The sequence below is a fragment of the Syngnathus scovelli genome, chromosome 21 (assembly GCF_024217435.2).
Source record: "Syngnathus scovelli strain Florida chromosome 21, RoL_Ssco_1.2, whole genome shotgun sequence".
NCBI lineage: Eukaryota > Metazoa > Chordata > Actinopteri > Syngnathiformes > Syngnathidae > Syngnathus > Syngnathus scovelli.
Genome location: NC_090867.1, coordinates 310,580 through 382,668, shown reverse-complemented (window position 1 = coordinate 382,668; position 72,089 = coordinate 310,580). Strand labels below are relative to the sequence as shown.

The window sequence follows — 72,089 nt, the reverse complement described above, 5'->3', positions numbered from 1 at the left end:
TGCGATATAAGCAATAAAATTAAAAATGCACCCAAAACCTAAACCAAACGTTGCAGGTGGTTATTTCTTCATGCGCAGTGGTCAACGCGGCACTCTCTAGCTGCCAAGAGCACTTTTTACTATGCACACCCAACCAGAGTGACGGGAGGAGCACATTTCAGAAAACGTGCTCAGCTCGTCGAGAAAATGCGATTTAAGCAATAAAATTAAAAATGCACCCAAAACCTAAACCAAACGTTGCAGATGGTCATTTCTTCATGCGCAGTGGTCAACGCGGCACTCTCTAGCTGCCAAGAGCACTTTTTACTATGCGCACGCAACCAGAGTGACGGGAGGAGCACATTTCAGAAAACGTGCTCAGCTCGACGAGAAAATGCGATTTAAGCAATAAAATTAAAAATGCACCCAAAACCTAAATCAAACGTTGCAGGCGGTTATTTCTTCATGCGCAGTGGTCAACGCGGCACTGTCTAGCTGCCAAGAGCACTTTTTACTATGCGCACCCAACCAGAGTGACGGGAGGAGCACATTTCAGAAAACGTGCTCAGCTCGTCGAGAAAATGCGATTTAAGCAATAAAATTAAAAATGCACATAAAACCTAAACCAAACGTTGCAGGTGGTTATTTATTCATGCGCAGTGGTCAACACGGCACTCTCTAGCTGCCAAGAGCACTTTTTACTATGCGCACCCAACCAGAGTTACGGGAGGAGCACATTTCAGAAAACGTGCACAGCTCGTCGAGAAAATGCGATTAAAGCAATAAAATTAAAAATGCACCTAAAACCTAAACCAAACGTTGCAGTTGGTTATTTCTTCATGCGCAGTGGTCAACGCGGCACTCTCTAGCTGCCAAGAGCACTTTTTACTATGCGCACCCAACCAGAGTGACGGGAGGAGCACATTTCAGAAAACGTGCTCGGCTCGTCGAGAAAATGCGATTTAATCAATAAAATTAAAAATGCACATAAAACCTAAACCAAACGTTGCAGATGGTCATTTCTTCATGCGCAGTGGTCAACGCGGCACTCTCGAGCTGCCAAGAGCACTTTTTACTATGCACACCCAACCAGAGTGACGGGAGGAGCACATTTCAGAAAACGTGCTCAGCTTGTCCAGAAAATGCGATATAAGCAATAAAATTAAAAATGCACCCAAAACCTAAACCAAACGTTGCAGGTGGTTATTTCTTCATGCGCAGTGGTCAACGCGGCACTCTCTAGCTGCCAAGAGCACTTTTTACTATGCGCACCCAACCAGAGTGACGGGAGGAGCACATTTCAGAAAACGTGCTCAGCTCGTCGAGAAAATGCGATTTAAGCAATAAAATTAAAAATGCACCCAAAACCTAAATCAAACGTTGCAGGTGGTTATTTGTTCATGCGCAGTGGTCAACGCGGCACTCTCTAGCTGCCAAGAGGACTTTTTACTATGCGCACCCAACCAGAGTGACGGGAGGAGCACATTTCAGAAAACGTGCTCAGCTCGTCGAGAAAATGCGATTTAAGCAATAAAATTAAAAATGCACCTAAAACCTAAACCAAACGTTGCAGGTGGTTATTTCTTCATGCGCAGCAGTCAACGCGGCACTCTCTAGCTGCCAAGAGCACTTTTTACTATGCGCACCCAACCAGAGTGACGGGAGGAGCACATTTCAGAAAACGTGCTCAGCTCGTCGAGAAAATGCGATTTAAGCAATAAAATTAAAAATGCACCTAAAACCTAAACCAAACTTGCAGGTGGTTATTTCTTCATGTGCAGTGGTCAACGCGGCACTCTCTAGCTGCCAAGAGCACTTTTTACTATGCGCACCCAACCAGAGTGACGGGAGGAGCACATTTCAGAAAACGTGCTCAGCTCGTCGAGAAAATGCGATTTAAGCAATAAAATTAAAAATGCACCTAAAACCTAAACCTAACGTTGCAGGTGGTTATTTCTTCATGCGCAGTGGTCAACGCGGTACTCTCTAGCTGCCAAGAGCACTTTTTACTATGTGCACCCAACCAGAGTGAAGGGAGGCGCACATTTCAGAAAACGTGCTCAGCTCGTCGAGAAAATGCGATTTAAACAATAAAATTAAAAATGCACCTAAAACCTAAACCAAACGTTGCAGATGGTCATTTCTTTATGCGCAGTGGTCAACGCGGCACTCTCTAGCTGCCAAGAGCACTTTTTACTATGCGCACCCAACCAGAGTGACGGGAGGAGCACATTTCAGAAAACGTCCTCAGCTCGTCGAGAAAATGCGATTTAAGCAATAAAATTAAAAATGCACCTAAAACCTAAACCAAACGTTGCAGGTGGTTATTTCTTCATGCGCAATGGTCAACGCGGCACTCTCTAGCTGCCAAGAGCACTTTTTACTATGCGCACCCAACCAGAGTGACGGGAGGAGCACATTTCAGAAAACGTGCTCAGCTCGTCGAGAAAATGCAATTTAAGCAATAAAAATAAAAATGCACCTAAAACCTAAACCAAACGTTGCAGATGGTCATTTCTTCATGCGCAGTGGTCAACGCGGCACTCTCTAGCTGCCAAGAGCACTTTTTACTATGCGCACCCAACCAGAGTGACGGGAGGAGCACATTTCAGAAAACGTGCTCAGCTCGTCGAGAAAATGCGATTTAAGCAATAAAATTAAAAATGCACCTAAAACCTAAACCAAACGTTGCAGATGGTTATTTCTTCATGCGGAGCAGTCAACGCGGAACTCTCTAGCTGCCAAGAGCACTTTTTACTATGCGCACCCAACCAGAGTGACGGGAGGAGCACATTTCAGAAAACGTGCTCAGCTCGTCGAGAAAGTGCGATTTAAGCAATAAAATTAAAAATGCACCTAAAACCTAAACCAAACGTTCGGGGTGGTTATTTCTTCATGTGCAGCAGTCAACGCGGCACTCTCTAGCTGCCAAGAGCACTTTTTACTATGCGCACCCAACCAGAGTGACGGGAGGAACACATTTCAGAAAACGTGCTCAGCTCGACGAGAAAATGCGATTTAAGCAGTAAAATTAAAAATGCACCCAAAACCTAAACCAAACGTTGCAGGTGGTTATTTCTTCATGCGCAGTGGTCAACGCGGCACTCTCTAGCTGCCAAGAGAACTCTTTACTATGCGCACCCAACCAGAGTGACGGGAGGAGCACATTTCAGAAAACGTGCTCTGCTCGTCGAGAAAATGCGATTTAAGCAATACAATTAAAAATGCACCTAAAACCTAAACCAAACGTTGCAGGTGGTTATTTCTTCATGCGCAATGGTCAACGCGGCACTCTCTAGCTGCCAAGAGCACTTTTTACTATGCGCACCCAACCAGAGTGACGGGAGGAGCACATTTCAGAAAACGTGCTCAGCTCGTCGAGAAAATGCGATTTAAGCAATAAAATTAAAAATGCACCTAAAACCTAAACCAAACGTTGCAGATGGTCATTTCTTCATGCGCAGTGGTCAACGTGGTACTCTCTAGCTGTCAAGAGCACTTTTTACTATGCGCACCCAACCAGAGTGACGGGAGGAGCACATTTCAGAAAACGTGCTCAGCTCGTCGAGAAAATGCGATTTAAGCAATAAAATTAAAGATGCACCTAAAACCTAAACCAAACGTTGCAGGTGGTTATTTCTTCATGCGCAGTGGTCAACGCGGCACTCTCTAGCTGCCAAGAGCACTTTTTACTATGCGCACCCACCCAGAGTGACGGGAGGAGCACATTTCAGAAAACGTGCTCAGCTCGTAGAGAAAATGCGATTTAAGCAATAAAATTAAAAATGCACCTAAAACCTAAACCAAACGTTGCAGGTGGTTATTTCTTCATGCGCAGTGGTCAACGCGGCACTCTCTAGCTGCCAAGAGCACTTTTTACTATGCGCACCCAACCAGAGTGACGGGAGGAGCACATTTCAGAAAACGTGCTCAGCTCGTCGAGAAAATGCGATTTAAGCAATAAAATTAAAAATGCACCCAAAACCTAAACCAAACGTTGCAGATGGTCATTTCTTCATGCGCAGTGGTCAACGCGGCACTCTCTAGCTGCCAAGAGCACTTTTTACTATGCGCACCCAACCAGAGTGACGGGAGGAGCACATTTCAGAAAACGTGCTCAGCTCGACGAGAAAATGCGATTTAAGCAATAAAATTAAAAATGCACCCAAAACCTAAACCAAACGTTGCAGGCGGTTATTTCTTCATGCGCAGTGGTCAACGCGGCACTCTCTAGCTGCCAAGAGCATTTTTTACTATGCGCACCCAACCAGAGTGACGGGAGGAGCACATTTCAGAAAACGTCCTCAGCTCGTCGAGAAAATGCGATTTAAGCAATAAAATTAAAAATGCACCTAAAACCTAAACCAAACGTTGCAGGTGGTTATTTCTTCATGCGCAGCAGTCAACGCGGCACTCTCTAGCTGCCAAGAGCACTTTTTACTATGCGCACCCAACCAGAGTGACGGGAGGAGCACATTTCAGAAAACGTGCTCAGCTCGTCGAGAAAATGCGATTTAAGCAATCAAATTAAAAATGCACCTAAAACCTAAAACAAACGTTGCACGTGGTTATTTCTTTATGCGCAGTGGTCAACGCGGCACTCTCTAGCTGCCAAGAGCACTTTTTACTATGCGCACCCAACCAGAGTGACGGGAGGAGCACATTTCAGAAAACGTGCTCAGCTCGTCGAGAAAATGCGATTTAAGCAATAAAATTAAAAATGCACCCAAAACCTAAACCAAACGTTGCAGGTGGTTATTTCTTCATGCGCAGTGGTAAACGCGGCACTCTCTAGCTGCCAAGAGCACTTTTTACTATGCGCACCCAACCAGAGTGACGGGAGGAGCACATTTCAGAAAACGTGCTCAGCTCGTCGAGAAAATGCGATTAAAGCAATAAAATTAAAAATGCACCTAAAACCTAAACCAAACGTTGCAGGTGGTTATTTCTTCATGCGCAGTGGTCAACGCGGCACTCTCTAGCTGCCAAGAGCACTTTTTACTATGCGCACCCAACCAGAGTGACGGGAGGAGCACATTTCAGAAAACGTGCTCAGCTCGTCGAGAAAATGCGATTTAAACCATAAAATTAAAAATGCACCTAAAACCTAAACCAAACGTTGCAGATGGTCATTTCTTCATGCGCAGTGGTCAACGCGGCACTCTCTAGCTGCCAAGAGCACTTTTTACTATGCGCACCCAACCAGAGTGACGGGAGGAGCACATTTCAGAAAACGTGCTCAGGTCGTCGAGAAAATGCGATTTAAGCAATAAAATTAAAAATGCACCTAAAACCTAAACCAAACGTTGCAGGTGGTTATTTCTTCATGCGCAATGGTCAAAGCGGCACTCTCTAGCTGCCAAGAGCACTTTTTACTATGCGCACCCAACCAGAGTGACGGGAGGAGCACATTTCAGAAAACGTGCTCAGCTCGTCGAGAAAATGCGATTTAAGCAATAAAATTAAAAATGCACCTAAAACCTAAACCAAACGTTGCAGATGGTCATTTCTTCATGCGCAGTGGTCAACGCGGCACTCTCTAGCTGCCAAGAGCACTTTTTACTATGCGCACCCAACCAGAGTGACGGGAGGAGCACATTTCAGAAAACGTGCTCAGCTCGTCGAGAAAATGCGATTTAAGCAATAAAATTAAAAATGCACCTAAACCCTAAACCAAACGTTGCAGATGGTTATTTCTTCATGCGCAGCAGTCAACGCGGCACTCTCTAGCTGCCAAGAGCACTTTTTACTATGCGCACCCAACCAGAGTGACGGGAGGAGCACATTTCAGAAAACGTGCTCAGCTCGTCGAGAAAATGCGACTTAAGGAATAAAATTAAAAATGCACCTAAAACCTAAACCAAACGTTGCAGATGGTCATTTCTTCATGCGCAGTGGTCAACGCGGCACTCTCTAGCTGCCAAGAGCACTTTATACTATGCGCACCCAACCAGAGTGACGGGAGGAGCACATTTCAGAAAACGTGCTCAGCTCGTCGAGAAAATGCGATTTAAGCAATAAAATTAAAAATGCACCCAAAACCTAAACCAAACGTTGCAGGTGGTTATTTCTTCATGCGCAGTGTTTAACGCGGCACTCTCTAGCTGCCAAGAGCACTTTTTACTATGCGCACCCAACCAGAGTGACGGGAGGAGCACATTTCAGAAAACGTGCTCAGCTCGTCGAGAAAATGCGATTTAAGCAATAAAATTAAAAATGCACCCAAAACCTAAACCAAACGTTGCAGGTGGTTATTTCTTCATGCGCAGCAGTCAACGCGGCACTCTCTAGCTGCCAAGAGCGCTTTTTACTATGCGCACCCAACCAGAGTGACGGGAGGAGCACATTTCAGAAAACGTGCTCAGCTCGTCGAGAAAATGCGATTTAAGCAATAAAATTAAAAATGCACCTAAAACCTAAACCAAACTTGCAGGTGGTTATTTCTTCATGCGCAGTGGTCAACGCGGCACTCTCTAGCTGCCAAGAGCACTTTTTACTATGTGCACCCAACCAGAGTGACGGGAGGAGCACATTTCAGAAAACGTGCTCAGCTCGTCGAGAAAATGCGATTTAAGCAATAAAATTAAAAATGCACCCAAAACCTAAACCAAACGTTGCAGGTGGTTATTTCTTCATGCGCAGCAGTCAACGCGGCACTCTCTAGCTGCCAAGAGCGCTTTTTACTATGCGCACTGTTAGGGTTTTCAGGTTAGTTTGATCCTATGATTATGTTGGAATGTAGACTGTAATGATTAAATCAATCACGTCTGGCCCTCACAATGTAATAATTAAATCAATCACGTCTGGCCCTCACAATGCAGAGTCTGTTTCCCACAATAGTGTAAAACACCCCCTGCTCTGATCTTATCAGAGGCCGGGGGTTCACCAAACCTGTCCACTCCCACCCCCACTCTGTTCCTCCTAATAAATATGCCCTTGCAGGGAGGAGACTTTTAGACTTCATTCCTTCAACGAGTGAACTCTCCACCTGCAGGTGTCTAAAAGAACTTGCCTGTCTCCTTGTGGTTCTTGCAAAATAAGTTGGAGTAAGCAAATCTCTAACACGCACCCAACCAGAGTGACGGGAGGAGCACATTTCAGAAAACGTGCTCAGCTCGACGAGAAAATGCGATTTAAGCAATAAAATTAAAAATGCACCTAAAACCTAAACCAAACTTGCAGGTGGTTATTTCTTCATGCGCAGTGGTCAACGCGGCACTCTCTAGCTGCCAAGAGCACTTTTTACTATGCGCACCCAACCAGAGTGACGGGAGGAGCACATTTCAGAAAACGTGCTCAGCTCGTCGAGAAAATGTGATTTAAGCAATAAAATTAAAAATGCACCTAAAACCTAAATCAAACGTTGCAGGTGGTTATTTCTTCATGCGCAATGGTCAACGCGGCACTCTCTAGCTGCGAAGAGCACTTTTTACTATGCGCACCCAACCAGAGTGACGGGAGGAGCACATTTCAGAAAACGTGCTCAGCTCGTCGAGAAAATGCTATTTAAGCAATAAAATTAAAAATGCACCCAAAACCTAAACCAAACGTTGCAGGTGGTTATTTCTTCATGCGCAGTGGTCAACGCGGCACTCTCTAGCTGCCAAGAACACTTTTTACTATGCGCACGCAACCAGAGTGACGGGAGGAGCACATTTCAGAAAACGTGCTCAGCTCGTCGAGAAAATGCGATTTAAGCAATAAAATTAAAAATGCACCTAAAACCTAAACCAAACGTTGCAGGTGGTTATTTCTTCATGCGCAGTGGTCAACGCGGCACTCTCTAGCTGCCAAGAGCACTTTTTACTATGCACACCCAACCAGAGTGACGGGAGGAGCACATTTCAGAAAACGTGCTCAGCTCGTCGAGAAAATGCGATTTAAGCAATAAAATTAAAAATGCACCCAAAACCTAAACCAAACGTTGCAGATGGTCATTTCTTCATGCGCAGTGGTCAACGCGGCACTCTCTAGCTGCCAAGAGCACTTTTTACTATGCGCACGCAACCAGAGTGACGGGAGGAGCACATTTCAGAAAACGTGCTCAGCTCGACGAGAAAATGCGATTTAAGCAATAAAATTAAAAATGCACCCAAAACCTAAACCAAACGTTGCAGGCGGTTATTTCTTCATGCGCAGTGGTCAACGCGGCACTCTCTAGCTGCCAAGAGCACTTTTTACTATGCGCACCCAACCAGAGTGACGGGAGGAGCACATTTCAGAAAATGTGCTCAGCTCGTCGAGAAAATGCGATTCAAGCAATAAAATTAAAATTGCACCTAAAACCTAAACCAAACGTTGCAGGTGGTTATTTCTTCATGCGCAGTGGTCAACGCGGCACTCTCTAGCTGCCAAGAGCACTTTTTACTATGCGCACCCAACCAGAGTGACGGGAGGAGCACATTTCAGAAAATGTGCTCAGCTCGTCGAGAAAATGCGATTTAAGCAATAAAATAAAAAATGCACCCAAAACCTAAACCAAACGTTGCAGATGGTCATTTCTTCATGCGCAGTGGTCAACGCGGCACTCCCTAGCTGCCAAGAGCACTTTTTACTATGCGCACCCAACCAGAGTGACGGGAGGAGCACATTTCAGAAAACGTGCTCAGCTCGTCGAGAAAATGCGATTTAAGCAATAAAATTAAAAATGCACCTAAAACCTAAACCAAACGTTGCACGTGGTTATTTCTTCATGCGCAGTGGTCAACGCGGCACTCTCTAGCTGCCAAGAGCACTTTTTACTATGCGCACCCAACCAGAGTGACGGGAGGAGCACATTTCAGAAAACGTGCTCAGCTCGTCGAGAAAATGCGATTTAAACAATAAAATTAAAAATGCACCTAAAACCTAAACCAAACGTTGCAGATGGTCATTTCTTCATGCGCAGTGGTCAACGCGGCACTCTCTAGCTGCCAAGAGCACTTTTTACTATGCGCACCCAACCAGAGTGACGGGAGGAGCACATTCCAGAAAACGTGCTCAGCTCGTCGAGAAAATGCGATTTAAGCAATAAAATTAAAAATGCACCTAAAACCTAAACCAAACGTTGCAGGTGGTTATTTATTCATGCGCGATGGTCAACGCGGCACTCTCTAGCTGCCAAGAGCACTTTTTACTATGCGCACCCAACCAGAGTGACGGGAGGAGCACATTGCAGAAAACGTGCTCAGCTCGTCGAGAAAATGCGATTTAAGCAATAAAATTAAAAATGCACCTAAAACCTAAACCAAACGTTGCAGATGGTCATTTCCTTATGCGCAGTGGTCAACGTGGCACTCTCTAGCTGCCAAGAGCACTTTTTACTATGCGCACCCAACCAGAGTGACGGGAGGAGCACATTTCAGAAAACGTGCTCAGCTCGTCGAGAAAATGCGATTTAAGCAATAAAATTAAAGATGCACCTAAAACCTAAACCAAACGTTGCAGGTGGTTATTTCTTCATGCGCAGTGGTCAACGCGGCACTCTCTAGCTGCCAAGAGCACTTTTTACTATGCGCACGCAACCAGAGTGACGGGAGGACCACATTTCAGAAAACGTGCTCAGCTCGTCGAGAAAATGCGATTTAAGCAATAAAATTAAAAATGCACCTAAAACCTAAACCAAACGTTGCAGGTGGTTATTTCTTCATGCGCAGTGGTCAACGCGGCACTCTCTAGCTGCCAAGAGCACTTTTTACTATGCGCACCCAACCAGAGTGACGGGAGGAGCACATTTCAGAAAACGTGCTCAGCTCGTCGAGAAAATGCGATTTAAGCAATAAAATTAAAAATGCACCCAAAACCTAAACCAAACGTTGCAGATGGTCATTTCTTCATGCGCAGTGGTCAACGCGGCACTCTCTAGCTGCCAAGAGCACTTTTTACTATGCGCACCCAACCAGAGTGACGGGAGGAGCACATTTCAGAAAACGTGCTCAGCTCGACGAGAAAATGCGATTTAAGCAATAAAATTAAAAATGCACGCAAAACCTAAACCAAACGTTGCAGATGGTCATTTCTTCATGCGCAGTGGTCAACGCGGCACTCTCTAGCTGCCAAGAGCACTTTTTACTATGCGCACCCAACCAGAGTGACGGGAGGAGCACATTTCAGAAAACGTGCTCAGCTCGTCGAGAAAATGCGATTTAAGCAATAAAATTAAAAATGCACCTAAAACCTAAACCAAACGTTGGGGCTGGTTATTTCTTCATGTGCAGCAGTCAACGCGGCACTCTCTAGCTGCCAAGAGCACTTTTTACTATGCGCACCCGACCAGAGTGACGGGAGGAGCACATTGCAGAAAACGTGCTCAGCTCGTCGAAAAAATGCGATTTAAGCAATAAAATTAAAAATGCACCCAAAACCTAAACCAAATGTTCGGGGTGGTTATTTCTTCATGTGCAGCAGTCAACGCGGCACTCTCTAGCTGCCAAGAGCACTTTTTACTATGCGCACCCAACCAGAGTGACGGGAGGAGCACATTTCAGAAAACGTGCTCGGCTCGTCGAGAAAATGCGATTTAAGCAATAAAATTAAAAATGCACCTAAAACCTAAACCAAACGTTGCAGATGGTCATTTCTTCATGCGCAGTGGTCAACGCGGCACTCTCTAGCTGCCAAGAGCACTTTTTACTATGCGCACCCAACCAGAGTGACGGGAGGAGCACATTTCAGAAAACGTGCTCAGCTCGTCGAGAAAATGCGATTTAAGCAATAAAATTAAAAATGCACCTAAAACCTAAACCAAACGTTGCAGGTGGTTATTTCTTCATGCACAATGGTCAACGCGGCACTCTCTAGCTGCCAAAAGCACTTTTTACTATGCGCACTCAACCAGAGTGACGGGAGGAGCACATTTCAGAAAACGTGCTCAGCTCGTCGAGAAAATGCGATTTAAGCAATAAAATTAAAAATGCACCTACAACCTAAACCAAACGTTGCAGATGGTCATTTCTTCATGCGCAGTGGTCAACGTGGCACTCTCTAGCTCCCAAGAGCACTTTTTACTATGCACACCCAACCAGAGTGACGGGAGGAGCACATTTCAGAAAACGTGCTCAGCTCGTCGAGAAAATGCGATTTAAGCAATAAAATTAAAGATGCACCTAAAACCTAAACCAAACGTTGCAGGTGGTTATTTCTTCATGCGCAGTGGTCAACGCGGCACTCTCTAGCTGCCAAGAGCACTTTTTACTATGCGCACCCAACCAGAGTGACGGCAGGAGCACATTTCAGAAAACGTGCTCAGCTCGTCGAGAAAATGCAATTTAAGCAATAAAATTAAAAATGCACCTAAAACCTAAACCAAACGTTGCAGGTGGTTATTTCTTCATGCGCAGTGGTCAACGCGGCACTCTCTAGCTGCCAAGAGCACTTTTTACTATGCGCACCCAACCAGAGTGACGGGAGGAGCACATTTCAGAAAACGTGCTCAGCTCGTCGAGAAAATGCGATTTAAGCAATAAAATTAAAAATGCACCCAAAACCTAAACCAAACGTTGCAGATGGTCATTTCTTCATGCGCAGTGGTCAACGCGTCACTCTCTAGTTGCCAAGAGCACTTTTTACTATGCGCACCCAACCAGAGTGACGGGAGGAGCACATTTCAGAAAACGTGCTCAGCTCGTCGAGAAAATGCGATTTAAGCAATAAAATTAAAAATGCACCTAAAACCGAAACCAAACGTTGCAGGTGGTTATTTCTTCATGCGCAGCAGTCAACGCGGCACTCTCTAGCTGCCAAGAGCACTTTTTACTATGCGCACCCAACCAGAGTGACGGGAGGAGCACATTTCAGAAAACGTGCTCAGCTCGTCGAGAAAATGCGATTTAAGCAATAAAATTAAAAATGCACCTAAAACCTAAACCAAACTTGCAGGTGGTTATTTCTTCATGTGCAGTGGTCAACGCGGCACTCTCTAGCTGCCAAGAGCACTTTTTACTATGCGCACCCAACCAGAGTGACGGGAGGAGCACATTTCAGAAAACGTGCTCAGCTCGTCGAGAAAATGCGATTTAAGCAATGAAATTAAAAATGCACCTAAAACCTAAACCTAACGTTGCAGGTGGTTATTTCTTCATGCGCAGCGGTCAACGCGGTACTCTCTAGCTGCCAAGAGCACTTTTTACTATGTGCACCCAACCAGAGTGAAGGGAGGCGCACATTTCAGAAAACGTGCTCAGCTCGTCGAGAAAATGCGATTTAAACAATAAAATTAAAAATGCACCTAAAACCTAAACCAAACGTTGCAGATGGTCATTTCTTTATGCGCAGTGGTCAACGCGGCACTCTCTAGCTGCCAAGAGCACTTTTTACTATGCGCACCCAACCAGAGTGACGGGAGGAGCACATTTCAGAAAACGTCCTCAGCTCGTCGAGAAAATGCGATTTAAGCAATAAAATTAAAAATGCACCTAAAACCTAAACCAAACGTTGCAGGTGGTTATTTCTTCATGCGCAATGGTCAACGCGGCACTCTCTAGCTGCCAAGAGCACTTTGTACTATGCGCACCCAACCAGAGTGACGGGAGGAGCACATTTCAGAAAACGTGCTCAGCTCGTCGAGAAAATGCGATTTAAGCAATAAAAATAAAAATGCACCTAAAACCTAAACCAAACGTTGCAGATGGTCATTTCTTCATGCGCAGTTGTCAACGCGGCACTCTCTAGCTGCCAAGAGCACTTTTTACTATGCGCACCCAACCAGAGTGACGGGAGGAGCACATTTCAGAAAACGTGCTCAGCTCGTCGAGAAAATGCGATTTAAGCAATAAAATTAAAAATGCACCCAAAACCTAAACCAAACGTTGCAGATGGTCATTTCTTCATGCGCAGTGGTCAACGCGGCACTCTCTAGCTGCCAAGAGCACTTTTTACTATGCGCACCCAACCAGAGTGACGGGAGGAGCACATTTCAGAAAACGTGCTCAGCTCGTCGAGAAAATGCGATTTAAGCAATAAAATTAAAAATGCACCTAAAACCTAAACCAAACGTTCGGGGTGGTTATTTCTTCATGTGCAGCAGTCAACGCGGCACTCTCTAGCTGCCAAGCGCACTTTTTACTATGCGCACCCGACCAGAGTGACGGGAGGAGCACATTTCAGAAAACGTGCTCAGCTCGTCGAGAAAATGCGATTTAAGCAATAGAATTAAAAATGCACCTAAATCCTAAACCAAACGTTGCAGGTGGTTATTTCTTCATGCGCAGTGGTCAACGCGGCACTCTCTAGCTGCCAATAGCACTTTTTACTATGCGCACCCAACCAGAGTGACGGGAGGAGCACATTTCAGAAAACGTGCTCAGCTCGTCGAGAAAATGCGATTAAAGCAATAAAATTAAAAATGCACCTAAAACCTAAACCAAACGTTGCAGGTGGTTATTTCTTCATGCGCAGTGGTCAACGCGGCACTCTCTAGCTGCCAAGAGCACTTTTTACTATGCGCACCCAACCAGAGTGACGGGAGGAGCACATTTCAGAAAACGTCCTCAGCTCGTCGAGAACATGCGATTTAAGCAATAAAATTAAAAATGCACCTAAAACCTAAACCAAACGTTGCAGGTGGTTATTTCTTCATGCGCAATGGTCAACGCGGCACTCTCTAGCTGCCAAGAGCACTTTTTACTATGCGCACCCAACCAGAGTGACGGGAGGAGCACATTTCAGAAAACCCGCTCAGCTCGTCGAGAAAATGCGATTTAAGCAATAAAATTAAAAATGCACCTAAAACCTAAACCAAACATTGCAGGTGGTTATTTCTTCATGCGCAGCAGTCAACGCGGCACTCTCTAGCTGCCAAGAGCACTTTTTACTATGCGCACCCAACCAGAGTGACGGGAGGACCACATTTCAGAAAACGTGCTCAGCTCGTCGAGAAAATGCGATTTAAGCAATAAAATTAAAAATGCACCTAAAACCTAAACCAAACGTTGCAGATGGTCATTTCTTCATGCGCAGTGGTCAACGCGGCACTCTCTAGCTGCCAAGAGCACTTTTTACTATGCGCACCCAACCAGAGTGACGGGAGGAGCACATTTCAGAAAACGTGCTCAGCTCGTCGAGAAAATGCGATTTAAGCAATAAAATTAAAAATGCACCTAAAACCTAAACCAAACGTTGCAGATGGTTATTTCTTCATGCGCAGCAGTCAACGCGGCACTCTCTAGCTGCCAAGAGCACTTTTTACTATGCGCACCCAACCAGAGTGACGGGAGGAGCACATTTCAGAAAACGTGCTCAGCTCGTCGAGAAAATGCGATTTAAGCAATAAAATTAAAAATGCACCTAAAACCTAAACCAAACGTTGCAGATGGTCATTTCTTCATGCGCAGTGGTCAACGCGGCACTCTCTAGCTGCCAAGAGCACTTTTTACTATGCGCACCCAACCAGAGTGACGGGAGGAGCACATTTCAGAAAACGTGCTCAGCTCGTCGAGAAAATGCGATTGAAGCAATAAAATTAAAAATGCACCCAAAACCTAAACAAAACGTTGCAGGTGGTTATTTCTTCATGCGCAGTGTTTAACGCGGCACTCTCTAGCTGCCAAGAGCACTTTTTACTATGCGCACCCAACCAGAGTGACGGGAGGAGCACATTTCAGAAAACGTGCTCAGCTCGTCGAGAAAATGCGATTTAAGGAATAAAATTAAAAATGCACCCAAAACCTAAATCAAACGTTGCAGGTGGTTATTTGTTCATGCGCAGTGGTCAACGCGGCACTCTCTAGCTGCCAAGAGCACTTTTTACTATGCGCACCCAACCAGAGTGACGGGAGGAGCACATTTCAGAAAACGTGCTCAGCTCGTCGAGAAAATGCGATTTAAGCAATAAAATTAAAAATGCACCTAAAACCTAAACCAAACGTTGCAGGTGGTTATTTCTACATGCGCAGCAGTCAACGCGGTAGTCTCTAGCTGCCAAGAGCACTTTTTACTATGCGCACCCAACCAGAGTGACGGGAGGAGCACATTTCAGAAAACGTGCTCAGCTCGTCGAGAAAATGCGATTTAAGCAATAAAATTAAAAATGCACCTAAAACCTAAACCAAACTTGCAGGTGGTTATTTCTTCATGCGCAGTGGTCAACGCGCCACTCTCTAGCTGCCAAGAGCACTTTTTACTATGCGCACCCAACCAGAGTGACGGGAGGAGCACATTTCTGAAAACGTGCTCAGTTCGACGAGAAAATGCAATTTAAGCAATAAAATTAAAAATGCACCCAAAACCTAAAACAAACGTTGCACGTGGTTATTTCTTCATGCGCAGTGGTCAACGCGGCAGTCTCAAGCTGCCAAGAGCACTTTTTACTATGCGCACCCAACCAGAGTGACGGGAGGAGCACATTTCAGAAAACGTGCTCAGCTCGTCGAGAAAATGCGATTTAAGCAATAAAATTAAAAATGCACCTAAAACCTAAAACAAACGTTGCACGTGGTTATTTCTTCATGCGCAGTGGTCAACGCGGCACTCTCTAGCTGCCAAGAGCACTTTTTACTATGCGCACCCAACCAGAGTGACGGGAGGAGCACATTTCAGAAAACGTGCTCAGCTCGTCGAGAAAATGCGATTTAAGCAATAAAATTAAAAATGCACCCAAAACCTAAACCAAACGTTGCAGATGGTCATTTCTTCATGCGCAGTGGTCAACGCGGCACTCTCTAGCTGCCAAGAGCACTTTTTACTATGCGCACCCAACCAGAGTGACGGGAGGAGCACATTTCAGAAAACGTGCTCGGCTCGTCGAGAAAATGCGATTTAAGCAATAAAATTAAAAATGCACATAAAACCTAAACCAAACGTTGCAGATGGTCATTTCTTCATGGGCAGTGGTCAACGCGGCACTCTCGAGCTGCCAAGAGCACTTTTTACTATGCTCACCCAACCAGAGTGACGGGAGGAGCACATTTCAGAAAACGTGCTCAGCTCGTCGAGAAAATGCGATTTAAGCAATAAAATTAAAAATGCACCCAAAACCTAAACCAAACGTTGCAGGTGGTTATTTCTTCATGCGCAGTGTTTAACGCGGCACTCTCTAGCTGCCAAGAGCACTTTTTACTATGCGCACCCAACCAGAGTGACGGGAGGAGCACATTTCAGAAAACGTGCTCAGCTCGTCGAGAAAATGCAATTTAAGCAATAAAATTAAAAATGCACCCAAAACCTAAATCAAACGTTCCAGGTGGTTATTTGTTCATGCGCAGTGGTCAACGCGGCACTCTCTAGCTGCCAAGAGCACTTTTTACTATGCGCACCCAACCAGAGTGACGGGAGGAGCACATTTCAGAAAACGTGCTCAGCTCGTCGAGAAAATGCGATTTAAGCAATAAAATTAAAAATGCACCTAAAACCTAAACCAAACTTGCAGGTGGTTATTTATTTCTTCATGCGCAGTGGTCAACGCGGCACTCTCTAGCTGCCAAGAGCACTTTTTACTATGTGCACCCAACCAGAGTGACGGGAGGAGCACATTTCAGAAAACGTGCTCAGCTCGTCGAGAAAATGCGATTTAAACAATAAAATTAAAAATGCACCTAAAACCTAAACCAAACGTTGCAGATGGTCATTTCCTCATGCGCAGTGGTCAACGCGGCACTCTCTAGCTGCCAAGAGCACTTTTTACTATGCGCACCCAACCAGAGTGACGGGAGGAGCACATTTCAGAAAACGTGCTCAGCTCGTCGAGAAAATGCGATTTAAGCAATAAAATTAAAAATGCACCTAAAACCTAAACCAAACGTTGCAGGTGGTTATTTCTTCATGCGCAATGGTCAACGCGGCACTCTCTAGCTGCCAAGAGCACTTTTTACTATGCGCACCCAACCAGAGTGACGGGAGGAGCACATTTCAGAAAACGTGCTCAGCTCGTCGAGAAAATGCGATTTAAGCAATAAAATTAAAAATGCACCTAAAACCTAAACCAAACGTTGCAGATGGTCATTTCTTCATGCGCAGTGGTCAACGCGGCACTCTCTAGCTGCCAAGAGCACTTTTTACTATGCGCACCCAACCAGAGTGACGGGAGGAGCACATTTCAGAAAACGTGCTCAGCTCGTCGAGAAAATGCGATTTAAGCAATAAAATTAAAAATGCACCTAAAACCTAAACCAAACGTTGCAGATGGTTATTTCTTCATGCGCAGCAGTCAACGCGGCACTCTCTAGCTGCCAAGAGCACTTTTTCCTATGCGCACCCAACCAGAGTGACGGGAGGAGCACATTTCAGAAAACGTGCTCAGCTCGTCGAGAAAATGCGATTTAAGCAATAAAATTAAAAATGCACCTAAAACCTAAACCGAACGTTGCAGATGGTCATTTCTTCATGGGCAGTGGTCAACGCGGCACTCTCTAGCTGCCAAGAGCACTTTTTACTATGCGCACCCAACCAGAGTGACGGGAGGAGCACATTTCAGAAAACGTGCTCAGCTCGTCGAGAAAATGCGATTTAAGCAATAAAATTAAAAATGCACCCAAAACCTAAACCAAACGTTGCAGGTGGTTATTTCTTCATGCGCAGTGTTTCACGCGGCACTCTCTAGCTGCCAAGAGCACTTTTTACTATGCGCACCCAACCAGAGTGACGGGAGGAGCACATTTCAGAAAACGTGCTCAGCTCGTCGAGAAAATGCGATTTAAGCAATGAAATTAAAAATGCACCTAAAACCTAAACCTAACGTTGCAGGTGGTTATTTCTTCATGCGCAGGGGTCAACGCGGTACTCTCTAGCTGCCAAGAGCACTTTTTACTATGTGCACCCAACCAGAGTGAAGGGAGGCGCACATTTCAGAAAACGTGCTCAGCTCGTCGAGAAAATGCGATTTAAACAATAAAATTAAAAATGCACCTAAAACCTAAACCAAACGTTGCAGATGGTCATTTCTTTATGCGCAGTGGTCAACGCGGCACTATCTAGCTGCCAAGAGCACTTTTTACTATGCGCACCCAACCAGAGTGACGGGAGGAGCACATTTCAGAAAACGTCCTCAGCTCGTCGAGAAAATGCGATTTAAGCAATAAAATTAAACATGCACCTAAAACCTAAACCAAACGTTGCAGGTGGTTATTTCTTCATGCGCAATGGTCAACGCGGCACTCTCTAGCTGCCAAGAGCACTTTTTACTATGCGCACCCAACCAGAGTGACGGGAGGAGCACATTTCAGAAAACGTGCTCAGCTCGTCGAGAAAATGCGATTTAAGCAATAAAAATAAAAATGCACCTAAAACCTAAACCAAACGTTGCAGATGGTCATTTCTTCATGCGCAGTGGTCAACGCGGCACTCTCTAGCTGCCAAGAGCACTTTTTACTATGCGCACCCAACCAGAGTGACGGGAGGAGCACATTTCAGAAAACGTGCTCAGCTCGTCGAGAAAATGCGATTTAAGCAATAAAATTAAAAATGCACCCAAAACCTAAACCAAACGTTGCAGATGGTCATTTCTTCATGCGCAGTGGTCAACGCGGCACTCTCTAGCTGCCAAGAGCACTTTTTACTATGCGCACCCAACCAGAATGACGGGAGGAGCACATTTCAGAAAACGTGCTCAGCTCGACGAGAAAATGCGATTTAAGCAATAAAATTAAAAATGCACCCAAAACCTAAACCAAACGTTGCAGGCGGTTATTTCTTCATGCGCAGTGGTCAACGCGGCACTCTCTAGCTGCCAAGAGCATTTTTTACTATGCGCACCCAACCAGAGTGACGGGAGGAGCACATTTCAGAAAACGTCCTCAGCTCGTCGAGAAAATGCGATTTAAGCAATAAAATTAAAAATGCACCTAAAACCTAAACCAAACGTTGCAGGTGGTTATTTCTTCATGCGCAGCAGTCAACGCGGCACTCTCTAGCTGCCAAGAGCACTTTTTACTATGCGCACCCAACCAGAGTGACGGGAGGAGCACATTTCAGAAAACGTGCTCAGCTCGTCGAGAAAATGCGATTTAAGCAATCAAATTAAAAATGCACCTAAAACCTAAAACAAACGTTGCACGTGGTTATTTCTTTATGCGCAGTGGTCAACGCGGCACTCTCTAGCTGCCAAGAGCACTTTTTACTATGCGCACCCAACCAGAGTGACGGGAGGAGCACATTTCAGAAAACGTGCTCAGCTCGTCGAGAAAATGCGATTTAAGCAATAAAATTAAAAATGCACCCAAAACCTAAACCAAACGTTGCAGGTGGTTATTTCTTCATGCGCAGTGGTAAACGCGGCACTCTCTAGCTGCCAAGAGCACTTTTTACTATGCGCACCCAACCAGAGTGACGGGAGGAGCACATTTCAGAAAACGTGCTCAGCTCGTCGAGAAAATGCGATTTAAGCAATAAAATTAAAAATGCACCTAAAACCTAAACCAAACGTTCGGGGTGGTTATTTCTTCATGTGCAGCAGTCAACGCGGCACTCTCTAGCTGCCAAGCGCACTTTTTACTATGCGCACCCGACCAGAGTGACGGGAGGAGCACATTTCAGAAAACGTGCTCAGCTCGTCGAGAAAATGCGATTTAAGCAATAGAATTAAAAATGCACCTAAATCCTAAACCAAACGTTGCAGGTGGTTATTTCTTCATGCGCAGTGGTCAACGCGGCACTCTCTAGCTGCCAATAGCACTTTTTACTATGCGCACCCAACCAGAGTGACGGGAGGAGCACATTTCAGAAAACGTGCTCAGCTCGTCGAGAAAATGCGATTAAAGCAATAAAATTAAAAATGCACCTAAAACCTAAACCAAACGTTGCAGGTGGTTATTTCTTCATGCGCAGTGGTCAACGCGGCACTCTCTAGCTGCCAAGAGCACTTATTACTATGCGCACCCAACCAGAGTGACGGGAGGACCACATTTCAGAAAACGTGCTCAGCTCGTCGAGAAAATGCGATTTAAGCAATAAAATTAAAAATGCACCTAAAACCTAAACCAAACGTTGCAGATGGTCATTTCTTCATGCGCAGTGGTCAACGCGGCACTCTCTAGCTGCCAAGAGCACTTTTTACTATGCGCACCCAACCAGAGTGACGGGAGGAGCACATTTCAGAAAACGTGCTCAGCTCGTCGAGAAAATGCGATTGAAGCAATAAAATTAAAAATGCACCCAAAACCTAAACCAAACGTTGCAGATGGTCATTTCTTCATGCGCAGTGGTCAACGCGGCACTCTCTAGTTGCCAAGAGCACTTTTTACTATGCGCACCCAACCAGAGTGACGGGAGGAGCACATTTCAGAAAACGTGCTCAGCTCGACGAGAAAATGCGATTTAAGCAATAAAATTAAAAATGCACCCAAAACCTAAACCAAACGTTGCAGGTGGTTATTTCTTCATGCGCAGTGGTCAACGCGGCACTCTCTAGCTGCCAAGAGCACTTTTTACTATGCGCACCCAACCAGAGTGACGGGAGGAGCACATTTCAGAAAACGTGCTCAGCTCGTCGAGAAAATGCGATTTAAGCAATAAAATTAAAAATGCACCTAAAACCTAAACCAAAAGTTGCAGGTGGTTATTTCTTCATGCGCAGCAGTCAACGCGGCACTCTCTAGCTGCCAAGAGCACTTTTTACTATGCGCACCCAACAAGAGTGACGGGAGGAGCACATTTCAGAAAACGTGCTCAGCTCGTCCAGAAAATGCGATTTAAGCAATAAAATTAAAAATGCACCCAAAACCTAAACCAAACGTTGCAGGTGGTTATTTCTTCATGCGCAGTGGTCAACGCGGCACTCTCTAGCTGCCAAGAGCACTTTTTACTATGCGCACCCAACCAGAGTGACGGGAGGAGCACATTTCAGAAAACGTGCTCAGCTCGTCGAGAAAATGCGATTTAAGCAATAAAATTAAAAATGCACCTAAAACCTAAACCAAACGTTGCAGGCGGTTATTTCTTCATGCGCAGTGGTCAACGCGGCACTCTCTAGCTGCCAAGAGCACTTTTTACTATGCGCACCCAACCAGAGTGACGGGAGGAGCACATTTCAGAAAACGTGCTCAGCTCGTCGAGAAAATGCGATTTAAGCAATAAAATTAAAAATGCACCCAAAACCTAAACCAAACGTTGCAGATGGTCATTTCTTCATGCGCAGTGGTCAACGCGGCACTCTCTAGCTGCCAAGAGCACTTTTTACTATGCGCACCCAACCAGAGTGACGGGAGGAGCACATTACAGAAAACGTGCTCAGCTCGACGAGAAAATGCGATTTAAGCAATAAAATTAAAAATGCACCCAAAACCTAAAACAAACGTTGCACGTGGTTATTTCCTCATGCGCAGTGGTCAACGCGGCACTCTCTAGCTGCCAAGAGCACTTTTTACTATGCGCACCCAACCAGAGTGACGGGAGGAGCACATTTCAGAAAACGTGCTCAGCTCGTCGAGAAAATGCGATTTAAGCAATAAAATTAAAAATGCACCTAAAACCTAAACCAAACGTTGCGGGTGGTTATTTCTTCATGCGCAGTGGTCAACGCGGCACTCTCTAGCTGCCAAGAGCACTTTTTACTATGCGCACCCAACAAGAGTGACGGGAGGAGCACATTTCAGAAAACGTGCTCAGCTCGTCGAGAAAATGCGATTTAAGCAATAAAATTAAAAATGCACCCAAAACCTAAACCAAACGTTGCAGGTGGTTATTTCTTCATGCGCAGTGGTCAACGCGGCACTCTCTAGCTGCCAAGAGCACTTTTTACTATGCGCACCCAACCAGAGTGACGGGAGGAGCACATTTCAGAAAACGTGCTCAGCTCGTCGAGAAAATGCGATTTAAGCAATAAAATTAAAAATGCACCCAAGCCCTAAACCAAACGTTGCAGATGGTCATTTCTTCATGCGCAGCAGTCAACGCGGCACTCTCTAGCTGCCAAGAGCGCTTTTTACTATGCGCACCCAACCAGAGTGACGAGAGGAGCACATTTCAGAAAACGTGCTCAGCTCGTCGAGAAAATGCGATTTAAGCAATAAAATTAAAAATGCACCTAAAACCTAAACCAAACTTGCAGGTGGTTATTTATTTCTTCATGCGCAGTGGTCAACGCGGCACTCTCTAGCTGCCAAGAGCACTTTTTACTATGTGCACCCAACCAGAGTGACGGGAGGAGCACATTTCAGAAAACGTGCTCAGCTCGTCGAGAAAATGCGATTTAAACAATAAAATTAAAAATGCACCTAAAACCTAAACCAAACGTTGCAGATGGTCATTTCCTCATGCGCAGTGGTCAACGCGGCACTCTCTAGCTGCCAAGAGCACTTTTTACTATGCGCACCCAACCAGAGTGACGGGAGGAGCACATTTCAGAAAACGTGCTCAGCTCGTCGAGAAAATGCGATTTAAGCAATAAAATTAAAAATGCACCTAAAACCTAAACCAAACGTTGCAGGTGGTTATTTCTTCATGCGCAATGGTCAACGCGGCACTCTCTAACTGCCAAGAGCACTTTTTACTATGCGCACCCAACCAGAGTGACGGGAGGAGCACATTTCAGAAAACGTGCTCAGCTCGTCGAGAAAATGCGATTTAAGCAATAAAATTAAAAATGCACCTAAAACCTAAACCAAACGTTGCAGATGGTCATTTCTTCATGCGCAGTGGTCAACGCGGCACTCTCTAGCTGCCAAGAGCACTTTTTACTATGCGCACCCAACCAGAGTGACGGGAGGAGCACATTTCAGAAAACGTGCTCAGCTCGTCGAGAAAATGCGATTTAAGCAATAAAATTAAAAATGCACCTAAAACCTAAACCAAACGTTGCAGATGGTTATTTCTTCATGCGCAGCAGTCAACGCGGCACTCTCTAGCTGCCAAGAGCACTTTTTACTATGCGCACCCAACCAGAGTGACGGGAGGAGCACATTTCAGAAAACGTGCTCAGCTCGTCGAGAAAATGCGATTTAAGCAATAAAATTAAAAATGCACCTAAAACCTAAACCAAACGTTGCAGGTGGTTATTTCTTCATGCGCAGCAGTCAACGCGGCACTCTCTAGCTGCCAAGAGCGCTTTTTACTATGCGCACCCAACCAGAGTGACGAGAGGAGCACATTTCAGAAAACGTGCTCAGCTCGTCGAGAAAATGCGATTTAAGCAATAAAATTAAAAATGCACCTAAAACCTAAACCAAACTTGCAGGTGGTTATTTATTTCTTCATGCGCAGTGGTCAACGCGGCACTCTCTAGCTGCCAAGAGCACTTTTTACTATGTGCACCCAACCAGAGTGACGGGAGGAGCACATTTCAGAAAACGTGCTCAGCTCGTCGAGAAAATGCGATTTAAACAATAAAATTAAAAATGCACCTAAAACCTAAACCAAACGTTGCAGATGGTCATTTCCTCATGCGCAGTGGTCAACGCGGCACTCTCTAGCTGCCAAGAGCACTTTTTACTATGCGCACCCAACCAGAGTGACGGGAGGAGCACATTTCAGAAAACGTGCTCAGCTCGTCGAGAAAATGCGATTTAAGCAATAAAATTAAAAATGCACCTAAAACCTAAACCAAACGTTGCAGGTGGTTATTTCTTCATGCGCAATGGTCAACGCGGCACTCTCTAGCTGCCAAGAGCACTTTTTACTATGCGCACCCAACCAGAGTGACGGGAGGAGCACATTTCAGAAAACGTGCTCAGCTCGTCGAGAAAATGCGATTTAAGCAATAAAATTAAAAATGCACCTAAAACCTAAACCAAACGTTGCAGATGGTCATTTCTTCATGCGCAGTGGTCAACGCGGCACTCTCTAGCTGCCAAGAGCACTTTTTACTATGCGCACCCAACCAGAGTGACGGGAGGAGCACATTTCAGAAAACGTGCTCAGCTCGTCGAGAAAATGCGATTTAAGCAATAAAATTAAAAATGCACCTAAAACCTAAACCAAACGTTGCAGATGGTTATTTCTTCATGCGCAACAGTCAACGCGGCACTCTCTAGCTGCCAAGAGCACTTTTTACTATGCGCACCCAACCAGAGTGACGGGAGGAGCACATTTCAGAAAACGTGCTCAGCTCGTCGAGAAAATGCGATTTAAGCAATAAAATTAAAAATGCACCTAAAACCTAAACCAAACGTTGCAGATGGTCATTTCTTCATGGGCAGTGGTCAACGCGGCACTCTCTAGCTGCCAAGAGCACTTTTTACTATGCGCACCCAACCAGAGTGACGGGAGGAGCACATTTCAGAAAACGTGCTCAGCTCGTCGAGAAAATGCGATTTAAGCAATAAAATTAAAAATGCACCCAAAACCTAAACCAAACGTTGCAGGTGGTTATTTCTTCATGCGCAGTGGTCAACGCGGCACTCTCTAGCTGCCAAGAGCACTTTTTACTATGCGCACCCAACCAGAGTGACGGGAGGAGCACATTTCAGAAAACGTGCTCAGCTCGTCGAGAAAATGCGATTTAAGCAATAAAATTAAAAATGCACCCAAAACCTAAACCAAACGTTGCAGGTGGTTATTTCTTCATGCGCAGTGTTTAACGCGGCACTCTCTAGCTGCCAAGAGCACTTTTTACTATGCGCACCCAACCAGAGTGACGGGAGGAGCACATTTCAGAAAACGTGCTCAGCTCGTCGAGAAAATGCGATTTAAGCAATAAAATTAAAAATGCACCCAAAACCTAAATCAAACGTTGCAGGTGGTTATTTGTTCATGCGCAGTGGTCAACGCGGCACTCTCTAGCTGCCAAGAGCACTTTTTACTATGCGCACCCAACCAGAGTGACGGGAGGAGCACATTTCAGAAAACGTGCTCAGCTCGTCGAGAAAATGCGATTTAAGCAATAAAATTAAAAATGCACCTAAAACCTAAACCAAACGTTGCAGGTTGTTATTTCTTCATGCGCAGCAGTCAACGCGGCACTCTCTAGCTGCCAAGAGCACTTTTTACTATGCGCACCCAACCAGAGTGACGGGAGGAGCACATTTCAGAAAACGTGCTCAGCTCGTCGAGAAAATGCGATTTAAGCAATAAAATTAAAAATGCACCTAAAACCTAAACCAAACTTGCAGGTGGTTATTTCTTCATGTGCAGTGGTCAACGCGGCACTCTCTAGCTGCCAAGAGCACTTTTTACTATGCGCACCCAACCAGAGTGACGGGAGGAGCACATTTCAGAAAACGTGCTCAGCTCGTCGAGAAAATGCGATTTAAGCAATAAAATTAAAAATGCACCTAAAACCTAAACCAAACGTTGCAGATGGTTATTTCTTTATGCGCAGTGGTCAACGCGGCACTCTCTAGCTGCCAAGAGCACTTTTTACTATGCGCACCCAACCAGAGTGACGGGAGGAGCACATTTCAGAAAACGTGCTCAGCTCGTCGAGAAAATGCGATTTAAGCAATAAAATTAAAAATGCACCTAAAACCTAAACCAAACGTTGCAGGTGGTTATTTCTTCATGCGCAGTGGTCAACGCGGCACTCTCTAGCTGCCAAGAGCACTTTTTACTATGCGCACCCAACTAGAGTGATGGGAGGAGCACATTTCAGAAAACGTGCTCAGCTCGTCGAGAAAATGCGATTTAAGCAATAAAATTAAAAATGCACCTAAAACCTAAACCAAACGTTACAGGTGGTTATTTCTTCATGCACAGTGGTCAACGCGGCACTCTCTAGCTTCCAAGAGCACTTTTTACTATGCGCACCCGACCAGAGTGACGGGAGGAGCACATTTCTGAAAACGTGCTCAGCTCGTCGAGAAAATGCGATTTAAGCAATAAAATTAGAAATGCACCCAAAACCTAAAACAAACGTTGCACGTGGTTATTTCTTCATGCGCAGTGGTCAACGCGGCACTCTCTAGCTGCCAAGAGCAGTTTTTACTATGCGCACCCAACCAGAGTGACGGGAGGAGCACATTTCAGAAAACGTGCTCAGCTCGTCGAGAAAATGCGATTTAAGCAATAAAATTAAAAATGCACCTAAAACCTAAACCAAACTTGCAGGTGGTTATTTCTTCATGTGCAGTGGTCAACGCGGCACTCTCTAGCTGCCAAGAGCACTTTTTACTATGCGCACCCAACCAGAGTGACGGGAGGAGCACATTTCAGAAAACGTGCTCAGCTCGTCGAGAAAATGCGATTTAAGCAATAAAATTAAAAATGCACCTAAAACCTAAACCAAACGTTGCAGATGGTCATTTATTCATGCGCAGTGGTCAACGCGGCACTCTCTAGCTGCCAAGAGCACTTTTTACTATGCGCACCCAACCAGAGTGACGGGAGGAGCACATTTCAGAAAACGTGCTCAGCTCGTCGAGAAAATGCGATTTAAGCAATAAAATTAAAAATGCACCTAAAACCTAAACCAAACGTTGCAGATGGTTATTTCTTCATGCGCAGCAGTCAACGCGGCACTCTCTAGCTGCCAAGAGCACTTTTTACTATGCGCACCCAACCAGAGTGACGGGAGGAGCACATTTCAGAAAACGTGCTCAGCTCGTCGAGAAAATGCGATTTAAGCAATAAAATTAAAAATGCACCTAAAACCTAAACCAAACGTTGCAGATGGTCATTTCTTCATGCGCAGTGGTCAACGCGGCACTCTCTAGCTGCCAAGAGCACTTTTTACTATGCGCACCCAACCAGAGTGACGGGAGGAGCACATTTCAGAAAACGTGCTCAGCTCGACGAGAAAATGCGATTTAAGCAATAAAATTAAAAATGCACCCAAAACCTAAACCAAAGGTTGCAGGTGGTTATTTCTTCATGCGCAGTGGTCAACGCGGCACTCTCTAGCTGCCAAGAGCACTTTTTACTATGCGCACCCAACCAGAGTGACGGGAGGAGCACATTTCAGAAAACGTGCTCAGCTCGTCGAGAAAATGCGATTGAAGCAATAAAATTAAAAATGCACCTAAAACCTAAACCAAACGTTGCAGGTGGTTATTTCTTCATGCGCAATGGTCAACGCGGCACTCTCTAGCTGCCAAGAGCACTTTTTTACTATGCGCACCCAACCACAGTGACGGGAGGAGCACATTTCAGAAAACGTGCTCAGCTCGTCGAGAAAATGCGATTTAAGCAATAAAATTAAAAATGCACCCAAAACCTAAACCAAACGTTGCAGATGGTCATTTCTTCATGCGCAGTGGTCAACGCGGCACTCTCTAGCTGCCAAGAGCACTTTTTACTATGCGCACCCAACCAGAGTGACGGGAGGAGCACATTTCTGAAAACGTGCTCAGCTCGACGAGAAAATGCGATTTAAGCAATAAAATTAAAAATGCACCCAAAACCTAAAACAAACGTTGCAGGTGGTTATTTCTTTATGCGCAGTGGTCAACGCGGCACTCTCTAGCTGCCAAGAGCACTTTTTACTATGCGCACCCAACCAGAGTGACGGGAGGAGCACATTTCAGAAAACGTGCTCAGCTCGTCGAGAAAATGCGATTTAAGCAATAAAATTAAAAATGCACCTAAAACCTAAACCAAACGTTGCAGGTGGTTATTTCTTCATGCGCAGTGGTCAACGCGCCACTCTCTAGCTGCCAAGAGCACTTTTTACTATGCGCACCCAACTAGAGTGACGGGAGGAGCACATTTCAGAAAACGTGCTCAGCTCGTCGAGAAAATGCGATTTAAGCAATAAAATTAAAAATGCACCTAAAACCTAAACCAAACGTTGCAGGTGGTTATTTCTTCATGTGCAGTGGTCAACGCGGCACTCTCTAGCTGCCAAGAGCACTTTTTACTATGCGCACCCGACCAGAGTGACGGGAGGAGCACATTTCTGAAAACGTGCTCAGCTCGTCGAGAAAATGCGATTTAAGCAATAAAATTAGAAATGCACCCAAAACCTAAAACAAACGTTGCACATGGTTATTTCTTCATGCGCAGTGGTCAACGCGGCACTCTCTAGCTGCCAAGAGCAGTTTTTACTATGCGCACCCAACCAGAGTGACGGGAGGAGCACATTTCAGAAAACATGGTCAGCTCGTCGAGAAAATGCGATTTAAGCAATAAAATTAAAAATGCACCTAAAACCTAAACCAAACGTTGCAGATGGTCATTTCTTCATGCGCAGTGGTCAACGCGGCACTCTCTAGCTGCCAAGAGCACTTTTTACTATGCGCACCCAACCAGAGTGACGGGAGGAGCACATTTCAGAAAACGTGCTCAGCTCGTCGAGAAAATGCGATTTAAGCAATAAAATTAAAAATGCACCTAAAACCTAAACCAAACGTTGCAGGTGGTTATTTCTTCATGCGCAGTGGTCAACGCGGCACTCTCTAGCTGCCAAGAGCACTTTTTACTATGCGCACCCAACCAGAGTGACGGGAGGAGCACATTTCAGAAAACGTGCTCAGCTCGTCGAGAAAATGCGATTTAAGCAATAAAATTAAAAATGCACCTAAAACCTAAACCAAACGTTGCAGGTGGTTATTTCTTCATGCGCAGTGGTCAACGCGGCACTCTCTAGCTGCCAAGAGCACTTTTTACTATGCGCACCCAACCAGAGTGACGGGAGGAGCACATTTCTGAAAACGTGCTCAGCTCGTCGAGAAAATGCGATTTAAGCAATAAAATTAGAAATGCACCCAAAACCTAAAACAAACGTTGCACGTGGTTATTTCTTCATGCGCAGTGGTCAACGCGGCACTCTCTAGCTGCCAAGAGCAGTTTTTACTATGCGCACCCAACCAGAGTGACGGGAGGAGCACATTTCAGAAAACGTGCTCAGCTCGTCGAGAAAATGCGATTTAAGCAATCAAATTAAAAATGCACCTAAAACCTAAAACAAACGTTGCACGTGGTTATTTCTTTATGCGCAGTGGTCAACGCGGCACTCTCTAGCTGCCAAGAGCACTTTTTACTATGCGCACCCAACCAGAGTGACGGGAGGAGCACATTTCAGAAAACGTGCTCAGCTCGTCGAGAAAATGCGATTTAAGCAATAAAATTAAAAATGCACCCAAAACCTAAACCAAACGTTGCAGGTGGTTATTTCTTCATGCGCAGTGGTAAACGCGGCACTCTCTAGCTGCCAAGAGCACTTTTTACTATGCGCACCCAACCAGAGTGACGGGAGGAGCACATTTCAGAAAACGTGCTCAGCTCGTCGAGAAAATGCGATTTAAGAAATAAAATTAAAAATGCACCTAAAACCTAAACCAAACGTTCGGGGTGGTTATTTCTTCATGTGCAGCAGTCAACGCGGCACTCTCTAGCTGCCAAGCGCACTTTTTACTATGCGCACCCGACCAGAGTGACGGGAGGAGCACATTTCAGAAAACGTGCTCAGCTCGTCGAGAAAATGCGATTTAAGCAATAGAATTAAAAATGCACCTAAAACCTAAACCAAACGTTGCAGGTGGTTATTTCTTCATGCGCAGTGGTCAACGCGGCACTCTCTAGCTGCCAATAGCACTTTTTACTATGCGCACCCAACCAGAGTGACGGGAGGAGCACATTTCAGAAAACGTGCTCAGCTCGTCGAGAAAATGCGATTAAAGCAATAAAATTAAAAATGCACCTAAAACCTAAACCAAACGTTGCAGGTGGTTATTTCTTCATGCGCAGTGGTCAACGCGGCACTCTCTAGCTGCCAAGAGCACTTTTTACTATGCGCACCCAACCAGAGTGACGGGAGGAGCACATTTCAGAAAACGTCCTCAGCTCGTCGAGAACATGCGATTTAAGCAATAAAATTAAAAATGAACCTAAAACCTAAACCAAACGTTGCAGGTGGTTATTTCTTCATGCGCAATGGTCAACGCGGCACTCTCTAGCTGCCAAGAGCACTTTTTACTATGCGCACCCAACCAGAGTGACGGGAGGAGCACATTTCAGAAAACGTGCTCAGCTCGTCGAGAAAATGCGATTTAAGCAATAAAATTAAAAATGCACCTAAAACCTAAACCAAACGTTGCAGGTGGTTATTTCTTCATGCGCAGCAGTCAACGCGGCACTCTCTAGCTGCCAAGAGCACTTTTTACTATGCGCACCCAACCAGAGTGACGGGAGGACCACATTTCAGAAAACGTGCTCAGCTCGTCGAGAAAATGCGATTTAAGCAATAAAATTAAAAATGCACCTAAAACCTAAACCAAACGTTGCAGATGGTCATTTCTTCATGCGCAGTGGTCAACGCGGCACTCTCTAGCTGCCAAGAGCACTTTTTACTATGCGCACCCAACCAGAGTGACGGGAGGAGCACATTTCAGAAAACGTGCTCAGCTCGTCGAGAAAATGCGATTTAAGCAATAAAATTAAAAATGCACCTAAAACCTAAACCAAACGTTGCAGATGGTTATTTCTTCATGCGCAGCAGTCAACGCGGCACTCTCTAGCTGCCAAGAGCACTTTTTACTATGCGCACCCAACCAGAGTGACGGGAGGAGCACATTTCAGAAAACGTGCTCAGCTCGTCGAGAAAATGCGATTTAAGCAATAAAATTAAAAATGCACCTAAAACCTAAACCAAACGTTGCAGATGGTCATTTCTTCATGCGCAGTGGTCAACGCGGCACTCTCTAGCTGCCAAGAGCACTTTTTACTATGCGCACCCAACCAGAGTGACGGGAGGAGCACATTTCAGAAAACGTGCTCAGCTCGTCGAGAAAATGCGATTGAAGCAATAAAATTAAAAATGCACCTAAAACCTAAACCAAACTTTGCAGGTGGTTATTTCTTCATGCGCAATGGTCAACGCGGCACTCTCTAGCTGCCAAGCGCACTTTTTACTATGCGCACCCAACCAGAGTGACGGGAGGAGCACATTTCAGAAAACGTGCTCAGCTCGTCGAGAAAATGCGATTTAAGCAATAAAATTAAAAATGCACCCAAAACCTAAACCAAACGTTGCAGATGGTCATTTCTTCATGCGCAGTGGTCAACGCGGCACTCTCTAGCTGCCAAGAGCACTTTTTACTATGCGCACCCAACCAGAGTGACGGGAGGAGCACATTTCAGAAAACGTGCTCAGCTCGTCGAGAAAATGCGATTTAAGCAATAAAATTAAAAATGCACCCAAAACCTAAACCAAACGTTGCAGATGGTCATTTCTTCATGCGCAGTGGTCAACGCGGCACTCTCTAGCTGCCAAGAGCACTTTTTACTATGCGCACCCAACCAGAGTGACGGGAGGAGCACATTTCAGAAAACGTGCTCAGCTCGACGAGAAAATGCGATTTAAGCAATAAAATTAAAAATGCACCTAAAACCTAAACCAAACGTTGCAGGTGGTTATTTCTTCATGCGCAGCAGTCAACGCGGCACTCTCTAGCTGCCAAGAGCACTTTTTACTATGCGCACCCAACCAGAGTGACGGGAGGAGCACATTTCAGAAAACGTGCTCAGCTCGTCGAGAAAATGCGATTTAAGCAATAAAATTAAAAATGCACCTAAAACCTAAACCAAACGTTGCAGGTGGTTATTTCTTCATGCGCAGTGGTCAACGCGGCACTCTCTAGCTGCAAAGAGCACTTTTTACTATGCGCACCCAACCTGAGTGACGGGAGGAGCACATTTCAGAAAACGTGCTCAGCTCGTCGAGAAAATGCGATTAAAGCAATAAAATTAAAAATGCACCTAAAACCTAAACCAAACGTTGCAGATGGTCATTTCTTCATGCGCAGTGGTCAACGCGGCACTCTCTAGCTGCCAAGAGCACTTTTTACTATGCGCACCCGACCAGAGTGACGGGAGGAGCACATTTCAGAAAACGTGCTCAGCTCGTCGAGAAAATGCGATTTAAGCAATAAAATTAAAAATGCACCTAAAACCTAAACCAAACGTTGCAGATGGTCATTTCTTCATGCGCAGTGGTCAACGCGGCACTCTCTAGCTGCCAAGAGCACTTTTTAATATGCGCACCCAACCAGAGTGACGGGAGGAGCACATTTCAGAAAACGTGCTCAGCTCGTCGAGAAAATGCGATTTAAGCAATAAAATTAAAAATGCACCTAAAACCTAAACCAAACGTTGGGGGTGGTTATTTCTTCATGTGAAACAGTCAACGCGGCACTCTCTAGCTGCCAAGAGCACTTTTTACTATGCGCACCCAACCAGAGTGACGGGAGGAGCACATTTCAGAAAACGTGCTCAGCTCGTCGAGAAAATGCGATTTAAGCAATAAAATTAAAAATGCACCCAAAACCTAAACCAAACTTTGCAGATGGTCATTTCTAAATGCGCAGTGGTCAACGCGGCACTCTCTAGCTGCCAAGAGCACTTTTTACTATGCGCACCCAACCAGAGTGACGGGAGGAACACATTTCAGAAAACGTGCTCAGCTCGACGAGAAAATGCGATTTAAGCAATAAAATTAAAAATGCACCCAAAACCTAAACCAAACGTTGCAGGCGGTTATTTCTTCATGCGCAGTGGTCAACGCGGCACTCTCTAGCTGCCAAGAGCACTTTTTACCATGCGCACCCAACCAGAGTGACGGGAGGAGCACATTTCAGAAAACGTTCTCAGCTCGTCGAGAAAATGCGATTTAAGCAATAAAATGAAAAATGCACCTAAAACCTAAACCAAACGTTGCAGATGGTCATTTCTTCATGCGCAGTGGTCAACGCGGCACTCTCTAGCTGCCAAGAGCACTTTTTACTATGCGCACCCAACCAGAGTGACGGGAGGAGCACATTTCAGAAAACGTGCTCAGCTCGTCCAGAAAATGCGATTTAAGCAATAAAATTAAAAATGCACCCAAAACCTAAACCAAATGTTGCAGGTGGTTATTTCTTCATGCGCAGCAGTAAACGCGGCACTCTCTAGCTGCCAAGAGCACTTTTTACTATGCGCACCCAACCAGAGTGACGGGAGGAGCACATTTCAGAAAACGTGCTCAGCTCGACGAGAAAATGCGATTTAAGCAATAAAATTAAAAATGCACCCAAAACCTAAACCAAACGTTGCAGGTGGTTATTTCTTCATGCGCAGTGGTCAACGCGGCACTCTCTAGCTGCCAAGAGCACTTTTTACTATGCGCACACAACCAGAGTGACGGGAGGAGCACATTTCAGAAAACGTGCTCAGCTCGTCGAGAAAATTCGATTTAAGCAATAAAATTAAAAATGCACCTAAAACCTAAACCAAACGTTGCAGGTGGTTATTTCTTCATGCGCAATGGTCAACGCGGCACTCTCTAGCTGCCAAGAGCACTTTTTACTATGCGCACCCAACCAGAGTGACGGGAGGAGCACATTTCAGAAAACGTGCTCAGCTCGTCGAGAAAATGCGATTTAAGCAATAAAATTAAAAATGCACCTAAAACCTAAACCAAACGTTGCAGGTGGTTATTTCTTAATGCGCAGTGGTCAACGCGGCACTCTCTAGCTGCCAAGACCACTTTTTACTATGCGCACCCGACCAGAGTGACGGGAGGAGCACATTTCAGAAAACGTGCGCAGCTCGTCCAGAAAATGCGATTTAAGCAATAAAATTAAAAATGCACCCAAAACCTAAACCAAACGTTGCAGGTGGTTATTTCTTCATGCGCAGTGGTCAACGCGGCACTCTCTAGCTGCCAAGAGCACTTTTTACTATGCGCACCCAACCAGAGTGACGGGAGGAGCACATTTCAGAAAACGTGCTCAGCTCGTCGAGAAAATGCGATTTAAGCAATAAAATTAAAAATGCACCTAAAACCTAAACCACACGTTGCAGGTGGTTATTTCTTCATGCGCAGTGGTCAACGCGGCACTCTCTAGCTGCCAAGAGTACTTTTTACTATGCGCACCCAACCAGAGTGACGGGAGGAGCACATTTCAGAAAACGTGCTCAGCTCGTCGAGAAAATGTGATTTAAGCAATAAAATTAAAAATGCACCTAAAACCTAAACCAAACGTTGCAGATGGTCATTTCTTCATGCGCAGTGGTCAACGCGGCACTCTCTAGCTGCCAAGATTACTTTTTAATATGCGTACCCAACCAGAGTGACGGGAGGAGCACATTTCAGAAAACGTGCTCAGCTCGTCGAGAAAATGCGATTTAAGCAATAAAATTAAAAATGCACCTAAAACCTAAACCAAACGTTGGGGGTGGTTATTTCTTCATGTGAAACAGTCAACGCGGCACTCTCTAGCTGCCAAGAGCACTTTTTACTATGCGCACCCAACCAGAGTGACGGGAGGAGCACATTTCAGAAAACGTGCTCAGCTCGTCGAGAAAATGCGATTTAAGCAATAAAATCAAAAATGCACCCAAACCCTAAACCAAACTTTGCAGATGGTCATTTCTAAATGCGCAGTGGTCAACGCGGCACTCTCTAGCTGCCAAGAGCACTTTTTACTATGCGCACCCAACCAAAGTGACGGGAGGAGCACATTTCAGAAAACGTGCTCAGCTCGTCGAGAAAATGCGATTTAAGCAATAAAATTAAAAATGCACCTAAAACTTAAACCAAATGTTGCAGGTGGTTATTTCTTCATGCGCAGCAGTAAACGCGGCACTCTCTAGCTGCCAAGAGCACTTTTTACTATGCGCACCCAACCAGAGTGACGGGAGGAGCACATTTCAGAAAACGTGCTCAGCTCGACGAGAAAATGCGATTTAAGCAATAAAATTAAAAATGCACCCAAAACCTAAACCAAACGTTGCAGGTGGTTATTTCTTCATGCGCAGTGGTCAACGCGGCACTCTCTAGCTGCCAAGAGCACTTTTTACTATGCGCACCCAACCAGAGTGACGGGAGGAGCACATTTCAGAAAACGTGCTCAGCTCGTCGAGAAAATGCAATTTAATCAATAAAATTAAAAATGCACCTAAAACCTAAACCAAACGTTGCAAATGGTCATTTCTCCATGCGTAGTGGTCAACGCGGCACTCTCTAGCTGCCAAGAGCACTTTTTACTATGCGCACCCAACCAGAGTGACGGAAGGAGCACATTTCAGAAAACGTGCTCAGCTCGTCGAGAAAATGCGATTTAAGCAATAAAATTAAAAATGCACCTAAAACCTAAACCAAACGTTGGGGGTGGTTATTTCTTCATGCGCAGTGGTCAACGCGGCACTCTCTAGCTGCCAAGAGCACTTTTTACTATGCGCACCCAACCAGAGTGACGGGAGGAGCACATTTCAGAAAACGTGCTCAGCTCGTCCAGAAAATGCGATTTAAGCAATAAAATTAAAAATGCACCCAAAACCTAAACCAAACGTTGCAGGTGGTTATTTCTTCATGCGCAGTGGTCAACGCGGCACTCTCTAGCTGCCAAGAGCACTTTTTACTATGCGCACCCAACCAGAGTGACGGAAGGAGCACATTTCAGAAAACGTGCTCAGCTCGTCGAGAAAATACGATTTAAGCAATAAAATTAAAAATGCACCTAAAACCTAAACCAAACGTTGCGGGTGGTTATTTCTTCATGCGCAGTGGTCAACGCGGCACTCTCTAGCTGCCAAGAGCACTTTTTACTATGCGCACCCAACCAGAGTGACGGGAGGAGCACATTTCAGAAAACGTGCTCAGCTCGTCGAGAAAATGCAATTTAAGCAATAAAATTAAAAATGCACCTAAAACCTAAACCAAACGTTGCAGGTGGTTATTTCTTCATGCGCAATGGTCAACGCGGCAGTCTCTAGCTGCCAAGAGCACTTTTTACTATGCGCACCCAACCAGAGTGACGGGAGGAGCACATTTCAGAAAACGTGCTCAGCTCGTCCAGAAAATGCGATTTAAGCAATAAAATTAAAAATGCACCTAAAACCTAAACCAAACGTTGCAGATGGTCATTTCTTCATGCGCAGTGGTCAACGCGGCACTCTCTACCTGCCAAGAGCACTTTTTACTATGCGCACCCAACCAGAGTGACGGGAGGAGCACATTTCTGAAAACGTGCTCAGTTCGACGAGAAAATGCGATTTAAGCAATAAAATTAAAAATGCACCCAAAACCTAAACCAAACGTTGCAGATGGTCATTTCTTCATGCGCAGTGGTCAACGCGGCACTCTCTAGCTGCCAAGAGCACTTTTTACTATGCGCACCCAACCAGAGTGACGGGAGGAGCACATTTCAGAAAACGGTTTCAGCTCGTCGAGAAAATGCGATTTAAGCAATAAAATTAAAAATGCACCCAAAACCTAAACCAAACGTTGCAGATGGTCATTTCTTCATGCGCAGTGGTCAACGCGGCACTCTCTAGCTGCCAAGAGCACTTTTTACTATGCGCACCCAACCAGAGTGACGGGAGGAGCACATTTCAGAAAACGTGCTCAGCTCGACGAGAAAATGCGATTTAAGCAATGAAATTAAAAATGCACCCAAAACCTAAACCAAACGTTCCAGGCGGTTATTTCTTCATGCGCAGTGGTCAACGCGGCACTCTCTAGCTGCCAAGAGCACTTTTTACTATGCGCACCCAACCAGAGTGACGGGAGGAGCACATTTCAGAAAACGTGCTCAGCTCGTCGAGAAAATGCAATTTAAGCAATAAAATTAAAAATGCACCTAAAACCTAAACCAAACGTTGCAGGTGGTTATTTCTTCATGCGCAGTGGTCAACGCGGCACTCTCTAGCTGCCAAGAGCACTTTTTACTATGCGCACCCAACCAGAGTGACGGGAGGAGCACATTTCAGAAAACGTGCTCAGCTCGTCCAGAAAATGCGATTTAAGCAATAAAATTAAAAATGCACCTAAAACCTAAACCAAACGTTGCAGATGGTCATTTCTTCATGCGCAGTGGTCAACGCGGCACTCTCTACCTGCCAAGAGCACTTTTTACTATGCGCACCCGACCAGAGTGACGGGAGGAGCACATTTCAGAAAACGTGCTCAGCTCGTCCAGAAAATGCGATTTAAGCAATAAAATTAAAGATGCACCCAAAACCTAAACCAAACGTTGCAGGTGGTTATTTCTTCATGCGCAGTGGTCAACGCGGCACTCTCTAGCTGCCAAGAGCACTTTTTACTATGCGCACCCAACCAGAGTGACGGAAGGAGCACATTTCAGAAAACGTGCTCAGCTCGTCGAGAAAATGCGATTTAAGCAATAAAATTAAAAATGCACCTAAAACCTAAACCAAACGTTGCAGATGGTCATTTCTTCATGCGCAGTGGTCAACGCGGCACTCTCTACCTGCCAAGAGCACTTTTTACTATGCGCACCCAACCAGAGTGACGGGAGGAGCACATTTCAGAAAACGTGCTCAGCTTGTCCAGAAAATGCGATTTAAGCAATAAAATTAAAAATGCACCCAAAACCTAAACCAAACGTTGCAGGTGGTTATTTCTTCATGCACAGTGGTCAACGCGGCACTCTCTAGCTGCCAAGAGCACTTTTTACTATGCGCACCCAACCAGAGTGACGGGAGGAGCACATTTCAGAAAACGTGCTCAGCTCGTCGAGAAAATGCGATTTAAGCAATAAAATTAAAAATGCACCTAAAACCTAAACCAAACGTTGCAGGTGGTTATTTCTTCTTGCGCAGTGGTCAACGCGGCACTCTCTAGCTGCCAAGAGCACTTTTTATTATGCGCACCCAACAAGAGTGACGGGAGGAGCACATTCCAGAAAACGTGCTCAGCTTGTCGAGAAAATGCGATTTAAGCAATAAAATTAAAAATGCACCTAAAACCTAAACCAAACTTGCAGGTGGTTATTTCTTCATGTGCAGTGGTCAACGCGGCACTCTCTAGCTGCCAAGAGCACTTTTTACTATGCGCACCCAACCAGAGTGACGGGAGGAGCACATTTCAGAAAACGTGCTCAGCTCGTCGAGAAAATGCGATTTAAGCAATAAAATTAAAAATGCACCTAAAACCTAAACCGAACGTTGCAGGTGGTTATGTCTTCATGCGCAGTGGTCAACGCGGCACTCTCTAGCTGCCAAGAGCACTTTTTACTATGCGCACCCAACCAGAGTGACGGGAGGAGCACATTTCAGAAAACGTGCTCAGCTCGTCCAGAAAATGCGATTTAAGCAATAAAATTAAAAATGCACCCAAAACCTAAACCAAACGTTTCAGGTGGTTATTTCTTCATGCGCAGTGGTCAACGCGGCACTCTCTAGCTGCCAAGAGCACTTTTTACTATGCGCACCCAACCAGAGTTACAGGAGGAGCACATTTCAGAAAACGGGCTCAGCTCGTCGAGAAAATGCGATTTAAGCAATAAAATTAAAAATGCACCTAAAACCTAAACCAAACGTTGCAGGTGGTTATTTCTTCATGCGCAGTGGTCAACGCGGCACTCTCTAGCTGCCAAGAGCACTTTTTACTATGCGCACCCAACCAGAGTGACGGGAGGAGCACATTTCAGAAAACGTGCTCAACTCGTCGAGAAAATGTGATTTAAGCAATAAAATTAAAAATGCACCTAAAACCTAAACCAAACGTTGCAGGTGGTTATTTCTTCATGCGCAGTGGTCAACGCGGCACTCTCTAGCTGCCAAGAGCACTTTTTACTATGCGCACCCAACCAGAGTGACGGGAGGAGCACATTTCAGAAAACGTGCTCAGCTCGTCCAGAAAATGCGATTTAAGCAATAAAATTAAAAATGCACCCAAAACCTAAACCAAACGTTTCAGGTGGTTATTTCTTCATGCGCAGTGGTCAACGCGGCACTCTCTAGCTGCCAAGAGCACTTTTTACTATGCGCACCCAACCAGAGTTACAGGAGGAGCACATTTCAGAAAACGGGCTCAGCTCGTCGAGAAAATGCGATTTAAGCAATAAAATTAAAAATGCACCTAAAACCTAAACCAAACGTTGCAGGTGGTTATTTCTTCATGCGCAGTGGTCAACGCGGCACTCTCTAGCTGCCAAGAGCACTTTTTACTATGCGCACCCAACCAGAGTGACGGGAGGAGCACATTTCAGAAAACGTGCTCAGCTCGTCGAGAAAATGCGATTTAAGCAATAAAATTAAAAATGCACCTAAAACCTAAACCAAACGTTGCAAATGGTCATTTCTTCATGCGTAGTGGTCAACGCGGCACTCTCTAGCTGCCAAGAGCACTTTTTACTATGCGCACCCAACCAGAGTGACGGAAGGAGCACATTTCAGAAAACGTGCTCAGCTCGTCGAGAAAATGCGATTTAAGCAATAAAATTAAAAATGCACCTAAAACCTAAACCAAACGTTGCAGGCGGTTATTCATGCGCAGTGGTCAACGCGGCACTCTCTAGCTGCCAAGAGCACTTTTTACTATGCGCACCCAACAAGAGTGACGGGAGGAGCACATTTCAGAAAACGTGCTCAGCTCGTCGAGAAAATGCGATTTAAGCGATAAAATTAAAAATGCACCTAAAACCTAAACCAAACGTTGCAGGCGGTTATTTCTTCATGCGCAGTGGTCAACGCGGCACTCTCTAGCTGCCAAGAGCACTTTTTACTATGCGCACCCAACCAGAGTGACGGGAGGAGCACATTTCAGAAAACGTGCTCAGCTCGTCGAGAAAATGCGATTTAAGCAATAAAATTAAAAATGCACCTAAAACCTAAACCAAACGTTGCAGGTGGTTATTTCTTCATGCGCAGCAGTCAACGCGGCACTCTCTAGCTGCCAAGAGCACTTTTTACTATGCGCACCCAACCAGAGTGACAGGAGGAGCACATTTCAGAAAACGTGCTCAGCTCGTCGAGAAAATGCGATTTAAGCAATAAAATTAAAAATGCACCCCAAACCTAAACCAAACGTTGCAGGCGGTTATTTCTTCATGCGCAGTGGTCAGCGCGGCACTCTCTAGCTGCCAAGAGCACTTTTTACTATGCGCACCCAACCAGAGTGACGGGAGGAGCACATTTCAGAAAACGTGCTCAGCTCGTCGAGAAAATGCGATTTAAGCAATAAAATAAAAAAATGCACCCAAAACCTAAACCAAACGTTGCAGGTGGTTATTTCTTCATGCGCAGTGGTCGACGCGGGACTCTCTAGCTGCCAAGAGCACTTTTTACTATGCGCACCCAACCAGAGTGACGGGAGGAGCACATTTCAGAAAACGTGCTCAGCTCGTCGAGAAAATGCCATTTAAGCAATAAAATTAAAAATGCACCTAAAACCTAAACCAAACGTTGCAGATGGTCATTTCTTCATGCGCAGTGGTCAACGCGGCACTCTCTAGCTGCCAAGAGCACTTTTTACTATGCGCACCCAACCAGAGTGACGGGAGGAGCACATTTCAGAAAACGTGCTCAGCTCGACGAGAAAATGCGATTTAAGCAATAAAATTAAAAATGCACCCAAAACCTAAAACAAACGTTGCAGGTGGTTATTTCTTCATGCGCAGTGGTCAACGCGGCACTAAAGCTGCCAAGAGCACTTTTTACTATGCGCACCCAACCAGAGTGACGGGAGGAGCACATTTCAGAAAACGTGCTCAGCTCGTCGAGAAAATGCGATTTAAGCAATAAAATTAAAAATGCACCTAAAACCTAAACCAAACGTTGGGGGTGGTTATTTCTTCATGTGCAGCAGTCAACGCGGCACTCTCTAGCTGCCAAGAGCACTTTTTACTATGCGCACCCAACCAGAGTGACGGGAGGAGCGCATTTCAGAAAACGTGCTCAGCTCGTCGAGAAAATGCGATTTAAGCAATAAAATTAAAAATGCACCCAAAACCTAAACCAAACGTTGCAGGTGGTTATTTCTTCATGCGCAGTGGTTAACGCGGCACTCTCTAGCTGCCAAGAGCACTTTTTACTATGCGCACCCAACCAGAGTGACGGGAGGAGCACATTTCAGAAAACGTGCTCAGCTCGTCGAGAAAATGCGATTTAAGCAATAAAATTAAAAATGCACCTAAAACCTAAACCAAACGTTGGGGGTGGTTATTTCTTCATGTGCAGCAGTCAACGCAGCACTCTCTAGCTGCCAAGAGCACTTTTTACTATGCGCACCCGACCAGAGTGACGGGAGGAGCACATTTCAGAAAACGTGCTCAGCTCGTCGAGTAAATGCGATTTAAGCAATAAAATTAAAAATGCACCCAAAACCTAAACCAAACGTTGCAGGTGGTTATTTCTTCATGCGCAGTGGTCAACGCGGCACTCTCTAGCCGCCAAGAGCAATTTTTACTATGCGCACCCAACCAGAGTGACGGGAGGAGCACATTTCAGAAAACGTGCTCACCTCGTCGAGAAAATGCGATTTAAGCAATAAAATTAAAAATGCACCTAAAACCTAAACCAAACTTGCAGGTGGTTATTTCTTCATGTGCAGTGGTCAACGCGGCACTCTCTAGCTGCCAAGAGCACTTTTTACTATGCGCACCCAACCAGAGTGACGGGAGGAGCACATTTCAGAAAACGTGCTCAGTTCGTCGAGAAAATGCGATTTAAGCAATAAAATTAAAAATGCACCTAAAACCTAAACCAAACGTTGCAGGTGGTTATTTCTTCATGCGCAGTGGTCAACGCGGCACTCTCTAGCTGCCAAGAGCACTTTTTACTATGCGCACCCAACCAGAGTGACGGGAGGAGCACATTTCAGAAAACGTGCTCAGCTCGTCGAGAAAATGCGATTTAAGCAATAAAGTTAAAAATGCACCTAAAACCTAAACCAAACGTTGCAGGTGGTTATTTCTTCATGCGCAGTGGTAAACACGGCAATCTCTAGCTGCCAAGAGGACTTTTTACTATGCGCACCCAACCAGAGTGACGGGAGGAGCACATTTCAGAAAACGTGCTCAGCTCGTCGAGAAAATGCGATTTAAGCAAGAAAATTAAAAATGCACCCAAAACCTAAACCAAACGTTGCAGGTGGTTATTTCTTCATGCGCAGTGGTCAACGCGGCACTCTCTAGCTGACAAGAGCACTTTTTACTATGCGCACCCAACCAGAGTGACGGGAGGAGCACATTTCAGAAAACGTGCTCAGCTCGTCGAGAAAATGCGATTTAAGCAATAAAATTAAAAATGCACCCAAAACCTAAACCAAACTTTGCAGATGGTCATTTCTAAATGCGCAGTGGTCAACGCGGCACTCTCTAGCTGCCAAGAGCACTTTTTACTATGCGCACCCAACCAGAGTGACGGGAGAAGCACATTTCAGAAAACGTGCTCAGCTCGTCGAGAAAATGCGATTCAAGCAATAAAATTAAAAATGCACCTAAAACCTAAACCAAACGTTGCAGGTGGTTATTTCTTCATGCGCAGCGGTCAACGCGGCACTATCTAGCTGCCAAGAGCACTTTTTACTATGCGCACCCAACCAGAGTGACGGGAAGAGCACATTTCAGAAAACGTGCTCAGCTCGTCGAGAAAATGCGATTTAAGCAATAAAATTAAAAATGCACCTAAAACCTAAACCAAACGTTGCAGGTGGTTATTTCTTCATGCGCAGTGGTAAACGCGGCACTCTCTAGCTGCCAAGAGCACTTTTTACTATGTGCACCCAACCAGAGTGACGGGAGGAGCACATTTCAGAAAACGTGAGAGAGAAGAATAAGGCGGCAGGCTTTGATGTCTATTCATATGCAAATGAGTTAGGAGGTAATAAAATTTTATGACCTATTGATGTTAAGATTTATGGCTTTTTTTTTTATTGGGGGTCATAAATCACCCTTGGGGGCATCAAGATGGCGCCAGTCATGACGGCGCCATCTTTGACTGTCGCCATTTTGGTTTGCTGGCGCCATTTTTAAGATGTGGATATGTATGGGCATGTATTTTTATGAATCAAGACAGGTGCAGCACCTGAGCTAGCTTTGCTAACAGCCCTCTGAGCTACCTTTGCTTCCGGCCCGTACGTGTGAGCTTGAAGAGAGCCTTTCTGTTGAGAAGAGGAAGAGGAGGAGGGGGTTAGAGAGGCGTCATTAGAGGTGGCAAAGTCATTAGAGGTGGCAAAGTTGGCTTCAAGAGAGTCGCATATAATTTGAGAAACAATAGCTCAGCCAAAGTTATCTGAAAGCGGGAGACGCATGTAATTTGGTAAACATTGCTTTAGAGGATCAAGGGGGTTTTGGAGGATCAAGGGGGGTTTTGTTGAGAAAATCACACGGCTACAAGTCACAAGTTATCTCTAATGTAATTTGACAAACAATAGTGGAGTCGGCATTACTGGGTCCAGGTAGAACCGTTTAACTTTGGAGGGAGACAGACGAAGGCGTCTGTTTTTTTTATGAAGGTTGTATAAGTTTAAAACATATCCTGATTTAAAAAATGAAAAAAAACAAACACGTGATACACAGAGGTGTGGTTTGAGAGAGGGGCTGGACTTGTTGTTCGTATATTTACGCGAGAGTATCGTGCTGATAGTTCATAGAAAAAAGAGCTAAAGCTGTGGTGTTAAACTGCAAACCTGAAGCTCAAATCATGATAGCAGAAACGCCGGTCAGTATTCATCTTTGCCGCAGAGGCCCTGATGGTTTGCTAGATGCCCCTAGGAAGAAACAGATGTATCTGAGACGTATGCAACAAAGGCCTACAGAAAAACTTGAGCGGAGCTGGTATCTAACACCAGAGACTCAATGGGGATTTAAATTTTTTTACGAGACTGGTGAGTTGTCTTTCTTTATGAGAAACCAAGAGAGCTCTGGATCAAGCAACAGCAACTATGTGCAGGCCCACGCATTTGGTACTCTGAACTCAAATGATTGGGGTGTTTTAAATCAACTCCTGCCAGAGGTTTTGACTGAATTTCACAATGAATACGGGTCAGAAGGTGAGCTGAATGCAACTTGGATTTCAAAAATCACAGCCGGCGGGAGATGTTTTTTCCGGCTGAAAGTTTCTCCTCAAACTGTTGATGGGTCAGAAGAAGGGGAGGTAATGGATTTTTTGTTTTTAAAACTTGAAGCATTCAGCAGCGAATGTGGCCTTTTCCAGACAATTTTGAATATACCGTTGACAGAATGGTATGGAACGATGCAAGCATATGGGGAGAGTATTACGAGGCTTTTTCTATCAAGCCGTGTCTGGACAAACGTCGTCGGAGTGAAACGTAAACTGGCTTTAGATTAACCCTTACTAAAAAATTAAGTTTAAACCCTGGCCCTCTTCAACACACAAGACTCTGTTCCTCCTCCTACCCCCCTCTTTTTCTCACCTGCTGTCACAGGAAGGTGGAGTTATAGTCATTAGCATAACTATCTAAATTGTATAAGAGCGGGCTTGCAAACGTCTCTTTCACACACGCACACACAAGAGCAAGAAGATGGCCCAAAAAATGCTTGCCAGAAGACTTTTACCACGTTCTACACCTACGGGGATCACGTTCTGGTCAACCCCTGACAACTCGGATGCAGAGTCAGATGCTGACGATGGGAACACAGCTTTCCTAGCGTCGCCAAGACCGACGCCAGTGGGGCCTGAGACATGGGCTGAAAGATTTGAGATTCTTCCGCTGCCACCTTCTGATCCGAACGAATGCGCCTCCCCGATTCGACTCGACGATCTGCAAACCGATTCTCTCTATGGAGCTTTGTCATCAACTTTCGACGTGTTTGAAACCCCTGAAACCTCGGGGGAGCAGCAGCAGCAGCGGCAGCAGGAGGAGCAGCATGAACCATGGTCCACGTCACGAGCCATTGAATTGTTTGATGGCGCCTGCGCACGCTATCCTGAAAATGGTATGGATTTGCCAAGCTTGTCTGCTACCGACATTAGAGTCTTACTCAGAGAGGCAGAATCGCACCTGCCCGCTGATTTTGAGGAGGTTGACGACACGATGGCCCTTGAGTTTGGGGCCGTTCCTCCGAGGGCCCCGGCGCCTGCGAGAATCAACACACAGATGGACACGGAGGCTGACGACACGATCGTTGACACTCCGATGGTCCTTGAGTTTGGGGTCGTTCCTCCGATGACCTCGACACCTTTGAGAATCAACACACAGATGGACACGGAGGCTGACGACACGATCGTTGACACTCCGATGACCTCGACACCTTTGAGAATCAACACACAACAAGACGCAGAGTATAATATGACAATAGAGCCTCTTAAATGGTTGGTGATTGAAGACTACACACGCCTGAAGCTGATGCTGGTTCATCTTTTGTATGATGCCTTAATGAAACATGCTAAATCTAACTGTGACGGATGTGCTCTTGATGATCTTAGCCAAATGCATCATACGTGCCTATATGTTGAGGATCGAAACTTTTATTTCTATGCGAATTATGAAGCAGTGACGGGTGAATTGTGCAATGCTGACTTGCTACACACGTTGTCGACAATGTTTTTCTATTTTAAAAGCTCTGCAACGCTTATAAACATCCGCAATTCTGTTTCTGCCATTCTACATGACCTAGCTCATGAAGGCAAGATCTTCACACGGCTCCGTGCGATAAAACAAGAAGCTGGTGGTACTGTTCTGAATCGCAACGAAGTCACTCTATTATTTAGAACGTTTGGAAAAACACAATGGGAGGTTTTGTAATAAAAATGTGGAATCAATTGATGACTTTCCTAACAGTACTTTTAGATTTAACAGGGGGGCAGCTAAAGAAGTTTAAAACTCTAATAGGGTCCAAAGTAACACCATCTATGTTATCTTCATTCATGCGTTATGTCAAACCTTAGGATTTATAGAAAAACTTTTTTTTACCATGTTTTACACTTGTTTGTGTTTATTAGTAATGTTTTTTAAGAAGTAGTTTGATTTTTTCTGTAATAAACTATTGTGACCGTTTCTCTATGTTTATTCAATGGTGAGAGATGTCTTCAGCTAAGAATCCTGATAGTTTTTGGGGGGAGAGGGGGGAAAAAAAAAAAAAAAGCCAAATCGAGAGTCACGCCCACATAGAGGTAAGAAAAAAAATAAATAAATAAATAAAGCCAAATCGAGAGCGAAGTCCGCCCAAAGCAACAGTGCGTTCGAACCTCTCATCTCGTGCGTTTACTAACCTCGACTTAATCCCCCGCTAAAAATTTGAAATAATGCCCTCTAAAAAGGGCCTCGTGATGGACGCGCTGGAAGACCTGTCCAAGGAAAACTTCAAAAAGTTTGTTAACGCTCTGGTGAGCCGCCGCGGTAACATAAAGCTGGCAGAAAACAAGCTGCAAGATAAGAACTTTATGGACGTAACCGAGATGCTGGTGGCCACTTTCACCGAGGATAAAGCTCCAGCCGTGGTCTTTGAATTGCTCATCTCTATTAAGTGCGTCGACGAGGCCGAAAAGCTCTGTAAACTCATGCGCTGTGTCAAACCTTAGGATTTATAGAAAAACTTTTTTTTACCATGTTTTACACTTGTTTGTGTTTATTAGTAATGTTTTTTTTAAGAAGTAGCTTGATTTTTTCTGTAATAAACTATTGTGACCGTAAAAGTGACTGTTTCTCTGTGTTTATTCAAAATCGCGAGATATCAGACCTGTTTGCTTTATTAACAGCGTCACAATCTGATATCCATCAGAATTTACCTAACAATGGGTGGCGACAGGTGTCTTCAGAGACTCTACTATTGCGCTAAAAATCCAGCTAGTTTTGGCGGCGAGAAACGGCTGCACAGGGAGGCGATTAATAGCTGTAAAAACACTAACATAAGAAAAGTAAAAGCTTTTTTATCCGATCAGGATGCGTACACTTTACACAAACCAGCCAGAATAACTTTTCCTAGAAATAAAGTTTTTGTTCGAGGTCCTATGAGACAATTCCAAGCAGATTTGTGCGATATGCAATCACTAGCACGCTACAACGATGGATATAAATATTTACTAACCGCAATCGATATATTCTCGAAACGTGCATATGTACGTGTTCTGAAAACGAAAACGGGTACCCAGGTCACCAAAGCATTTGAAGATATCCTGACAGTTAGCGGTTCACCATTACGCCTTCAAACAGATAAAGGGGTGGAGTTTTTTAACAAACATTTCCAGAAATTAATGAGAAAGCACAATATTACACATTTTTCCACCGCCTCGGACACCAAAGCCCAAACGATTGAAAGGTTCAACAAAACGTTAAAAACGCGGATGTGGAGGTATTTCACTGCTAAGAACACACAACGATACGTCGATGTAATTCAGGATTTTATTGTCAGTTATAACAACAGTTTTCACAGCAGTATAAAAATGACACCTAACGCTGTAAACGAAGAGAATAAGAATATCGTTTTCACTAACCTCTACTCAAGAAATCCTTTTCAACGGGGATGCAAGTTCCGGTTCGCACCGGGTGACACTGTGCGAATTTCCAAAATAAAAGGGAATTTTGAAAAAGGTTATTTACAAAGTTACACGGATGAAATTTTCAGAATAAGACAGCGTCTCCACCGCGTTCCTCCCGTCTATAAAATATCGGACTTGGATGGTATGCCCGTGCAAGGCAGCTTCTACAAAGAGGAATTACAAAAAGTAAAAATTAAAAAAAATAAAATTTTTCGCATACAGAAAATTCTTAAATCACGTACTGTGGCAGGTAAACGCGAGTCCCTCGTCCACTGGGTGGGCTGGCCAGCCAAATTCGACAGTTGGGTACCCACAAAGAGTATTAAAACCATCTGACGGTCTCTAAAGCGGCCATTCTGTGGAAATTACAAGATGGGTGACCATCAGAGAGAATTCTACATCACATTAGCGTCAAATGCCAGTGTTCATCTTTTTAGCTCAAACACGCTCACAGAATTCAAAACCGAACTAGCTCAACATATCGATTTAAAAGGCTCGTGGGAGGTCGGTTTATGCGAGATTTCCTACATCAACACAATACCCAACATTCCTGAGAAAAAACGGAACTTTTACCTAAAACAACCTAAAAATCCGCCCCCTAGAGGTGATACGTTCCAAGACGACTCATCAGAAATTCGACATTTGCCAAAACAAGGGGAGGTGTTTATCAAAATTATGACTCGTTAGCTTTGGACATTCAAACTCTATTAACGAAAGCGAGTAACAAAAAGATTGACGTCCGATTTGATCAGCACAAACAGAGGTTCATGTTTTCGGGCGAAGAAGGATTGAGAGTTATGTTCAAGAGCCCCCTGGCGTACATTATCGGAATGGCGCCAGATAATTGGTTGTCACTCAAACCGGAAGGCGTCAACGCACAACATCCTGCCGATATACGCGCCGGATCATATTTCATGTTCATCTACACCGACATTATACATCATCAGACAGTTGGTGACGCGTACGCCCCCATGTTACGAACTCTGCCTCTGGAAGGCGGATACGGTGAAGTTGTAAACAAAACTTTTAATCCGGTTTACTATTTAGATGTGTGCCGGGGCCATATTGAAACCATTTCGGTTTACCTACGAACAGACCAGAACAACCCGATAGATTTCGAATACGGGAAGGTTATTCTCACTCTGCATTTTAGATCTAAATAATAATAAATTAAAAAAAAAAAAAAAAAAAAAAAAAAAAAAAATGACGTCATCGTCAATGCATCCCGACTTGTATCGTTTTGTTGATTATTATGAAACACAAGTGGGGGGTTGTTTTCAGGGTTTTTCGGGCAGCCCTGTGCAGTACGGACGAGGGATTGGGTCTATTTTTGCAAAATTATTTCGTTTCGTGATGCCTATGTTTAAAAGCGGGTTTAACTTGGCGAAGCCGCATCTTCAAGCAGCCGCTAAAAACATAGCAACGGATGTAGCGGGGCGCGTCATTCAAAGAATCCACCAGAAACAAGGCCCCGAGCAAGAAGGTTCCGGGCTTGCTGTATTGTCACGTGGGACGCTCCATCCTGGGGGGCGGAGAAAAAGAAGCGTTAAAAGGAAAAGACGCTCCACCCGTCTCAGATCAGTTGTCAGAAAAAAGCGGAGAAGAAGCAAGACAGATATTTTCTCTTAAAAAATGGCCCTTCTACATTTTAAAAGTCAAGAGGCGACGCTATCAAGTTTGGATCTGTTTAGTGCGCCCCTGACGCAACTCTCCATAGAAGATAGCTCATATGTCGAATTCCAACCGTTAACAGCAATCGTGGACCAAGGCCCAATAGAATTTTATATACCCGGGGACGGCTCAAAATATTTAGATTTATCCGACACTTTACTACATCTCCGTGCAAAGGTGACGCGTAGGGATGGGACAAATATTCCACCGCAAGAACAAGTCGGCATCGTGAATTTTCCTATAAACACAATTTTTAGTCAATTAGATATTTCGTTGGGTGGACGGTTAATCTCACAATCTAGCGCCACGCACGCCTACAGATCCATCATCGAGCTGCTGTTAAACTTTTTAAACGATTCTTTGGAGTCACAATTCACAGCAGGAATGTTCGCAAAAGACTCTAGGGGGCGCATGGACTCCATTTCTTTCGAAGAGGGCGTGGCTAACGCTGGTTTTGTGCGGCGCGCACAACAGATTGCAGGCTCACGTGAATTTCATCTTATGGGACCGCTTCATGGAGATATTTTCTTTTCCGAACGCCATCTACTGAATAATGTGGATCTGCGTCTAAAGTTAACTAGAGCTTCTGATGATTTCTGTCTCATGAGCGCTCCAGACAGTGATTCGTGTCTCAAAATACTAGGAGCATCCCTGTTTGTGAAAAAAGTATCAATCTCACCGGCTGTGGCTATAGGTCACGCCGCCGCATTACAAAAAGGTAATGCCCTCTATCCCGTCAGTCGCGTGAACATGAAAACCTTCAGTATCCCGCAAAACTGTAGAATCTGTCAGCAGGATAATCTCTTCCTCGGACACATCCCCAAGCAAATTGTATTAGCTCTCGTAAACCACAACAGTTTTATGGGACGGAGAGATTTAAACCCGTTTAATTTTTTGCATTATAACATAGAGTATTTAGCTCTCAGCCACGAAGGTCGACAAATACCTGCCAAACCTTTTCAGCCCAATTTCGAAGCTGGACTATGTACACGTGAATTTCATAATTTATACACAGCAACGGGGCGTTTTCTAAAAGATTTACCTCTCTGTATAAACCAACAGGATTTTACTCAGGGCTATTCACTTTTTGTTTTCAATTTAAGTCAGGTGGATGACTCAGGCGCGTTAACGCCGATCAATAGCGGGGTGCTGAGACTCGATTTGCGCTTCAGAACCCCATTACCGCATACAGCAACCCTCATTGTATACGCGGTTTATGATTCGCTTATAGAGATTAATGCTAAGAGGGAAGTATTGATGGACTATTATTAACGCTATGAACGGCCGTGAATTGGACATGATTATGACCCGGATGCAGAGAACCTTATTTGGAGGCGTTTTCGCATCGGATGAGCTAGGTGACGTCAGAGACACGCCTCCGAAACATTACATCGTCAATACGCATCCAAGACATTTACCCGGAGAGCACTGGCTCGCTTTGACTTTAGAATCGGACGGCTCGGCCACATTCTTTGATCCTTTTGGGCTACCACCGAATGGGTCGTACTACCCGGCCAGTATATACAGATTTTTGAAGAAGCATTCTAAACGGATCGACTATCAGAACGGGCAGTTGCAGCACGAGCTCACAGACACCTGCGGTCAACACTGTGTGTATTATTTAACCCAACGCGGATGGGGGCACACTTATCGTGAAGTGCTGACTCATTACAATTCCGACCCTCTCCATAACGACGCGATGGTTAGAGAGTTTGTCAAAAAATGTCGAAGACCAGACCGGATGTGCGGCGGGCAAACATCATGTTCGTTGCATAAATTTAAAAAATGTCATTGTCTGAAACCATGTTAATGTTTTATAAAATCTCTTTTATTCAATAAACATTGTTAAAGAGAGTTACAGAGTCATGCGTTGTTTTTTCCACTAACAACAATAGTGTCATCTAATAACTAACCCATTTTACTACCGGTGATGTCCTCTTTCTTTTTTTTTTATTCATCATGTTTACATCTTCTACATAAGAAACATCCCCATCTTCACCTGTAGCGTATTTTAAACGTTTAAAATCTGCGCGAGCCAAGGGGTTGGAGATGCTTGTTTCCGGCAAGTTTAACCGTGCTAGCGTTCGGAGAAATTCACTCCATCCTACCGGCTTCTCGTTGATTTTTTTCCCACTCGTACACAAATGTCTCAACAGATCGCTCATATGGGAGCCTTTGATAGTTTTTCCTCTAAAAACAAATTCACTTAACGGCGTCCAGCTTACATCTTCTGCCGATAGTCTTTTCAGCACATAGTTGGCATTGCGTCGGAAACGTGGACCTATGGCGTCCAGAATATCATCAGTTGCGCTCTCATCAGCGGCCTTTATTTCACCCCTCTCATTGTCTTCGTGGCGAATCGTAATAGGAATTTGCTCGGAGTCTTTTTGTTTGACCAACCCCAAGTAACGCTGCATTAAGGTCTGATAAATTTTGATCTTTTCATATTGATTTAAATTTTTATTATCCAAAACCTGTTTCATCTCTTCATCCAAAGAATGCTCTGCTGTATCACGGATGGTCGGCGCTGGTCGATTCAGCCTCTCGAGCTGATAAGGCGAAATCAGGAACATTTTCTGAGCCGTTTTCAAACTCATTTTATGCTTTGTTCATAAAGCCACTAATGACACTCCCGAGAACAGGTGCGAAAGCGGCCAGTAACGGTAAAATAAAACCACCTTTCTGAACTAACACAGCTCTTTTCTTCTTCAAAGTATTTTTCTTATCAGCCAAAAAGCGGATATTTTTCTTTTGCTTTTTAAGTCTCTTGTAAAGTTTTGATTTTAAGGGTACATGTCCTTTAAGAAGATTTAGAGCAATCTCACATAATGCTTTCACCAAACTACTGGGGCCTCTGAGTAGCAAATGCTTACGTTTGGCCGGCTTGGATGTAAACAGAGATTTGAGTAACGGTGCGTTTGTTTTTAAAAGCTTCGTCATCGCTTTATTGTTTGGGTATATAAACGACAGGCCACTGGTTATGTAGTACACCTGTACGTAGTCTATATTGTTCTGGGCATGAAGGTGTCAAATCTACCAGTAAATACCCATGCGGCTCTCTTGTAGCATCTTCAAAGCATTCCAGGAAAAACTTCCGGTTGCTGGGAGAAATTTGATTCGCCAGGACACTCACCTGCAGTTTATCGCGGGGGTTTTTGAACAAAATCAAATAATTACTGTTCAAACTAATAGTCCGGCTAAATTTCCCCTGATGGAATACATTCTGCGTTAGCATTATAACGCTTAAATTTTTATGATGTCTATATTGGGTGAATATTCGAACCACTTCAGGGTTATCCGAAGCTTGGAAGATGACGTCATCCAGAATCAACAGATGGTGCTGCTGTGGCGGGAACAGCTTCTCGTCGTCAAAAGATTCAGGCAGCCCCTTGATAAAAACAATGTCTTTATTCAGGTTTTTGAGCTCATCGTACATTGGCTGGTATGAAGTATAAACCCAGACAATATTATCAGGTTTTTTTCTCAGAACATGTTCAGGATTTTGCAATACATTTTTTACAAAGAAAGTCTTGCCACAACCCGAAGGCCCTGCTACTAGAGATGAAAAAGGGAGTTCTAATCTGGGGTCGAATTCAATCTGATTAAAAGCCATTTCCACACACAGACACACGTATGGATAGATAGAAATATCAGTAGCCAAACGGTTCAGTGGTGCCTCGCTCTAGCAGCCTTCTTTTATCATACACCACACGAAGCCGCTTGGAAAATGACACGTTTCTGAGATGAAACCCTCTCTTATCGCGAACGATATTATGCTGGGGCGCGTAAAGCACATCTGAGGTCGCACCTGCTGTATCGAGGTAGCCTTGAACCAAACTGAGCATGCTGTCGAGATTGATGCTCTGACCGCTTTCGTGATTTTGTGTGATACCCTTTACCTTCATGACCGTCTGAGATGACCCTCGTGTTTTATAAGCGTATGTTTTGGGGCCGGCTGAGACAAATTCTAAAATGCTGTCTTTCGAAAGCTCATCTGTCAAATCACCCAGATAATCACCTAGCGGGAGAACACTTTCACCTGGCTTCACAGTGTACACGAGGCTGTCTGTATCTGTGTAAAGGACACGCCTCTGTAAAATTTCTAAATAGCTGTACATTTTTAGGCGTGCATAGGCTGTTGTGAAACACGCTGCAGCCACGTTTGATGTTTTTGAGGCGGGGATCTCGTTGTTTATGTTGATACAATACTGCACAATTGAGAGCTTCTCATTGATAAAATGGAAGAATTTCACATTGTACAGACCTGAAAACAAAAGTTCAAAAAAATCCTCTGATTTTGTCACAATTTTTGTGTTTGTCATGTTGTCACGTTGCGCGAGTTTTCCCCACAGATTGTTAAGACAGAGTTTTGACACTTGCCTTTTGCCAGGGTTTACAGCAATTTTGGAAGGATCGAGTTGGATACCCTGATGAATGGCATACCCTTCTATGTATCTTTCTCTGTCAGCTTGGTTGACCACGTGAGGCGGGTAACCTGAAGATTCTTGTTTACCTTTTAGAAATGTTCGCATGTAATCACGGAAAATTGTGTCGCTCGTTCTTGTGTAATGCCACACTTCTGTAATTTCCGCAACCGTGTACCCGAGATCGAGTGCCTTAACAAATTCAGGGGTTGTCCAAACACCTGTTAACGATCTTTGCTCATCACTATGTGTACAAGCCGTCTGCTGGTTGTTACACTCGGCACATGTGCGGCACAGTGTGAAGACGAGTTTACCTTTAGCTGTTTTGAACGGTAGAACGGGAAAATATAAACCACGGGGTGGGTTGACTGTGGCGCTGATGAAACCAAAATACGACCTAGGGTCTTTAAAATCACCGTGGATAATCGTTGGATGATCGATTGGGTATGTGGCTGTACTGTTGATGAAAGGATATAATGATGTCACATCAACATACAACACACGCTCGTCTGGCTCTGCCATGTATTTTAAAACGAATGCGTTTGTTCGGCCCCCAAAAAGAGCCTGCCTCGGCTTGAGCGGTGTAGGAAATTTGTTTTTTTTAAGGAATTCCTTCACCTCTATGTCCATCTTTTTCATTTGCAACCATTCATGCTCCCACATAATTACAAGGTACACATCCTGTCTAAGCTGTAGATCCTGAATTTTCTTTTGTGTTTTATCAAACCTCTCCTGAAAAGGGCGTTTGGTTGTCGGGCATATTTTAGAGAGGTCGAAGCATTCTGCGCAGCCGTGGTGATAACAACCAAAATACTCAAACACTATTTTTACGCCCCCGATTTCACAATAACCATCTACAAAGTAGTTGTCTATCCTAACTTCACCACCGTTCAACGCATGTCTAATTTGGATATTTTGGCTGTGCATGATCCATTGCATGTACTGAATAGAATCGTGCGAGAAAGCTTTGTACTGACGCATTTAGTTGTCTGATGGTGTAATGGCTAGTGTTTGAGGAGTCAGAAAATTAGCTCGAAAAACTTTCATGCACGCCGACGCAATTGTTACCGCATTGAATGGATCTGTTCCGGTGGCCTCAAAAAACTCACTCCTGAATTTTTCACACCCTTGCATTAACAGATCAACATCATTCTCGCAGTAGGCTATTGCCTGTTTAGCAAAATCAAACACATTGCTAGCTTCTTTGGCATACCACTCGTCAAACTTTGATCGTTGGGAGGGTGACATTCGCTCGGTGCCGTAGTACGTGGGGTCAGGGTGAGACCCTACGTAGTTTAGATGCTCTAAAGAGCTGAATTTGTGTGGGAAGTAACCCTTTGATTTGTCTTCAAACCCCAGGGCCTTAGGCATTGCGCTTAGAGGCATCGTCAAGAATGAGAGAGAGTCTATAAATCGTGATTTTGTGTCTAAATCGACAAATGATAGAACTTTACTCCCTTGCATCAGAATGTCGAGTTTGAGACCTAATTCAAGCATTCTCCTTATCAGTATGTATGAATCAAAACCTCTCGCATTATGTGCAACAAACGTAGTTTGTTTAAACCGTGGCATTCGGAAAAATCTGAGAAATTCATCAACACAATCTGTGCCATACCAATGCTTCGCCAGTCCATTATTTGATTCGCAACAGATGAGAAAAGGTTTGTGTAAACCGTCTGAATCTACATAAGTTTCGAAATCGTAGTAGACTACATTTTTGCACGGTGGTTGTGGTTTGATGGGCTGAATGTAGCACATGTGAGGGTTCAACAATGCGTCATCTTGATTTATGATCTCATCACACACTGTGCATTTTTTAACGGGGCAACGATGTTTAGCACCGGTACCATCAGCTCTCACATAATATTGAAGACCGCACTCCAAGCATTTTTTGTATGAAGTGCAGTTGCTGACACGATTCATTGATCGAGACTCTTTATGTTTGGTAAAGCATTCCTCATTACGACAAGATTTGTTACAGTCGGGGCAGATGACATGTTTAAACCGTCGCTGTTTACAGCCTGGATCAAGACAAACGCCACAGTGTCCTTCACAATGGTGCTGTTGCCAATTCTCATGCCCTTTGTAACAATGCCTGCAAAAAAATGCGTGGCCGACAAAGGCCTCAATCGCTTTCACGCCGTAAAAATGGCCCTCAAGATTTAAGACAAATAAAGTGTCGTTATCTGTTTTGGGGTAACGCGTGTCGAAAAAGGTCATGGGGCGGCAGTCCTCTTTTCGATACATTACAGTTATTTTCCGTTTGAGGACTTTCTCAAATTTATGGACATCGCCCAGACTCACAGGTGTTTGACAATCCAATCCTACACTCTCATGTAAGAGTCGCGCTTGTCTTGTGGCCTGTTTTGTCGTGAGTGTGTCGTTTAGCAGATAGGTTAGTGAGAGAGCGAAACACAATTTATTGTCTGTATTACGAGGTATGTGTAGGTGTCGTTTTTTCAACCTCAAAATCTCTCTGTTGGTAGTGTTCAACAGCCTTCGACGCATTCCACCACCACCACGCAATGGTGTGACTATTTGTACAATGAGCTCTAAGCCCTCATCAGCCAGAAGCTCTGTGTTTGATTGGGCTAAACGTTCAAGCAAGTTTGATACATTATCTCTGATAGAGTTTATATCACTAGTTTGCTGGTAGATGTGAGCTCTATCGTTACCAGCCGCGAGCTCTATCTGAATTACATCACCTGTTTGTGCCCTGCTAGCTACCTCTTGCACGACATCATCTATTTTATCTTCAATCTGGAGGTAGAAGGTTGCAAAATCATTAATGTTCTGTTGCGATGGTATATTTAACCGTCGCCTTACCTCTACATTATTGAAATGTGGCCTATTGATTACAATAGAACCGCCGTGTTGGTCAGCTAATACAGAACCGTTGTTAGATTGCTGGGGCGTGTGTTGAAATGCTGGTGTGTTGTTGTCAATAACGTCTATTTCGTGATCAATTATAACAGAGCAGTTGTTAGGCTGAAATATCGGCTGAACATCGTCAACAGCAAACGATGATGAATCGACAGTGTTAGCGGTCAACGGGTCAACCAGAGGCTGTGTATTTAGATTTTGGATCATGTTTAGCAACTGCACAGGAATGTCAGGACTGATACGCCCGTTGTTGCCATTAGCTTGGTTGTTTAATTCCGCTATCATGTTTAGCAATTGTGACGGGATTTGTGTCGGACTCTGTCGACCTTCATTCATACTTTGATTGTTCAATTCATCTATGACAGCCTGTAAATGAGTGAGAATAGCAGGACTGTCTGGTCTCTCCCCCTCTGACAAAGCCGCGGTCACATTGTTGAGCAAATCTGTTATTTGACTCGTAGACGTATTGTTAACGTTTGATAAATCTAGCTCTGGTGTGTCACTTCTTTGGCTTGGCCCGCTAAATGACGGTAAATCTATTTCAGAAATGTTTGCTAAGAAATCTGACTCCGTTGACGTAAGGTTTGGATGATCCATTATATTTTCTTTTACAAAACACAACAGAAACAACACAAACCTATTTTGATTCGGCTAAATCTGTAAGAGCACGTATAATCTTAAAACACTCTTGTAACCGTCTTTTGTAGACACAGTTACCACGACACTTTAGAGACCCCCTGCTGGTTGAGTGGTGCGTGTTGTAGAAGGGGTGCCCTCTCCTCCTCCCCCGCCTCTTCCTGTCTCTCGTGTCACGACGCTCACCTGGAAGTGGCTATAAAAAAACAAAAAAAAAAAAACGGTTAACCCTTTATATTATCAAAAATAGCAAGTCGAATGATAACATAGAAGGAAATGCTTCTAACTTTGTTTGTCGACTCTTGATGATGCTTCAAGCCCTCGTAAGTAGACAGAGCTTCAACTAGTTCTGAGTCCGTCGCTGATTCCGGCTGAACGGTGCGGGTTGAGATTGGATTGGTTTCAACAGTAGCACGTGACTCTGATGCCGCCGGTCGCGCTGGCGCTGACGTTTCGACTGCTCCAATATGGCGGTCGGACGTTTCGACTGCTCCAATATGGCGGTCGGAGGCAGCTTGTGTCGGCCGATTGTTTTTTCTAGTGGCAGCGGCCAGGAGATCTGACGCATACAAAAAATAAAATCAGCAACTAATACCCTCTATATGAACTATCTTAGATGCGCGATTGACTCACCGTAGTCTGATTGTGTTAGGTAAACGTCGCTAAAATCGTCGTCAAAAGATGCGTGGACATCGGCAAAAACGATGTTGTCTGTAAACAATACATCTTGTTTTATAAAATAACCTATTATTATTATTTATCATTATTATTATTTGTTATTATTATTGTGAGAAATGTAGTAAAATGACTTACCTTTAACCATTCTCGAAAACAGCTTTTTGACGCGCTTCGACCCCGTTGGTCCGAGCGATGGGTTGTCTTGTCTTGTCTTCTCCAAAATGATGCTCGTCCACACCAAACTTTAAATTCGGCGGGGATAAGACCACGCCTATGAGCTCACGTGTCGCACGAAATCGGATAACTTTGGCCGCTTGCTGATGACGCATCAAAGAGGTCTTTCTCATATCGTCGGATCCACTATTGTTTGTCAAATTATGCACCAACACCTTGCGACTTGTAGCCGTGTGATTTTCTCAACAAAACCCCCCTTGATCCTCCAAAACCCCCTTGATCCTCTAAAGCAATGTTTACCAAATTACATGCGTCTCCCGCTTTCAGATAACTTTGGCTGAGCTATTGTTTCTCAAATTATATGCGACTCTCTTGAAGCCAACTTTGCCACCTCTAATGACTTTGCCACCTCTAATGACGCCTCTCTAACCCCCTCCTCCTCTTCCTCTTCTCAACAGAAAGGCTCTCTTCAAGCTCACACGTACGGGCCGGAAGCAAAGGTAGCTCAGAGGGCTGTTAGCAAAGCTAGCTCAGGTGCTGCACCTGTCTTGATTCATAAAAATACATGCCCATACATATCCACATCTTAAAAATGGCGCCAGCAAACCAAAATGGCGACAGTCAAAGATGGCGCCGTCATGACTGGCGCCATCTTGATGCCCCCAAGGGTGATTTATGACCCCCAATAAAAAAAAAAGCCATAAATCTTAACATCAATAGGTCATAAAATTTTATTACCTCCTAACTCATTTGCATATGAATAGACATCAAAGCCTGCCGCCTTATTCTTCTCTCTAACGTGCTCAGCTCGTCGAGAAAATGCGATTTAAGCAATAAAATTAAAAATGCACCTAAAACCTAGACCAAACGTTGCAGGTGGTTATTTCTTCATGCGCAGTGGTCAACGCGGCACTCTCTAGCTGCCAAGAGCACTTTTTACTATGCGCACCCAACCAGAGTGACGGGAGGAGCACATTTCAGAAAACGTGCTCAGCTCGTCGAGAAAATTCGATTTAAGCAATAAAATTAAAAATGCACCTAAAACCTAAACCAAACGTTGCAGGTGGTTATTTCTTCATGCGCAATCGTCAACGCGGCACTCTCTAGCTGCCAAGAGCACTTTTTACTATGCGCACCCAACCAGAGTGACGGGAGGAGCACATTTCAGAAAACGTGCTCAGCTCGTCGAGAAAATGCGATTTAAGCAATAAAATTAAAAATGCACCTAAAACCTAAACCAAACGTTGCAGGTGGTTATTTCTTCATGCGCAGCAGCCAACGCGGCACTCTCTAGCTGCCAAGAGCACTTTTTACTATGCGCACCCAACCAGAGTGACGGGAGGAGCACGTTTCAGAAAACGTGCTCAGCTCGTCGAGAAAATGCGATTTAAGCAATAAAATTAAAAATGCACCTAAAACCTAAAACAAACGTTGCACGTGGTTATTTCTCCATGCGTAGTGGTCAACGCGGCACTCTCTAGCTGCCAAGAGCACTTTTTACTATGCGCACCCAACCAGAGTGACGGAAGGAGCACATTTCAGAAAACGTGCTCAGCTCGTCGAGAAAATGCGATTTAAGCAATAAAATTAAAAATGCACCTAAAACCTAAACCAAACGTTGGGGGTGGTTATTTCTTCATGCGCAGTGGTCAACGCGGCACTCTCTACCTGCCAAGAGCACTTTTTACTATGCGCACCCGACCAGAGTGACGGGAGGAGCACATTTCAGAAAACGTGCTCAGCTCGTCCAGAAAATGCGATTTAAGCAATAAAATTAAAAATGCACCCAAAACCTAAACCAAACGTTGCAGGTGGTTATTTCTTCATGCGCAGTGGTCAACGCGGCACTCTCTAGCTGCCAAGAGCACTTTTTACTATGCGCACCCAACCAGAGTGACGGAAGGAGCACATTTCAGAAAACGTGCTCAGCTCGTCGAGAAAATACGATTTAAGCAATAAAATTAAAAATGCACCTAAAACCTAAACCAAACGTTGCGGGTGGTTATTTCTTCATGCGCAGTGGTCAACGCGGCACTCTCTAGCTGCCAAGAGCACTTTTTACTATGCGCACCCAACCAGAGTGACGGGAGGAGCACATTTCAGAAAACGTGCTCAGCTCGTCGAGAAAATGCAATTTAAGCAATAAAATTAAAAATGCACCTAAAACCTAAACCAAACGTTGCAGGTGGTTATTTCTTCATGCGCAATGGTCAACGCGGCAGTCTCTAGCTGCCAAGAGCACTTTTTACTATGCGCACCCAACCAGAGTGACGGGAGGAGCACATTTCAGAAAACGTGCTCAGCTCGTCCAGAAAATGCGATTTAAGCAATAAAATTAAAAATGCACCTAAAACCTAAACCAAACGTTGCAGATGGTCATTTCTTCATGCGCAGTGGTCAACGCGGCACTCTCTACCTGCCAAGAGCACTTTTTACTATGCGCACCCAACCAGAGTGACGGGAGGAGCACATTTCTGAAAACGTGCTCAGTTCGACGAGAAAATGCGATTTAAGCAATAAAATTAAAAATGCACCCAAAACCTAAACCAAACGTTGCAGATGGTCATTTCTTCATGCGCAGTGGTCAACGCGGCACTCTCTAGCTGCCAAGAGCACTTTTTACTATGCGCACCCAACCAGAGTGACGGGAGGAGCACATTTCAGAAAACGGTTTCAGCTCGTCGAGAAAATGCGATTTAAGCAATAAAATTAAAAATGCACCCAAAACCTAAACCAAACGTTGCAGATGGTCATTTCTTCATGCGCAGTGGTCAACGCGGCACTCTCTAGCTGCCAAGAGCACTTTTTACTATGCGCACCCAACCAGAGTGACGGGAGGAGCACATTTCAGAAAACGTGCTCAGCTCGACGAGAAAATGCGATTTAAGCAATGAAATTAAAAATGCACCCAAAACCTAAACCAAACGTTCCAGGCGGTTATTTCTTCATGCGCAGTGGTCAACGCGGCACTCTCTAGCTGCCAAGAGCACTTTTTACTATGCGCACCCAACCAGAGTGACGGGAGGAGCACATTTCAGAAAACGTGCTCAGCTCGTCGAGAAAATGCAATTTAAGCAATAAAATTAAAAATGCACCTAAAACCTAAACCAAACGTTGCAGGTGGTTATTTCTTCATGCGCAGTGGTCAACGCGGCACTCTCTAGCTGCCAAGAGCACTTTTTACTATGCGCACCCAACCAGAGTGACGGGAGGAGCACATTTCAGAAAACGTGCTCAGCTCGTCCAGAAAATGCGATTTAAGCAATAAAATTAAAAATGCACCTAAAACCTAAACCAAACGTTGCAGATGGTCATTTCTTCATGCGCAGTGGTCAACGCGGCACTCTCTACCTGCCAAGAGCACTTTTTACTATGCGCACCCGACCAGAGTGACGGGAGGAGCACATTTCAGAAAACGTGCTCAGCTCGTCCAGAAAATGCGATTTAAGCAATAAAATTAAAGATGCACCCAAAACCTAAACCAAACGTTGCAGGTGGTTATTTCTTCATGCGCAGTGGTCAACGCGGCACTCTCTAGCTGCCAAGAGCACTTTTTACTATGCGCACCCAACCAGAGTGACGGGAGGAGCACATTTCAGAAAACGTGCTCAGCTCGTCGAGAAAATGCGATTTAAGCAATAAAATTAAAAATGCACCTAAAACCTAAACCAAACGTTGCAGGTGGTTATTTCTTCATGCGCAGTGGTCAACGCGGCACTCTCTAGCTGCCAAGAGCACTTTTTACTATGCGCACCCAACCAGAGTGACGGGAGGAGCACATTTCAGAAAACGTGCTCAGCTCGTCGAGAAAATGCGATTTAAGCAATAAAATTAAAAATGCACCTAAAACCTAAACCAAACGTTGCAGGTGGTTATTTCTTCATGTGCAGCAGTCAACGCGGCACTCTCTAGCTGCCAAGAGCACTTTTTACTATGCGCACCCAACCAGAGTGACGGGAGGAGCACGTTTCAGAAAACGTGCTCAGCTCGTCGAGAAAATGCTATTTAAGCAATAAAATTAAAAATGCACCCAAAACCTAAACCAAACGTTGCAGGCGGTTATTTCTTCATGCGCAGTGGTCAACGCGGCACTCTCTAACTGCCAAGAGCACTTTTTACCATGCGCACCCAACCAGAGTGACGGGAGGAGTACATTTCAGAAAACGTGCTCAGCTCGTCGAGAAAATGCGATTTAAGCAATAAAATTAAAAATGCACCTAAAACCTAAAACAAACGTTGCAGGTGGTTATTTCTTCATGCGCAGTGGTCAACGTGGCACTCTCTAGCTGCCAAGAGCACTTTTTACTATGGGCACCCAACCAGAGTGACGGGAGGAGCACATTTCAGAAAACGTGCTCAGCTCGTCGAGAAAATGCGATTTAAGCAATAAAATTAAAAATGCACCTAAAACCTAAACCAAACGTTGGGGGTGGTTATTTCTTCATGTGCAGCAGTCAACGCGGCACTCTCTAGCTGCCAAGAGCACTTTTTACTATGCGCACCCGACCAGAGTGACGGGAGGAGCACATTTCAGAAAACGTGCTCAGCTCGTCGAGAAAATGCAATTTAAGCAATAAAATTAAAAATGCACCTAAAACCTAAACCAAACTTGCAGGTGGTTATTTCTTCATGCGCAGTGGTCAACGCGGCACTCTCTAGCTGCCAAGAGCACTTTTTACTATGCGCACCCAACCAGAATGACGGGAGGAGCACATTTCAGAAAACGTGCTCAGCTCGTCGAGAAAATGCGATTTAAGCAATAAAATTAACAATGCACCTAAAACCTAAACCAAACGTTGCAGGTGGTTATTTCTTCATGCGCAGTGGTCAACGCGGCACTCTCTAGCTGCCAAGAGCACTTTTTACTATGCGCACCCAACCAGAGTGACGGGAGGAGCACATTTCAGAAAACGTGCTCAGCTCGTCGAGAAAATGCTATTTAAGCAATAAAATTAAAAATCCACCTAAAACCTAAACCAAACGTTGCAGATGGTCATTTCTTCATGCGCAGTGGTCAACGCGGCACTCTCTAGCTGCCAAGAGCACTTTTTACTATGCGCACCCAACCAGAGTGACGGGAGGAGCACATTTCAGAAAACGTGCTCAGCTCGTCCAGAAAATGCGATTTAAGCAATAAAATTAAAAATGCACCCAAAACCTAAACCAAACGTTGCAGGTGGTTATTTCTTCATGCGCAGTGGTCAACGCGGCACTCTCTAGCTGCCAAGAGCACTTTTTACTATGCGCACCCAACCAGAGTGACGGGAGGAGCACATTTCAGAAAACGTGCTCAGCTCGTCGAGAAAATGCGATTTAAGCAATAAAATTAAAAATGCACCTAAAACCTAAACCAAACGTTGGGGGTGGTTATTTCTTCATGTGCAGCAGTCAACGCGGCACTCTCTAGCTGCCAAGAGCACTTTTTACTACACCCGACCAGAGTGACGGGAGGAGCACATTTCAGAAAACGTGCTGAGCTCGTCGAGAAAATGCAATTTAAGCAATAAAATTAAAAATGCACCTAAAACCTAAACCAAACGTTGCAGGTGGTTATTTCTTCATGCGCAGTGGTCAACGCGGCACTCTCTAGCTGCCAAGAGCACTTTTTACTATGCGCACCCAACCAGAGTGACGGGAGGAGCACATTTCAGAAAACGTGCTGAGCTCATCGAGAAAATGCGATTAAAGCAATAAAATTAAAAATGCACCTAAAACCTAAACCAAACGTTGCAGATGGTTATTTCTTCATGCGCAGTGGTCAACGCGGCACTCTCTAGCTGCCAAGAGCACTTTTTACTATGCGCACCCAACCAGAGTGACGGGAGGAGCACATTTCAGAAAACATGCTCAGCTCGTCGAGAAAATGCGATTTAAGCAATAAAATAAAAAATGCACCTAAAACCTAAACCAAGCGTTGCAGATGGTCATTTCTTCATGCGCAGTGGTCAACGCGGCACTCTCTAGCTGCCAAGAGCACTTTTTACTATGCACACCCAACCAGAGTGACGGGAGGAGCACATTTCAGAAAACGTGCTCAGCTCGTCGAGAAAATGCGATTTAAGCAATAAAATTAAAAATGCGCCCAAAACCTAAACCAAACGTTGCAGGTGGTTATTTCTTCATGCGCAGCAGTCAACGCGGCACTCTCTAGCTGCCAAGAGCACTTTTTACTATGCGCACCCAACCAGAGTGACGGGAGGAGCACATTTCATAAAACGTGCTCAGCTCGTCGAGAAAATGCGATTTAAGCAATAAAATTAAAAATGCACCTAAAACCTAAACCAAACGTTGCAGGTGGTTATTTCTTCATGCGCAGTGGTCAACGCGGCACTCTCTAGCTGCCAAGAGCACTTTTTACTATGCGCACCCAACCAGAGTGACGGGAGGAGCACATTTCAGAAAACGTGCTCAGCTCGTCGAGAAAATGCGATTTAAGCAATAAAATTAAAAATGCACCCAAAACCTAAACCAAACGCACCCAAAACCTAAACCAAACAATGCAGGTGGTTATTTCTTCATGCGCAGTGGTCAACGCGGCACTCACTAGCTGCCAAGAGCACTTTTTACTATGCGCACCCAACCAGAGTGACGGGAGGAGCACATTTCAGAAAACGTGCTCAGCTCGTCGAGAAAATGCGATTTAAGCAATAAAATTAAAAATGCAACTAAAACCTAAACCAAACGTTGCAGGTGGTTATTTCTTCATGCGCAATGGTCAACGCGGCACTCTCTAGCTGCCAAGAGCACTTTTTACTATGCGCACCCAACCAGAGTGACGGGAGGAGCACATTTCAGAAAACGTGCTCAGCTCGTCGAGAAAATGCAATTTAAGCAATACAATTAAAAATGCACCCAAAACCTAAACCAAACGTTGCAGATGGTCATTTCTTCATGCGCAGTGGTCAACGCGGCACTCTCTAGCTGCCAAGAGCACTTTTTACTATGCGCACCCAACCAGAGTGACGGGAGGAGCACATTTCAGAAAACGTGCTCAGCTCGTCGAGAAAATGCGATTTAAGCAATAAAATTAAAAATGCACCTAAAACCTAAACCAAACGTTGCAGGTGGTTATTTCTTCATGCGCAATGGTCAACGCGGCACTCTCTAGCTGCCAAGAGCACTTTTTACTATGCGCACCCAACCAGAGTGACGGGAGGAGCACATTTCAGAAAACGTGCTCAGCTCGTCGAGAAAATGCGATTTAAGCAATAAAATTAAAAATGCACCTAAAACCTAAACCAAACGTTGGGGGTGGTTATTTCTTCATGTGCAGCAGTCAACGCGGCACTCTCTAGCTGCCAAGAGCACTTTTTACTATGCGCACCCGACCAGAGTGACGGGAGGAGCACATTTCAGAAAACGTGCTTAGCTCGTCGAGAAAATGCGATTTAAGCAATAAAATTAAAAATGCACCCAAAACCTAAACCAAACGTTGCAGATGGTCATTTCTTCATGCGCAGTGGTCAACGCGGCACTCTCTAGCTGCCAAGAGCGCTTTTTACTATGCGCACCCAACCGGAGTGACGGGAGGAGCACATTTCAGAAAACGTGCTCAGCTCGTCCAGAAAATGCGATTCAAGCAATAAAATTAAAAATGCACCTAAAACCTAAACCAAACGTTGCAGATGGTCATTTCTTCATGCGCAGTGGTCAACGCGGCACTCTCTAGCTGCCAAGAGCACTTTTTACTATGCGCACCCAACCAGAGTGACGGGAGGAGCACATTTCAGAAAACATGCTCAGCTCGTCGAGAAAATGCGATTTAAGCAATAAAATAAAAAATGCACCTAAAACCTAAACCAAGCGTTGCAGATGGTCATTTCTTCATGCGCAGTGGTCAACGCGGCACTCTCTAGCTGCCAAGAGCACTTTTTACTATGCGCACCCAACCAGAGTGACGGGAGGAGCACATTTCAGAAAACGTGCTCAGCTCGTCCAGAAAATGCGAGTTAAGCAATAAAATTAAAAATGCACCCAAAACCTAAACCAAACGTTGCAGATGGTCATTTCTTCATGCGCAGTGGTCAACGTGGCACTCTCTAGCTGCCAAGAGCACTTTTTACTATGCGCACCCAACCAGAGTGACGGGAGGAGCACATTTCAGAAAACATGCTCAGCTCGTCGAGAAAATGCGATTTAAGCAATAAAATTAAAAATGCACCTAAAACCTAAACCAAACGTTGCAGATGGTCATTTCTTCATGCGCAGTGGTCAACGCGGCACTCTCTAGCTGCCAAGAGCACTTTTTACTATGCGCACCGAACCAGAGTGACGGGAGGAGCACATTTCAGAAAACGTGCTCAGCTCGTCCAGAAAATGCGATTTAAGCAATAAAATTAAAAATGCACCCAAAACCTAAACCAAACGTTGCAGGTGGTTATTTCTTCATGCGCAGTGGTCAACGCGGCACTCTCTAGCTGCCAAGAGCACTTTTTACTATGCGCACCCAACCAGAGTGACGGGAGGAGCACATTTCAGAAAACGTGCTCAGCTCGTCGAGAAAATGCGATTTAAGCAATAAAATTAAAAATGCACCTAAAACCTAAACCAAACGTTGGGGGTGGTTATTTCTTCATGCGCAGTGGTCAACGCGGCACTCTCTAGCTTCCAAGAGCACTTTTTACTATGCGCACCCAACCAGAGTGACGGGAGGAGCACATTTCAGAAAACGTGCTCAGCTCGTCGAGAAAATGCGATTTAAGCAATAAAATTAAAAATGCACCTAAAACCTAAACCAAACGTTGCAGATGGTCATTTCTTCATGCGCAGTGGTAAACGCGGCACTATCTAGCTGCCAAGAGGACTTTTTAATATGCGCACCCAACCAGAGTGACGGGAGGAGCACATTTCAGAAAACGTGATCAGCTCGTCGAGAAAATGCGATTTAAGCAATAAAATTAAAAATTCACCTAAATCCTAAACCAAACGTTGCAGATGGTCATTTCTTCATGCGCAGTGGTCAACGCGGCACTCTCTAGCTGCCAAGAGCACTTTTTACTATGCGCACCCAACCAGAGTGACGGGAGGAGCACATTTCAGAAAACGTGCTCAGCTCGTCGAGAAAATGCGATTTAAGCAATAAAATTAAAAATGCACCCAAAACCTAAACCAAACGTTGCAGATGGTCATTTCTTCATGGTCAACGCGGCACTCTCTAGCTGCCAAGAGCACTTTTTACTATGCGCACCCAACCAGAGTGACGGGAGGAGCACATTTCAGAAAACGTGCTCAGCTCGACGAGAAAATGCGATTTAAGCAATAAAATTAAAAATGCACCCAAAACCTAAACCAAACGTCGCAGGTGGTCATTTCTTCATGCGCAGTGGTCAACGTGGCACTCTCTAGCTGCCAAGAGCACTTTTTACTATGCGCACCCAACCAGAGTGACGGGAGGAGCACATTTCAGAAAACGTGCTGAGCTCGTCGAGAAAATGCAATTTAAGCAATAAAATTAAAAATGCACCTAAAACCTAAACCAAACGTTGCAGGTGGTTATTTCTTCATGCGCAGTGGTCAACGCGGCACTCTCTAGCTGCCAAGAGCACTTTTTACTATGCGCACCCAACCAGAGTGACGGGAGGAGCACATTTCAGAAAACGTGCTGAGCTCATCGAGAAAATGCGATTAAAGCAATAAAATTAAAAATGCACCTAAAACCTAAACCAAACGTTGCAGATGGTTATTTCTTCATGCGCAGTGGTCAACGCGGCACTCTCTAGCTGCCAAGAGCACTTTTTACTATGCGCACCCAACCAGAGTGACGGGAGGAGCACATTTCAGAAAACATGCTCAGCTCGTCGAGAAAATGCGATTTAAGCAATAAAATAAAAAATGCACCTAAAACCTAAACCAAGCGTTGCAGATGGTCATTTCTTCATGCGCAGTGGTCAACGCGGCACTCTCTAGCTGCCAAGAGCACTTTTTACTATGCACACCCAACCAGAGTGACGGGAGGAGCACATTTCAGAAAACGTGCTCAGCTCGTCGAGAAAATGCGATTTAAGCAATAAAATTAAAAATGCGCCCAAAACCTAAACCAAACGTTGCAGGTGGTTATTTCTTCATGCGCAGCAGTCAACGCGGCACTCTCTAGCTGCCAAGAGCACTTTTTACTATGCGCACCCAACCAGAGTGACGGGAGGAGCACATTTCATAAAACGTGCTCAGCTCGTCGAGAAAATGCGATTTAAGCAATAAAATTAAAAATGCACCTAAAACCTAAACCAAACGTTGCAGGTGGTTATTTCTTCATGCGCAGTGGTCAACGCGGCACTCTCTAGCTGCCAAGAGCACTTTTTACTATGCGCACCCAACCAGAGTGACGGGAGGAGCACATTTCAGAAAACGTGCTCAGCTCGTCGAGAAAATGCGATTTAAGCAATAAAATTAAAAATGCACCCAAAACCTAAACCAAACGCACCCAAAACCTAAACCAAACAATGCAGGTGGTTATTTCTTCATGCGCAGTGGTCAACGCGGCACTCACTAGCTGCCAAGAGCACTTTTTACTATGCGCACCCAACCAGAGTGACGGGAGGAGCACATTTCAGAAAACGTGCTCAGCTCGTCGAGAAAATGCGATTTAAGCAATAAAATTAAAAATGCAACTAAAACCTAAACCAAACGTTGCAGGTGGTTATTTCTTCATGCGCAATGGTCAACGCGGCACTCTCTAGCTGCCAAGAGCACTTTTTACTATGCGCACCCAACCAGAGTGACGGGAGGAGCACATTTCAGAAAACGTGCTCAGCTCGTCGAGAAAATGCAATTTAAGCAATACAATTAAAAATGCACCCAAAACCTAAACCAAACGTTGCAGATGGTCATTTCTTCATGCGCAGTGGTCAACGCGGCACTCTCTAGCTGCCAAGAGCACTTTTTACTATGCGCACCCAACCAGAGTGACGGGAGGAGCACATTTCAGAAAACGTGCTCAGCTCGTCGAGAAAATGCGATTTAAGCAATAAAATTAAAAATGCACCTAAAACCTAAACCAAACGTTGCAGGTGGTTATTTCTTCATGCGCAATGGTCAACGCGGCACTCTCTAGCTGCCAAGAGCACTTTTTACTATGCGCACCCAACCAGAGTGACGGGAGGAGCACATTTCAGAAAACGTGCTCAGCTCGTCGAGAAAATGCGATTTAAGCAATAAAATTAAAAATGCACCTAAAACCTAAACCAAACGTTGGGGGTGGTTATTTCTTCATGTGCAGCAGTCAACGCGGCACTCTCTAGCTGCCAAGAGCACTTTTTACTATGCGCACCCGACCAGAGTGACGGGAGGAGCACATTTCAGAAAACGTGCTTAGCTCGTCGAGAAAATGCGATTTAAGCAATAAAATTAAAAATGCACCCAAAACCTAAACCAAACGTTGCAGATGGTCATTTCTTCATGCGCAGTGGTCAACGCGGCACTCTCTAGCTGCCAAGAGCGCTTTTTACTATGCGCACCCAACCGGAGTGACGGGAGGAGCACATTTCAGAAAACGTGCTCAGCTCGTCCAGAAAATGCGATTCAAGCAATAAAATTAAAAATGCACCTAAAACCTAAACCAAACGTTGCAGATGGTCATTTCTTCATGCGCAGTGGTCAACGCGGCACTCTCTAGCTGCCAAGAGCACTTTTTACTATGCGCACCCAACCAGAGTGACGGGAGGAGCACATTTCAGAAAACATGCTCAGCTCGTCGAGAAAATGCGATTTAAGCAATAAAATAAAAAATGCACCTAAAACCTAAACCAAGCGTTGCAGATGGTCATTTCTTCATGCGCAGTGGTCAACGCGGCACTCTCTAGCTGCCAAGAGCACTTTTTACTATGCGCACCCAACCAGAGTGACGGGAGGAGCACATTTCAGAAAACGTGCTCAGCTCGTCCAGAAAATGCGAGTTAAGCAATAAAATTAAAAATGCACCCAAAACCTAAACCAAACGTTGCAGATGGTCATTTCTTCATGCGCAGTGGTCAACGTGGCACTCTCTAGCTGCCAAGAGCACTTTTTACTATGCGCACCCAACCAGAGTGACGGGAGGAGCACATTTCAGAAAACATGCTCAGCTCGTCGAGAAAATGCGATTTAAGCAATAAAATTAAAAATGCACCTAAAACCTAAACCAAACGTTGCAGATGGTCATTTCTTCATGCGCAGTGGTCAACGCGGCACTCTCTAGCTGCCAAGAGCACTTTTTACTATGCGCACCGAACCAGAGTGACGGGAGGAGCACATTTCAGAAAACGTGCTCAGCTCGTCCAGAAAATGCGATTTAAGCAATAAAATTAAAAATGCACCCAAAACCTAAACCAAACGTTGCAGGTGGTTATTTCTTCATGCGCAGTGGTCAACGCGGCACTCTCTAGCTGCCAAGAGCACTTTTTACTATGCGCACCCAACCAGAGTGACGGGAGGAGCACATTTCAGAAAACGTGCTCAGCTCGTCGAGAAAATGCGATTTAAGCAATAAAATTAAAAATGCACCTAAAACCTAAACCAAACGTTGGGGGTGGTTATTTCTTCATGCGCAGTGGTCAACGCGGCACTCTCTAGCTTCCAAGAGCACTTTTTACTATGCGCACCCAACCAGAGTGACGGGAGGAGCACATTTCAGAAAACGTGCTCAGCTCGTCGAGAAAATGCGATTTAAGCAATAAAATTAAAAATGCACCTAAAACCTAAACCAAACGTTGCAGATGGTCATTTCTTCATGCGCAGTGGTAAACGCGGCACTATCTAGCTGCCAAGAGGACTTTTTAATATGCGCACCCAACCAGAGTGACGGGAGGAGCACATTTCAGAAAACGTGATCAGCTCGTCGAGAAAATGCGATTTAAGCAATAAAATTAAAAATTCACCTAAATCCTAAACCAAACGTTGCAGATGGTCATTTCTTCATGCGCAGTGGTCAACGCGGCACTCTCTAGCTGCCAAGAGCACTTTTTACTATGCGCACCCAACCAGAGTGACGGGAGGAGCACATTTCAGAAAACGTGCTCAGCTCGTCGAGAAAATGCGATTTAAGCAATAAAATTAAAAATGCACCCAAAACCTAAACCAAACGTTGCAGATGGTCATTTCTTCATGGTCAACGCGGCACTCTCTAGCTGCCAAGAGCACTTTTTACTATGCGCACCCAACCAGAGTGACGGGAGGAGCACATTTCAGAAAACGTGCTCAGCTCGACGAGAAAATGCGATTTAAGCAATAAAATTAAAAATGCACCCAAAACCTAAACCAAACGTCGCAGGTGGTTATTTCTTTATGCGCAATGGTCAACGCGGCACTCTCTAGCTGCCAAGAGCACTTTTTACTATGCGCACCCAACCAGAGTGACGGGAGGAGCACATTTCAGAAAACGTGCTCAGCTCGTCGAGAAAATGCGATTTAAGCAATAAAATTAAAAATGCACCTAAAACCTAAACCAAACGTTGCAGATGGTCATTTCTTCATGCACAGTGGTCAACGCGGCACTCTCTAGCTGCCAGGAGCACTTTTTACTATGCACACCCAACCAGAGTGACGGGAGGAGCACATTTCAGAAAACGTGCTCAGCTCGTCGAGAAAATGCGATTTAAGCAATAAAATTAAAAATGCACCCAAAACCTAAACCAAACGTTGCAGGTGGTTATTTCTTCATGCGCAGTGGTCAACGCGGCACTCTCTAGCTGCCAAGAGCACTTTTTACTATGCGCACCCAACCAGAGTGACGGGAGGAGCACATTTCAGAAAACGTGCTCAGCTCGTCGAGAAAATGCGATTTAAGCAATAAAATTAAAAATGCTCCTAAAACCTCAACCAAACGTTGCAGGTGGTTATTTCTTCATGCGCAATGGTCAACGAGGCACTCTCTAGCTGCCAAGAGCACCTTTTACTATGCACACCCAACCAGAGTGACGGTAGGAGCACATTTCAGAAAACGTGCTCAGCTCGTCGAGAAAATGCGATTTAAGCAATAAAATTAAAAATGCACCCAAAACCTAAACCAAACGTTGCAGATGGTCATTTCTTCATGCGCAGTGGTCAACGCGGCACTCTCTAGCTGCCAAGAGCACTTTTTACTATGCGCACCCAACAAGAGTGACGGGAGGAGCACATTTCAGAAAACGTGCTCAGCTCGACGAGAAAATGCGATTTAAGCAATAAAATTAAAAATGCACCCAAAACCTAAACCAAACGTTGCAGATGGTCATTTCTTCATGCGCAGTGGTCAACGCGGCAATCTCTAGCTGCCAAGAGCACTTTTTACTATGCGCACCCAACCAGAGTGACGGGAGGAGCACATTTCAGAAAACGTGCTCAGCTCGACGAGAAAATGCGATTTAAGCAATAAAATTAAAAATGCACCCAAAACCTAAACCAAACGTTTCAGATGGTTATTTCTTCATGCGCAGTGGTCAACGCGGCACTCTCTAACTGCCAAGAGCACTTTTTACTATGCGCACCCAACCAGAGTGACGGGAGGAGCACATTTTAGAAAACGTGCTCTGCTCGTCGAGAAAATGCGTTTTAAGCAATAAAATTAAAAATGCACCTAAAACCTAAACCAAACGTCGCAGGTGGTTATTTCTTTATGCGCAATGGTCAACGCGGCACTCTCTAGCTGCCAAGAGCACTTTTTACTATGCGCACCCAACCAGAGTGACGGGAGGAGCACATTTCAGAAAACGTGCTCAGCTCGTCGAGAAAATGCGATTTAAGCAATAAAAT

General features: G+C 44.8%; 1 long non-coding RNA gene across 1 annotated transcript; it reads right to left on the bottom strand.

Annotated features, from left to right (window-relative positions):
- Positions 1 to 51,980: 51,980 nt before the first annotated feature.
- On the bottom strand, positions 51,981 to 57,552 carry LOC125991714 (uncharacterized). Its single transcript, XR_011086114.1, has 4 exons — positions 57,348 to 57,552; positions 57,168 to 57,245; positions 56,822 to 57,093; positions 51,981 to 56,730 (listed from the first exon to the last, which is right to left on the bottom strand). It is a non-coding gene; the product is annotated as an uncharacterized lncRNA (long non-coding RNA).
- Positions 57,553 to 72,089: the final 14,537 nt, after the last annotated feature.